A 72,089-nucleotide genomic window follows, 5' to 3' on the forward strand; every position below is an offset into this window, starting at 1 on the left:
AACTAGCAAAATCACAACTTTAATGAGAAAAATACCGCTGACAAAAAAACAAAACAAAAATGAAAGTAATCAGATGTTAGGATTATCAGACAAAGATTTTAAAGCAGACATATTAACGAATAATGCAAGATTACAAATTGTACTGAAGCACATGAAAAAAATTAGAAAACCTTATTAAAGAAAAAATTATATATGATAACCAAATGCAAATCATAGAAATGAAAAATACAGTTTAAACAAATATCACTAGATGAGTAGAGATAACAAAGATAGAAATAGCAAATTTCAAGAGATATCAATATAATTTATCCAATTACAGCAGAGACAAAAGAGGAAAACAAATCTTCTGAGGCTCAGTGGGCAATGACAATTTAATCAGCATTTGTATCAATGTAGTTCCAAAAAGAGAGAAGTATGCAAGTATATAAAGGCCAAAAATTTGCCAAATTTGGTGAAAGACACAAAATTATACATACAAAAAGGTCTTTTTAATGGTTTGTTGCATTCTAATTGCATGTATCTTGTTGAGAACTTTTGCATCTGCTTATATCTAGATGTCTTCCCAAAGTATCAAAGGATCATAGATGGGCCTTTCCAGGTGGTTGGATCTATAGTGTGTGAGGCTTGGATTAAGTGTGTGATGCTGGGAATAAAGATATGTAATTAGTAAATTAGTCCACTGACTGGTTTGGTATAGTTCTGGATGTAGAGAATGAGAAGGCACACGCTGGGTAGGAGTGCTACTCACCCTAAGAGCATGAAGTCTAGAGAGAATATAAGGGACAGAAAAAGGGCTGTGGTGATAACTTGTAGCTTGCTGCTTCCTCGCTACTTGACTACCTTGCTGCCTTTTTAACCTTCTGCCTTCTGCCTGCCATAGACTGTTTCTTCTCTGCAATGCCCCTCTAACAGGTATTTTGTCTCAGCAAGAGAAAAGTAACTAATACAAAATTCATGTTCATTAAGGAAGTTGACCTGTGGTTTTATTTCTTTTGTTTGTTTGTTTGTTTTTTCAGTTGAGTCCTTGTGTGGTTTTGGTACTAGGGTAATGCTACTGTCCATGAATGGGTTTGTCAGTGTCCCTTCTCTCTCACTGTCATGGACAAATGTGAAGAGTATTGGCATTAAATCTTCCCTGAAATTTTGGTAAAATCCTGCAGTGAATTCCTCAGGTCCTGGGATTTTCTTACTTGGAAGGGTTTTTATTTCTGCTTTTCTAGACTCAGAACAGCCAAAGCAATTTTGAGCAAAAAGAGCAAAGCAGAAGTCATTGGAACCCTGGATTTCAAGTTACACTGGAAACCTACAGTGTTAAAGAAAATAGCATGATAATGGCACAAATAATAGACATAGTGATCAATGGAATAGAAGTGAGGATGAAGAAACAACCCCAGGCACTTTCCACCATTTGATTTTTGACAAAAGAGTAAAAAACATATTCTGTAAAAAAGATTGCCTTTTTATCTAAAATTGGTTATCCACATGCAGAAAAATGACTCTAGACCAATATCTCACACTCTATGATGATAGACTGAATAGATTTCTAATAAAATGAGAAAGAAAAGGATAAAGATGCCTGCGTTCTCCACTTCTATTTAGCTTTGTACTGGCATTCTAATCAGGATTCCCAGAAGTAAAAAGAAGTTAAAAAAAAAATTGCAGCTGGTATGATCTTTAATATAGTACATACATAAGGACTTATATACATTCATCGCAATTCAAGGCAATAAACAGATTCAACGTAATGCAGGATACAAGATCAACATGCAAATATCTGGATTTTTGCACATTTCTAGCAGTATTAAGCTTTAAGAAGGATGCTATTCAATGTTAATGTTGATGTAAAATATCGGTGTCATTTTAGAAAACAGCCTGAGTCTGCAGAATGTTAAATACAGTTATTGTATACAGTGGATCCCCGAAATTCACGGGAGTTATGCTCATAGAGCATCCGCTAATTGTGAAAAATGCAAATTTCAAATGTGGTCAGAAAAATATCTATAAATGCCTATTTTTATAGTTCAAACCCTAAATATGCTATGTCTTCCACATAATTTAATGCAATACTTCCATGTAATTTAATGCAATACTGTATAAATAAAGCTTTAGAAGGTACAGGGCGTTTTGTCAGCATCTTACGGATCTTAGGGCTTTGAGAAGAACAAAACCGAGAACATTTAAGATAGCTACACACTGTACAGCAACCTGTTAATGTCAGTGCATCTGCCCGAGATGGGTTACAGGGCAGCAGCCAATCAGCAGCAAGGAGAACTGAATAACACTCTCTTATGGGCTACTTGCAAACCTCCGCCAAAAATAATGATTGGAGGATATCTGTGGTTTCTAAGAAATTTCAGAGGTTTCCACAAACAGTTATTGGTTACGTTCTAAGGAAAAAACTCCACAAACAATTGAGGCCATGGACTCTGAACTACGACTTCATGGAGGTTTGCTGTATATAGCTATAATTAGCCTTGTGCCCAAAGAAATGAAAACATACATCCCCGTAAAAACTTACTCAAAATATTTATATTCAACTGAACAAAATGTGATATAAAGGCAACGCATTATTTGATTTTTATTAACAATTCATTAGCATAAAATGTCCTGAACAGATGAATCTATATAAACAAAAATTATTTAGTGGATCTCAAAAAATGAAAGGAAGGAAAATCAGTAAGTTTTTGGTTTTTTCTTTTTGGAAATGATGAAAGTTTTTAAACTTTAGACAGTAGTTATGGTGGCATGTATTTTTAAAATACTAAAATTTGAGTTGTACACTTTTTAAGACTGAACTTCATTTTCTATGAAACACATCTCAGTAAATGTGACATAAAGAAAATACTACCATCAATCATCTTTTATTCCTTTCTAAAACATATGCTAAATCTTCCTGAAAAATAGCCTCCAGCTCAGCAGAATACCTATTTGACTCATTTATTTATCTACTTATAGTACCAGGTATGGAATTGGTACTTTTGTACTGAGTTACATCCTCAACCCTTGTTAAATTTTTCTTTTAGTTTTGAGACAGTCTCCCTCAGTCTCTAAACTGCCTAGTTGATCTCTTCTTGATTGTTTTAACCTCCCAGAGTGCTGGGATTACAGGAATGGATCACCACACTTGGCTTTTTCTATTAATTTTTCTTTTATATCTACTACTGAGCATTTATCTCCTGGTTTAATTCCTCTGTTCAATTTATTGCTTCTTCACTTATTTAGAAAATTTCAGCCATGTGTTTCCCTTTTATCATTTCTTTTCCTAAAAATAAGTTATAACATGATAGCTTGCCTCCAATATTGCCCCCAATTCTGTTGATATTTATGTTCATGTAATCCCTTCCCACACTGTACTAGGATTTACCTATCTGACAAGTGTAAAATAGTGGAATGGTCCATGACTTACAAGATTAAATCATAAAAAACACTTTAGATTCATACTGGAACCTGGATCTTCTTCATAGATCCCTTATTCTGGAGGAAGACAATCTAGTCTCTCAGGAAGAGATGTACAAGGTGAAAGACTGCAAATTCAGACCAACAGCCCCCTAAGTGGGATTGGAACTAGATAACCCAACTCCTTTCAAGCTCTCAGTTGAATGCAGTAAATGAAAGCTATGACCAACTCTAAGTGAGTTATTTTGGAAGCAGGTTATCCAGCAGTAGTTAAGCTTCAATTGAGTAGCCCTACCAAAAACTTAACAGCAAACTCATGAGAGACATTGTGATAGCTAAATCTCTCTTTTTGTCATATTAAATAGGATAATAAATATTTGGTGTTTCTTTTTTATTTTTTGCATATTCAATATGGTTAAGCTTTTGAGGATATTTGTCATCCAACAATAGATCACAACACACTAAAATATATATTCCTTGAGCTTATGCATATGACTCATCATTTGTCTCAGTTTTTCAATTAATATTTTCCTGGATCTAGGTATGGTACTGCAAATTTTCATGATAATAACAATGATAATGATGATGATAAGAATAAGAATAATTTTCTCATCAATTTATTTGTGTACTCTAAAAGAAGGTAACATAGCATTTACTCCCTAGTACATTATGTATTTTCTAATACATTAACATGCCGTTTTCATCCATTTACAGATCATTAGTCTTTAATTTTAAAGTAACGTTTCATTTTAAAATAATATCTACTTAGAGTACATGAATTTTGAATATGCATGTATAAAAAAACCAAATAGTATCCTGGTAAATCTGTGAAGAATTATTCTTTTCAGGCCAAAGAATAAATATTCAGGAACTATTAAATGCTGATGTAGAAGAAAACAAGGAGGAAAGGTATGTACTGTAGCTAAAGTTAAAACTTTAAATTGTTCATTAACAACACATCTTAATTATATCACTGCTAAAAATACCTTAAGATTACCTTAGAGGAAGATAAGAGCTGCTTAAGCATTTAATGCTGAAGATAAACACAGGTTTGTCCTATAGAATTAGGGAGATGGTGATGGAGATAAGAAGCTATAGTTGCTACTTTAATTAGCACTTTAAATACTCAAATGACACAGATCTATTAAGGCAGCTATCACAAAGGCCCAACATCATGTAACCTGGCTTTGCAAATTTAATGATTAAGCTAAATCTAAACTTTACTATTCTCGCTTTTCTCCTTTTTCATTTCTTAACTCAAGCAATATCTTCATCATTAAATTATATATTTTTCTTTATAATGGAAATATCTGTAATGAATTTAATGAACTAAAAGATAAAATTTTTAAAATTATTAATATTTGTTAAAATATGTAATATGTGATAATCTTGATTGCTTTTGTTCAAAGTAAAACTACCAATGGAGCAACTTACAAAATTGTAAATTTAGTTTTAATCTTAACACATTTTTTGGTTAAAGAGAACAGGGACATGACTGATTTGCCTTTTCTTCATTTCACATAGTCAATCAAGCACTTATTTAACTGGTTTGGCCTGTGGATAGGGTGTCCTCTGCAGTACATTTTATCTGGTTGTTCCTTACCTAAGTAAGTTCTAGTTGTTGTTTTTAAACATTTCCTTGCCTTCCATTACCTGCTGATGTGACATCCATAAAAATCATGTTCTTCAGAGGCTCTCTTTATGAAATAGGGATTATAGTAGGACCTACTTTGTGCTTAATTCTGAGGGCAGGATTTGACTTGTAATCATTCAGTAAATATAAGCTATTAAAATTACTGCTGACTTTGTTTTCCAATCCTTTTGAATTGTCATTTGGTCTTCAGGGTAAAGTCAAAGGTATATAACATAATATATAAAGACTTCATTATTCTGGCTACTCCATATTGTCAGCAATATTGATTCAAAAATCCTTGGTCTGTTAGTATTATTCTTTTTCTAGAAATTCTATGTTCTAAAGGGACAGGAAGCTTTCCTCTGTATCTGAATTAGAATACCTTCATATATTTCTAAAGGAATTCTACCATGCCTGCATTCACCACAAGTTACAGTCTATCAGAAATTTATTGAAAGCCATCCTTTTTTGTCTACTCTAGAGGTCATATTCCATGTTCCCTTAACAACCTGGGAACAGGTTAATTTTTGCAATCATTCTAAATATTTTCCAAATGCCTACTCAAGCCCGTAACTCAGACTTACTTCATGAACTAGGATGCTGACTTTCATTCTACTACTTCCATTTGGGTTCAAGTATTTAAAGCATTGTGAGATAAGAGGAGGGGAAAAGGGTGAGGTTGAGTATTAATTCCCTTCTTTTCCTTCCTGCCCAGCTGCCAGGAGAGAGATCCAGCCAAAGAATACATCCTCTCTATTCACTTTCTAGTAACTGTTTATTTGCATTTTCATGATCTGGGATAAAGATTTTGGCGTTGGTCTACTGTACCATCACTTGTCTTTTCTCAAACCCTCTTTCATCCTTGCAAATGGTTCCTTTCTCAAGCATTTTCTACAGTCCCATGTTGAGAGTACCACGTTTCTTTCTAAAATTTTTATAGTATGTAGCACTGTGTATCAGTCAGAACAATTTGTTATGCTGTGATAACAACTTCTAAAAAATTCAGTAAATTAAAAGATTGTTTTTCTTTACATTGTGGGGTTATATTCCCACAATGGAGAAAGGTTCATTTCTATGTTTCTTTGATATTCAAGCAAAGAAAAAGAAATTTTTAATGGCTAAAGCTAATTTATCATTATCACACTATAAAGGGCCAAAATAGCTCCACTTAAACCTTTTGATTCACAACAGAAAACATTCTTGGGGTATTATGTTCAATGAGAGAGGCTCTGAATCTATGTTTAAGGGACCTGAATTCTACAGTCAATTAAAAATGAACCACCATGGAATTTTTAACAAGTCGTCACACTGAGTATTTATTCAATGATTTAAAAAAAATACACTTTCAGATTTAACATCCAGGTTTACTGTGGCATCACTCATTTTATGGAACCTAGTAGGTTGTGGTCAAATTGGGAACTTTGAATTTTGATGACCAACAAGGTGGTCATATGTCAATCTCAAGCTCCTGCATCAGATGAGATATGGACAACCTGAATGAATCTACATTACAATCTATCTTAGTTTACACTGGATGGTGAACTGTGGGTGTCCAGTAGGACAACTCTCTTCTTCCTGTCATTTTTCCTCAGATGTGAGAAGATACAGTTAATTTTCATAATCAATTTTAAAATATGAAACAGAGTGGAAAAATCCTTCAAAATTGATTGAGTTATAGATTTGTTTTTCTTTCTTTCTTTTTTTTTTTTTTGGTACCGGCGATCGAACTCAGGTCCTTGCGCTTGTGTAGCAGGCGTTGAAACCACTGAGCTAAATCCCCGGCCCTAGATTTGTTTTTCTTATATGTTGCATTAGAATGCAGCATATTATGATGAACATTGTATTAAAATAATACTTCCAAAAATTCCAAAGGGGTAAGGGAAGTGGGAGGGGAAGGGGAAAGGAAAGAAGAGAAAGGAAAAATTATGAGAAAAGGAAAAAATGGAAACAACGTCTTTGTAAATAAGGAAGGGTGGAGGGGTGGAAGGGAGCACAGGGAATGGGGAAAAAATAAGAACCAAGATACATCATGTACAGGTACAAGCACCCAATGATAAATGTGAACATATTGTATACATAAAATGTATCAATAAAAGAATTTAAGCCAAAAAACACATTTTTAGGCATCCTTTCTTTTATTTTCTTTTATTTTTTTTATTTATATATATATTTATTGGTACATTTTAGGTATAAAATACATTTACATTTATCATTGGGTGTTTGTACCAGAACGTGATGTATCTTAATTCTTACTTTTTCCCCATTACCTATGCGCCCTTCACCCCCTCCACCCTTCCCTATTTACACAGACTTTGTTTCCACTTTGTTTTCTTTCTCATAATTTTTCCTTGCCCTTCTTCCCTTTCCCCTTCCCCTCCCACCATCCCCAAACCCTTGGACCTTTTCATATTTCAAATTATCAATTAGTCATTTTAATCATTTTCATCCTCATTTACACTTTCAATTTCTCACACTAGAGAAACTATTTGGTATTTACACATGTGTGTCCTATTTATTTCACTTAAGAGTATGGCTTCAATATGCATCCATTTAGCTATAAATGTCTCTAGTTTCTCATTCTTTATGACTGAGTAGTACTCCATTTTGTAAAAAACAAAAAAACACATCTTCTTTATCCAGTTTCCAGTTGATAAGCACTTGGGCTGTTTCCAAACTTTAGCTCTTACAAACTGTGCCGCTATAAACATAGGTGCACATATATTGTTGTGGTATGATTCTTTTAATTCTTTGGGGAAGATTTCCAGTAGGGGAATAGCTGGGTCAAATGGGACCTGTAGCCCTAGTTGTTTGAGGTATCTCCATATTGATTTCCACAGTAGTTGCACCAATCTACATTCCCACCAACAATGGAGAAGGGTTCCTTTCTCTCCATACCCCCGCCAGAATTTGTTATCGTTTGATTTGTTGATAGCAGCCATTCTTTGTGGAGTGAAGTGGAATCTCAGTGTTGTTTTTTTCTGCATCTCTCGAATGACTAGAGATGTTGAACATTTTTTCATATATTTATTTGCTGTTTTTACTTCTTTGTCTCAGAAATGTCTGTTCATTTCAGATGCCCATTTTTGAATTGGGTCTTTGAATTTTTGGGGTATGATTTTTTTTTTTCAGTACTTTATATATTCTCGATAGTAGACCTTTGTCTGAGGTACAGCTGTTAAAATTTCTTCCCACATTGTAGGTTGTGTCTTAGCTCTGTTGGTAGTTTCTCTTGCAGTGCAGAAGCTTTTTAATAAGATGAGATCCCAGTTGTTGATTCTTTGTGCTAGCTCCTGTGCTACTGAAGATTTGTTCATAAAGTCTTTTCCTATGCCAATGTCATCAAGAGTTCTACCTAACTTATCTTCCAGCAAGTTTAGTGTTTCTGACTTAATATTTAGATCTTTAATCCACTTCAATCTTAGTTTAGTGCATGGTGATAGGTATGGGTCTAGTTTTAATCTTTGGCAGGTTGAAATCCAGTTTTTCCAACACCATTTATTAAAAAGACTATCTTTCCTCCAATGATGGTGGTTGGCTCCTTTGTCAAAGATGAGGTGGCTGAGTATGTCTGGAGTTCTTTCTGCACCTTTTAATCTATTCCACTGATCCTCAGGTCTGTTTCTTTGCCAGTAGCATGCTGTGATCACAGTAGCTTTGTAGTATAGTTTCAAGTTGAGGACTGTGATATCCCCAGCCATGTCTCTGTTGCCTAGAATTGCTTTTGCTATTCTAGGTTTCTTCTGCTTCCAAATGAATTTTTGGATTGTTTTCTCTAGTTCTGTGAAATATATTGTTGGAATTTCAATCAGCATTGCATTGAATCTATATAGTGGTTTTGGAAGTATGGCCATTTTCACTGTATTGGTTCTTCCTACCCAGGGACAAGGGATATCTTTCTGTTTTCTCATATCCTCTTTGGTCTCCTTTTTCAGAGAGCTGTAGTTTTCAGTGTAGAGGTCTTTTGCTTCCTTTGTTAGGTTGATTCCTAGATATTTCATTTTTTTAGATGCTATTGTAAAAGGAATTATTTCCCCAATTTCTCTCTCAATGGGTCTGCTATTTGCATATAAGAAGGCTATTGATTTTTGAGTGTTGACCTTATATCCAGCTACTCTACTGAATATGTCAATTAGGTCTAGAAGACTTTTTACTGAGTTTTTTGGATCTTCTATGTAAAGTATCATATCATCAGCAAATAATGACAGTTTCACTTCTTCCTTTCCTATCTTTATTCCTTTTATTTCTTTTTCTTTTCTAATTGCTATGGCTAATGTTTCCAGAACCATATTGAACAGGAGTAGTGATAGTGGGTATCCTTTTCTTGTTCCTGATTTTAGCATGAAAGTTTTCAGTTTTTGATCATTTAGTATGATCTAGGCTGTTGGTTTTCCATAGATAGCCTTAATCAGGTTGAGATAAAGACCTTCTATTCCAATTGTCTGTAGTGTTTTTATCATGAATGGGTGATGGATTTTGTCAAATGCTTTTTATGCATCTATTGAGATGATCATGTGCTTTTTGTCCTTGACTCTCTTAATATAGTGTATTACATTTATTGATTAATGGACGTTGAAGCATCCTTACATCTCTAGGATATATCCAACTAGACATCCTTTCTTATTATGGAAGAAGACATTTCTTACTGATGTAAATGATTGAGGATAACTGTTGTCTTGTATGTTACTGAATATTACATTTCAATTTAAAATTAATCATTTTGTTTAAAAAATATCGTTCTCATGATGAGAAAAACAAATCACCTGAATTAAAATGCAGGATTTTTACATTAGGCTATCATGGCTGCAAAGAGCTATCTGTGCTCTAGTTTTATCTAATCTTATATATTCTATTCCTTTGCACTCATTATTCCTAGTTGCAGCAAATCTGAGAAAGCTTAGTAACTATATGCTGGAAACATTTAAGGACATTGCAGTTTTATCTGAAGTGTTTCACCTATACATCCCAAGTAAAAATATTTTTAAAATGTTTTAATTAACTGGTTTTCATTTTTTCAAAATAAAGCTTTGAATATAATATGATGAATTGCTTGCTTTGAAGATAACTGTATACCTTTAGAGTAGAGTTTATGCAAAATTGAAAATTAGTGTTGGTTTTTAGAAAATCCAATGGAATTACTTTCATGGATACCAAAAAACTAAAACAAGCAAAAAAAATTTGTACTAATATTTGAATGTGAGAAATATAAATCTTCCAACTTTATTCTTATTTTCAAGATCATTTTGTTTATTTTCTATACTTTGTATTTCAGAGATACCAACTTTCCTATTTCTGCAGAAAAAAAATTTACAGAGTAATTTTCATAGGGTGTATATTAAATCAATAGATCAATGTAGGAAATATTATCTTACTATCAATATTAAATTTTCAATTGATAGATGTGGGAAATTTATTTTCATATTTTATTACTTACAAATGTAAATTCCCATCTGAACACTGATTTAGTGGCATCCCATAACATTTTGTATGTTGTATTTTTGTTTTTCACATTGTATTTTATAATTTCTACTGTCATTTATTTTTTGGCATATTTTTCATTTAGAAGCCTGTGATTTATTTTCCACATATTTGTAAATTTTTCATGTTTCTTTGTCTTCATAATTTCAAATTTTGTTACATTTGATTAACGAATATATTTCATCTTCAATTCTTTTAATTTATTGAAGCTTATTTTTTCTATTAGTTTATGATGTGTTATAGAGAATGTTCCACATATATTTGAGAACTTGTGCTATTATGCAGAATTCTACAGGTGTGTATTAGGATTAGATGGCTTATAGTGTTATTCACATCTTTTTATTAGTCATTTGTCTGGTTTCCATCAATTAGTGAAAATAGTATATTGAGGTTCGCATGTACTATTGTCATTCTTTTAGTTTTGCTTCAAAGTTGTTAGTGTGGCTTCATGTATTTTGGGCTAGTCTCTAGTATTATATACATATATTTATAATTGTTTTATCCTATCAAGTATTTGTTTATCACAAAAATATCTTCTTTTATTTTAATTAACAATTATTGTGTTACAGTCTACTTTATAATATCTTAATATAGATACAGTGAAAGTTTTAGAAAATAGTACATCAGTTTATGGCAAAATTTTGTTTCCCTTCACAAACTCTACATCCCCTGAGGAACAAAACTGTAGCCATCTTCCCTGCAGGAACATGAACATGGCCATCTTCCCAAGAATCGTGGAAAAAATTAAGCTCCTGAACCGAGGTACCACTGTATTTCCATACACTTTATATCATTGTGTTTGTTTGAGCCTCTATTACTGCTCACATATCTTCTGGTATAGTTTGGTAACATTCACCATTAATCTTCCTTTTTAAAAAAATACATATTTTTAGTTATTTTTGTAGTGGTTTTCTTGAGGATTACAATTAATGTCAGCAACCTTGGGTTAATATTGATTTAGCTTCCATAGTTTACAAATAGTTTGTTCTGCTTTAATATAATTTTATTTCTTCCACCTCCTATTGTTAGTTTTATTGCAAAAAATTACATATTTATACATGAGTTACAATTATTTCTTTGTATTGTTGGCTTTTGAATCACATAAGAAAATTCTAAGAAAAATTACACTTATGGTTTTTAAAATACTTACCTTTGTATGCACCTTATTGGTAATCCTAACTTTTCGTGTGAGTTTGAGACATGTCTACTATCCAACCTAGATTCTTTTTAATATTTTTTGCAGGGTATGGCCACTAAAGAAAAATTCTCAATCCATGCTTACCTGGAGTGTCTTAATTGTGTTTTAAATATTACATTGCTAAATATGGAATTATTTTTGGACATTTACATTTCAGTACTTTGAATGTGCTGCCCTGCTGTCTCCTGGCAGCAGTGATTTTCATGCCATTTCAGCAGTTAATATTGTTTGGGATCCCTCATACTGATGAGTCTATTCTCTTGTTCAAGACACTTTCTTTATCTTTGATTTTCATCAATTTGATATTGATGTCTCTTACAGGGGAATTCTTTTAGTTTAATTGCTTTGAGTTTGTTTGACTTCTTAGATATGAAGTTTTCAGCCATTATTTCTTCAACTATCCCCTGTTTTTCTCACTCTCTGTCTTTTTTTTTTTTTTGTTGGTACTGGGGATCAAACACAGAACCTTGCACTTGCAAGGCAAGTGGCGGAACCACTGAGCTAAATCCCTGGCCCTTTCTCTTATTTTTTGAGACTTGGCTTGCACACTTCATAGTTTTTCACAAGGCTCTGCAAGCTCTGCTCATTTAAAAAAAAATTCTTTCTTGCCATTTTCATGCTGGATAATCTCAATTGATTTGTATTTGAATTCATTCATCTGTTCACCTGTTAGGTCCTATCTACTATAAAATTTTTCTAGAAAATATTTTAGCAATAGTATTTTATAACCCCAAGTTTCTAACTGTTTCTCTCCTCTTGTAAGTTTTAGTTTTTACTGAAAATCTCAATTTCATGACATCATTCTTATACTGTCTGTTAATTTTTAAACATGCTTTCTTCCCGTTTTTGATATATGTTTACTACAGGTTTTGTTTACATCTTCATCTAGTAAGCATACATCTGAGTTTCCTTGCCAATAGTTTCTATCATCTGTCTTTTTTTCCCCCTTATCTATTGGCAAGTCCTCTCCCATCTTTGGACATTTTTCAATTTTTTGAGAAACCTGAGGTTGTAAGTTATAAATGTGGTATATATATATATATATATATATATATATATATATATATATATATGTATATATATATATATATATACACACATATACATATACCAGTCCCCTTTCTACAGCAACTTGATTTTTGACCTCTTTGCTGTTTTTAATGTTTGTTTACTGACGTCCCTGAATTAATTATATATTAGTTATATTATTTGTCAGGTGAGGTACTGAGTCTCTTTTTATTTAGCTCAATGATCAGCTAATCATTACTTTTCTTAATATTTTTCTGAAAAAATAATTCTCTCAGCCTTTGCCAAAAGGTTAATTGCTTGCTTAGCTACAGCATCCAAGCATGGTGGGCAGGTTGCAAGGTGGCTGTAGCCTTCAAATTCTCATTTTCTGGAACTTCATGTTTAGCCACAGCTGAGATTTGGGCTTTTTAGGGTTTATCCTTGGTGGACACAAAGATCCGAGTGTTTTTCCCTGTCTAGGCTCCCATGGGTATGTTGACACTCTCTCTCTCTCTCTCTCTCTTTCTGTCTGTCTTTACATCAGCCTCTTGTTAGCCCTACTTGTATTACTGACTTAGACAGCATCAATGTTAAAAAATTGCCACTAATCCTTTTTGACAAATTCCCTGTGGGTAGTGCTGTTTTCATTGAGTAAGCTTGCCAAATAAAGATAAGAAAGACCTGGGAGTGGAGCTTGCCAGAGCTGTTAACACATATGAAGTAGCACTAGTTCTCTGGGGATGAAGATTTTGAGTCGCTCCAAACTTACTGTTCAGTCTTTCCCCATCCTGATAAGTTTTAACTACTGAAGTAATTGCAAGTTTATTAGTTTTTAAGGCTACTATGGAGCTTGAGAGAGGGACAGAATTAGGAAAGATGAAAATTCAGATTTAGAAACATTTCTTAAATACAGTGGACCCTCAAGCTATGACTGGCCTGACATATGAAAAACTTTAGTTAATTAGATTAATAGAAGATTCATCTGCCTCTTGTTATCTATAGAGTGTACCTAGGTAAACATCCGTATTTCCACCCTATTGACTTACAAACAACTTGAGTTATAACCAGCCCTCAGGAACCCATTGAGTGCATAAGTGAAGGGTCCACTGTAAACACTTCTTAAGTGGTGAAAGCTTTCAGTTAATTTTCAGAGTTTTAAAAAATAAGATTTCTTATGGAAGGGGAAAGGAATGGGGAAAAAAGAAGCAACAAGATGTCTCATGTACAGGTACAAATTCCCTATGATGAATGTTAATATTATGTATATCTAAAATGTACTAATAACAAATCAAAAAAAAAAGGAAAAATCAAATGGCTAGTAAGCAAAGAAAAAAAATAAGATTTCTGATGGTTTTGCAATTTTTTTATTGCTTTCAAATAAAAGCGTATTTTCAGAGGTTGTTATTTTGCCACTCTACATCTTGTCATCCTGAATTTCTCTTCAAAGAATGTCTAGGTTCTATATACTAGAATTATTTATCTGCTTTCAATGTATGTTTTATTTTATTTGTAAAATATGGCGCAAGTGTTGGTGACAAAATATAAAGAAGAGAAAATGGTATGATCTTGGGAAATTTTTCAGCTACTAGATACAAGAAATTAGAAGCACAAAATAAGAAAGAAGTTAAAATTAGAAAGGCAGTAAATTAAAGGCGTTTTTTACAGAGAACACAGGGATACATTTTTAATATGAAGAAAGGTCAGTTTTGGAATAGCAATTGAGTAATCAAATAAGATGATCCCTGAGATCTTCACTGACTTTTGACCTAGGTAGTCAATGGAATGCAGTGAGAGTTCATATTCAGTGTTGGTGACAGATAACTTATTGTTGATTAGACTCCAACATGGGTTTTAGAAAGGATAAATCACTGCAGTATAGGAAAATTAATAGAGAATACAGACAAATCTTTCAAAAAAATCAACTTTTAAGGAAAAGTAAGAGATACTAATGCATATGGTGTACTAAGGCTAATTATCTCTACTTTCTTAACTTTTAAGATTTTGAAAATTAGCATTTAAAAGTAGCATTAGCAAGACTAGATCTATTTTTTAATATTATTTTATTGGTACATTTTAGGTATACAGTGTAAAGACATTCATCATTGGAAATTTGTGCTTTTACATAATCTCTCTTGGTTCTTATTTTCCTCCTTCCCCTGCCCTCCCTTAAACCCCTCCAACCCTCCTTATTTAAAAAGACTTTTTTTCCATTTTTTCATTTTCTCATATTTATTCCATTCCCTTCTTTCTTTTCCCTTACCCCTCCCACTTCTCCTTCCCTTTCCCCATTTTCTTCCTATTTCACATTATCTATTATACCTTTTAGTCCTTATTTACACTGTCAGTTTCTCACACTAGACAAAGTATATGGTATTTACACACATGTGTCTTGTTTATTTCATTTGAGAGTATCGCCTCAATGTGCATCCATTTAGCTATAAATGTTTCTAATTTCTCATTTTTTATGGCTGAGTAGTACTCCATTTTATAAAAAAACCCCACATTTCTTTATCCAGTCTCCAGTTGATAGGCATTTGGGCTGCTTCCAAGTTTTAGCTATTATAAATTGTGCTGCTATGAACATGGGTACACATATATCACTGTGTATGATTCTTTTAATTCTTTGGGGAAGATACCCAGTAGGGGAATAGGTGAGTCAAATGATACTTCCAGTCCTAGTTCTTTGAGGCATCTCCATTCTGACTTCCACAAGGGTTGTATTAGTCTACACTCCCACCAGCAGTGGAGCAGGGTTCCTCTTTCCCCACAGCCCCACCAGTATTTTTTATTGGCTGATTTCATGATAGCAGCCATTCTTGGAGTGAGGTGGAATCTCAGCATTGTTTTCATTTGCATCTCTCCAATGACCAGTGATGTTGAATATTTTTTGCATATGTTTATTTGCTATTTCTACTTCTTTGTCTGAGAAATGTCTGTTCATTTCAGATGCCCATTTTCAGATTGGGCCTTTAAATTTGGGAGGTCTGATTTTTTTTAAAATTCTTTATTGATTATAGATAGTAGATCTTTGAGGAAGAGCAGGTGAAGACTTTTTCCCACACTGTGGGTTGTTTCTTCACACTGTTGGTGGTTTCTCTTGCTGTGCAGAAGCTTTTTAATAAGAAGAGATCCCACTTGTTGACTGTTTGTGCTAGTTCATGGGCAACTGAGATTTTGTTCATAAATCTTTTCCTACACCAGTGTCTTCAAGAGTTCTACTAACCTCTGTTCCAACTGGTTCAGAGTTTCTATTTTAATATTTAGATCTTTAATTCATTTTGATTTTAGTTTAGTGTATGGTGAGAGCTATAGGTCTAGTTTTAATCTTTGGCAAGTTGAAACCCAATTTTTCCAGCACCATTTATTAAAGAGGCTATCATTCTTCCAGTGAGGGTGTTTGGCTCCTTTATCAAAGATGAGATGGCTGAGTGTGTCTGGTGTTGTTTCTGCATCTTCTAATCTGTTCCACTGGTTCTCAGGTCTGTTTCTTTGCCAGGACCATGCTGTTTTTATCACAGTAGCTTTGTAATATAATTTCAAGTTGGGGATTGTGATACCCCCTGCCATGTCTCTGTTACCTAGAATTGCTTTTGCTATTCTGGGTCTCTTCTTGCTCCAAATGAATTTTTTGCATTGTTTTCTCGAGGTCTAAGAAATATGCTGCTGGGATCTCAATTGGAATTGCATTAAATCTATGTAGCATTTTAAGAAGTATGGTCATTTTCACTATATTAATCCTTACTACCCAGGAGCAGGGGATGTCTGTCCATTTTCTGATATCATCTTTAATTTCTCTTTTCAGAGTGCTATAGTTTGCAAAGAAGAGTTCTTTGATTTCTTTCATTAGGTTGATTCCTAGATATTTCAGTTTTTTAGATACTATTGTAAACAGAATTATTGTCCTATTTCTCTCTCAGTGAGTCTGTCATTCGTTTAGAGGAAAGCTATTGATTTTTGTGTGTTGACCTTGTAACCAGCTATTTGACTGAATTTGGTTATTAAGTCTAGAAGACTTCTAGTGGAGTTCTTGGGTCTTCTATATACAGTATCATGTCATCTGCAAATAATAACAATTTGACTTCTTCATTTCCTATCTTTATTCCTTTTATTTCTTTCTCTTGTCTAATTGTCATGGCTAATGTTTCCAAACTATATTGAACAAAAGTGGTGATAGTGGACATCCTTGTCTTGTTCCTGATTTTAGTGTGAAGGATTTCAGGTTTTGACCATTTAGTATGATATTGGATGCTGGTTTTTCATAGATGGCTTTTATCAGTTCGAGGTAGAGACCATCTATTCCAATTTCTTATAGGGATTTTAGCATAAACGTGTTTTGGATTTTGTCAAATGCTTTTTCTGCATCTATGGAGATGATCATGTGATTTTTGTTCTTGGCTCTATTCATATAATGTATTACATTGATTGATTTGCATATGTTGAACCACCCCTGCATCCCTGGGATGAATCCCACTTGGTGAGGGCTATATGATCTGCTGCATTTTATTAGCCAGTATCTTATTAAGGATTTTTGCATTTATGTTCACTAGTAAGATTGGCCTATAGTTCTCTTTTTCGTTTGGGTCTTTCTCTGCTTTGGGGATCAAGGTGATGCTTGCTTCCAGGAATGAATTTTGGAGTATTGCTTCCCTTTCAATTTCATTGAAGAGTTTAGACAGTAGTGGCAATAGTTCCTCTCTAAATGTCTTGTAGAATTCAGCAGTGAAGCCATCAGGACTGGGGCTTTTCTTAGTTGGTGAGTTTTTAATTACATTTTCAATTTCATTGGTTGATATTGGGTCATTTAAAATATTTAGGTCTTCTTCATTCAACTTTGGTAATTCATACGTATCTAGGAATCTGTCCTTTTCTTCTGTGTTGTCCATCTTATTGGCATATAGGTTCTGGAAGTAGGTATTGATGATCCTTTGGATTTCTTCTGGGTCTGTTGTAATTTCACCCTTTTCATTCCTAATTGCATGGATTGGGGCCTTTTCTTTCCTTTTTCTGACAAGGTTGGCTAAAGGTTTGTCAATTTTGTTGATTCTTTTAAAGAATGAACTCTTGGCTTCATTACTTTTTTGTATCATTCTCTTAGTCTCCATTGCATTGATTTCTCCTCTGATCTTTATAATTTCCTCCCTTGTATGAGCTTTGGGTTTGTCCTGCTCTTCTTTTTCTAGAAGCTTGAGGTGCAGCATCAGGTTGTTTAATTGGGCTTGTTCTGTTTTCCTAATATGCATATTCACTGCTATGAATTTCCCTCATAAGAATGCTTTCATTTTGTCCCATAGAGTCCAATATGTTGTATTGTCATTTAATTGAAGGAACTGTCTGATTTCTTCTTTAATTTCCTCTGTGACCCATTGGTTATTCAGAAGTGTGTTTTTCAATTTCCACATGTTTATGAAATTTTTCAAGTTTCTTTTGCTATGGATCTCCAATTTCATCACACTATGGTCTGATAATATACAGGGGATAACTTCAATTCCTTTGCACTTTCTTAAGCATGTTCTATGTGTGAGAATGTGGTCTATTTTGGAGAATGACCCATGTGCAACTGAGAAGAATGTGTATTCTGATTTTGTGGGGTGGAAGACTCTGTAAATATCTGGTAAGTTCATTTGTTCAAGAGTTTGATTGAGTTCTAATATTTTGTTACTTAATTTTGTCTAGTTGAACTTTCTATTTTGGACAGTGGGGTGTTGAAGTCCCCCACTACTATTGTATTAGCACATATGACTTTTCATGTCCATTAGTATTTGTTTTAAATAGTTGGGTGCACTAGTATTTAGTGCATAGATATTTATGATTGTCATCTCTTTCTCTTGGATTGCTCCCTTTACAATGATATAGTGTCCTTCTTCATCTTTCTTAATCAGTGTTGGTTTGAAATCTACTTGATCTGCAAGGAGGATAGCTACTCCTGTTTTTTTTTCGGGTTCCCATCACAAGGAGTATTGTTTTCCACCCTTTAACCTTCAGTCTATGAATCTCCTTTTGAATTAAGTGTGTTTCTTTTATGCAGCATATTGTTGGATTTTGCCTCTTGACCCATTCTGTCAGTCTATTTCTTTTGATTGGTGAATTGAGATCATTAATGTTGATGGTTATAACTGAAACACATTGACTTGTCATTGCCATGACTTTTTCTCTTTGTTGGGTTCTCCCCCTTTACATTTAATTTCTTGTCATGCCAGATGGGTTCATTCTGCTTTGCTTCCTGGGATTGTGATCCTCAATGTCTGTTCCTAGGCTATTGTGTAAAATTTTCTGGAGTGCTGGTTTGGTATTCATGAAGTTCCTAAGGTGCTCTTTGTCATGAAAGTATCTTATTTCTCCATCAATTTTGAAAGATAGTTTTGCAGATTACATCAATCTGGGTTGGAGGCTGTTTTCTTTTAGTGCTTAGAATATGTCACTCCAAGCTCTTCTTGCCTTGATGGTTTGTGTTGAGACGTCTGCTGTGATTCTGATGGGGTTTCCTTTGTATATAATTTGTTTCTTTTCTCTATCTGCTTGTAGAACTTTGTTCTTCTGTTGAGCTTCTGGAATCTTAACAATTATATGCCTATGTGTAGATTTTTCTTGATCAAGGCTAGCTGGAGTCCTATATGCCTCACTTATCTGTATGTCAAGTTCTTTTCCCCTGCTTGGGAAGTTTTCTGCCATTACTTCTGTGAACAGTTTTGTATGTCATCTGCACTCTCCTGCTTTTTGTTGACTCCAATCAGTCTTATGTTATGCTTCTTTGCATCACCTAGGAGCTGCTGGATTGATTTATTGTGTTCCCCTACAATTTTGAAGTAATTTTTCTTTTCCTGGTCACTAATGTTGCAATCTTATCTTCTGTATCTGAAATTCTGTCCTCACATTGGCTCATTCTGCTGTGTAGACTTTCAGTGGAGTTTTTAATCTCCTGGAAATCTGTTTGTATCTGTTTTATGGTTTCCATTTGTTTCCTATGTTGGGATTCCATCATGTTCCTCAGCTCCTCTATTTTTTTATCTGTGTCCTCTCTAGATTTATTAATCATGTCTTCCACTATGGGCACAATCTCTGCTGTTATCTGAGAAAATATTTCTGATTTCATTTTTTCCAGATCATCTTTTGTTGCCAGTTCAGGGAGTCCAGGTGGTTGAGTATCAGAGTGTTCCATCTCCTTTCCCTTTGAGGTTGCTGTAGGTGATCTGGAATTTTAGTTTTGAGACTTGTTTATGTGTCTTCTCATTTTGAAGTGGGGGGGTGGTGCTATTGGCGCCTATGTGGCTCACCTCCTCTGTGCTGGGACTGGTGGAAAGGCAGCCTGGAAGCCCCTACCTCTGGGCTGAGAGCTGTGGAACAGTGGTCCGGAAGCCCCTTCCTCTGGGCTGGGTGTAGTGGAAAGGCAGCCTGGAAGCCCCTTGCTCTGGGCTGGGAGTAGTGGAACAGAGGTTCAGAAATCCCTACCTCTGGGCTGAGAGTGGTGGAATGGTGGCCCAGAAGCCCTTTCCTCTGGGCTGGGAGCAGTGGAACAGCAGCCCAGAAGCTCCTATCTCTGGCTGGGAGTGCTGGAACAGTGGCCTGGAAGCCCCTTCCTCTGTGCAGGGAGTGGTGGAGTGGGGGCCTGGAAGCACCTTCCTCCTGGCTGGAAGTGGTGGAAAGGCAATCCAGAAGCCCCTTCCTCTAGGCTGAGACTAGTGGAACCAAGACTAGATCTCCTGAAAATGTATTTGATTTTACTTTCTCTTTTGCTTATACCCTCACATTTCACCCTATTGTACTTTAGTAATGAAACTGGGTAGTGGGGGAGAGAGAGAGAGAGAGAGAGAGAGAGAGAGAGAGAGAGAGAGAGAGAGAGAGAGAGAGAGAGAGAGAGAGAGAGAGAGAGAGAAATATGTAGGTATAGATATTCCTTCAAGTGTTTTTCTGATTATGTATTAATTCATTTTGGCTGTTCAATATGGATATCCAAAATACAGTTCAATTTTTTAAAAGTATTTTACAACCAGTATGGTTATACAATTTTCTATCTGTCTTAAAAGTCCATAAATAATTGTGAATGCTATCTTTGAGGTTTTTTTGTTCTTAGTAAGGTTTCTGATCTTATAGCCAATAAACTCATGTCTCTATACACCCACTAGCCTTTAGGCAGTGATTTCCTTGAAAGGAAATTTAGGAAAAGACATACAAAAACATATAAGTCAGAAATTTTTTAGATCCCAATTAATAATATATACAACTCTTAAAAGTCTGAATTCCATACAAGCAAATGATTTCAAATTTCATATGTTCTTTCTTGCTGGCACACCAGAAAATTCTATAGTTTTGTGTATTAATTGGTCTTTTCTACTGTTTAGTTTCCTATATGTCCTAAAGCATTTTTGTAAATATAGTTCTGCTTTTTTCAACTTCATTTTTTTTCTTAAAATAATTATTGGCATATTTTAGGTACACAACACATTTACATTTATGATTGGGTGCTTGTACCTGTACATAATGTATCTTGGTTCTTATTTTTTCCACATTACCTGTGCGCCCTTCACCCCCTCCACCCTTCCCTATTTACATAGAGTTTGTTTCCATTTTTTTTCTTGTCTCATAATTTTCCCTTTCCCTTCTTTGCTTTCCCCATCCCCTCCCACCTCCCCTACCCCTTTGGACCTTTTCTTCCTATTTCAAATTGTCAATTATTCATTTTAATAATTTAAATTCTTATTTACACTTTCAGTTACTCACACTAGAGAAACTATTCAATATTTTCACATGTGTGTCCTATTTATTTCACTTAAGAGGATGGCCTCAATATGAATCCATTTAGCTATAAATGTCTCTAGTTTCTCATTCTTTATGGTTGAGCAATACTCCATTTTACAAAAGAACCACATCTTCTTTATCCAGTTTCTAGTTGATGGGCACTTGGACTGTTTCCAAGCTTTAGCTATTACAAACTGTTCTCCTATAAACATGAGTCCACATATATCACTGTGGAATGATTCTTTTAATTCTTTTGGGAAGAATCCCAGCAGGAGAATAGCTGGGTAAAATGTGATCTCTAGCCTTACTTGTGTGAGGAATCTCCATACTAATTTCCATAGTAGTTGCACCAGTCTGCACTCCCACCAACAATGGAAAAGGGTTCCTTTCTCCCCCACACCCCTGCCAGCATTTGTTATTGGTTGATTTCTTGGTAGCAGCCATTCTTCCTGGCATGAGGTGGAGTCTCAGTGTTGTTTTCATCTGCATCTCTCGAATGACCAGGGATGTTGAACATTTTTTCATATATTTATTTGCTGCTTCTACTTCTTTGTGTGAGAAATGTCTATTTATTACAGATGCCCATATTTTATTTGGGTCTTTGAATTTAGGGGTCTGATTTTTTTTCAGTTCTTTATATATTCTACATAGTAGACCTTTATCTAAGGTACAGCTGCTAAAATTTTTTTCCCACATTGTAGGTTGTCTCTTAGCTCTGTTGGTGGTTTCTCTTGCAGTGCAGAAGCTTTTTAATAAGATGAGATCCTAGTTGTTAATTATTTGTGCTAGGTCCCGTGCTACTGAGGTTTTGTTCATAAAGTCTTTTCCTATGCCAATGTCTTCAAGAGTTCTACCTAACTTACCTTCCAGCAACTTTAGTGTTTCTCTCTTAATATTTAGATATTTAATTCACTTTGATCTTAGTTTATTGCACGGTGATAGGTATGCATATAGTTTTAATATTTGGCACATCAAAATTGAGTTTTTCTAACACCATTTATTAAATAGGCTGCCTTTCCTCCAATGAGGGTGGTTGGCTCCTTTGTCAAAGATGAGGTGGCTGAGTATGTCTGGAGTTGTTTCTGCATCTTCTGATCTTTTCCACTAATCCTTGGGTCTGTTTCTTTGCCAGTACCATGCTGTTTTGATCACAGTATCTTTCTAGTATAGTTTTGAGTTGGGGATTGTGATACCCCCAGCATGCTTCTGTTGTCTAGAATTGCTTTTGCTATTCTAGGTCTCTTTTAGATCCAAATGAAGTTTGGATTATTTTTCTCTAGTTCTGTGAAGTATATTTTGGAATTTCAATTGGCATTGCATTAAATCTATATACTAGGTTTGGAATTATGGCTATTTTCATTGTATTGGTACTTCCTATCCAGGAACAAGGGATGTTTTTCCATTTAACTATATCCTCTTTGATCTCCTTTTTCAGGGTGCTGTAGTTTTCAGTGTAGAGGCCTTTTTCTTCCTTTGTTAGATTGATTCTTAGATATTTCATTTTTCTGGATGCTATTGTAAAAAGAATTATCTAATTTCTCTCTCAGTGAGTCTGTTATTTGTGTATAAGAAGGCTACTATTTTTTGAGTGTTGACCTTTGATCCAGCTACTCTACTGAATCTGTAAATTAAGTCTAGAAGTCTTTTGGCTGAGTTTTTTGGGTCTTCTATGTAAAGTATCATATCATCAGCAAATAATGAGAGTTTAACTTTGTCTTTTCCTAACTTTAGTCCTTTTATTTCTTTTTCTTTTCTAATTGCTGTGGCTGTTTCCAGAGCTATATTGAACAGGAGTGGTGATAGTAGGTATCCTTGTCTTATTCCTGATTTTAGTGTGAAAGTTTTCTGTGTTTGACCATTTAGTATGATGTTGGCTGTTGGTTTTTCATAGCCTTAATCAGGTTGAGATAAAGACTTTCTATTACAATTTTCTGTAGGGTTTTTTTCATGAATGCAAGTTGGATTTTGTCAAATGCCTTTTCTGCATCTATTGAGATAATCATATGCTTTTTGTCCTTTACTCTGTTAATATAGTGTATTACATTTATGGATTTACGAATGTGGAAACATATTTCCATTCCTGGGATAAATCCTGCTTGGTCAGGTTGTATGATCTTCTTGATGACCCTCTGCATTCTGTTTGCCTGTATCTTTTTGAGGGTTTTTGAATCAATGTTCATTAGGGAGATTGGCCTGTAGTTCTCTTTTTGGGTTGAGTCTTTCAATGGTTTTGAAATCAAAGTAACACTTGCTTCCAGGAATTAATTTGGAAGCATTGCTTCCCTTTAAATTTCCATGATGAGTTTAAAGAGTAATGGTAATAGTTCTTCTTAAATGTCTTGTAGAATTCAGCAGTGAAGCCGTCAGGACCTGGGATTTTCTTTGTTGTTAAATTTTTTATTACATTTTCAATTTCACTCATTGTAATTGGAGTTTTGAGAATTTCTATATCTTCTTCATTTAACTTTGGCAATTCGTATATATCTAGGAATCTGTCAATTTCTTCTGTGTTTTCCATTTTATTAGAATACAGGTTCTTGAAGTAGGTATTGATGATCCTCTGGATTTCTGTTGGATCTGTTGTGACTTCCCCTTTTTCATTCTTAATTGCATGGATTTGAGCTTTTTCTATCCTTTTTTGATAAAGTTGGCTAAAGGTTTATTGATTTTATTTATTCTTTTGAATTAATAACTCTTTGATTCATTGATTTTTTTGTATTGTTCTCTTAGTCTCCATTGCATTGATTTCTGCTCTGATTTTTATAATTTCCTCTCTTGTATAAGCTTTAGGTTTGTTATGCTCTTCTTTTTCTAGGAGCTTGAGGTTCTTCATTTGGTTATCTGAGTTCTCTGTTTTCCTAATATGGGCATTCACTTCTATGAATTTCTAGCATAGAACTGCTTTCATTGTGTCCCATAGATTCTTGTATGTTTTACTGGCATTATCATATACTTGCAGAAACTGTCTAATTTATTCTTTAATTTCCTCTGTGACCCATTGGTTGTTCAGGAGGGTGTTATTCAGTTTCCATGTGTTTGTGGGGGTTTTGTAGTATCTTATGTTATTGATCTTCAATTTTATTGCACTACTGTCTGATAATATACAGGGGGTAACCTCAATTCTTTTACATTTACTTAGACATATCCTATGAGCTAGCATGTGTGTCTATTTTGGAGAATGACCTGTGTGTAGTCCAAAAGAATGTTTATTCTGATTTTGTGGAGTGGAATACTCTGTATAGATCTATTGAGTCCATTTGTTCAATAGCTTGGTTCAGTTCTAGAATTTCATTGTTGATTTTTTGTCTAGATGATCTATTTGTGATAGTGGGGTATTGAGGTCCCAACTACAATTGTATTAGTGCTTATTTGGTGTTTCATGTCCATTAATATTTGTTTTGTATAGTTGAGGGCATTCATATTTGGTGCATATATATTTAGGGTTGTCATCTCTTCCTCTTGGATTGTTCCTTTCACAGGATGTAGCGTCCTTCTTTGTCTCTCTTAATTAGTTTTTGTTTGAAATGTACCTTGTCTGCAAATAAGATTGCTCCCCCTTCTTTTTTCTGGGTTCCTGTGGTGTGTAGAACTGTTTTCTATCCTTTTACTTTCAGTCTCTGAATTCCTTTTTGAGTTAGCTGTGTTTTCTGTATGCAGCATATTGTTGGATTTTGCTTCTTAATCCATTCCGCCAGTCTATTTCTTTTGATTGGTGAATTGAGGCTGTTAACATTGGTGGTTTTAATTGATAGATATTGACTCATCCTTGTCATGATGTTTTACTTTTCTTGGCTCTTTTTATTTCTTACTTTTCCCCCTTTCCCTTTAGTTTCTTACCTTGCCTGGTGGCTTCCCTCCATTGGGCCCCATGGAGTTGTGACTTTCATTGTTTTTTTCTAGGATATTATTTAGAATTGCTTGGAGTACTGGTTTGGTGTTCATGAAATTTCTCAGGTGTTCTTTGTCATGGAAGTATCTAATTTTCCCATCTATTTTGAAAGATAATTTTGCAAGATACAACAGCCTAGGTTGTATGTTATTTTCTTTTAGGGTTTGAAATACTTGACTCTAGTATCTCTTTGACTTGAGGGTTTGTGTGGAAAAATCTGCTGTGATTCTGATGGGCTTTCCTTTATAGGTGATTTATTTCTTTTCTCTAACTGCCTGTAGGATTTTCTTCTTCTGTTGGTTTTCTGGAATCTTGATTATTATGTGTCTAGGCATAGATTTTTTTTTATCATGGCTATTTGGATTTCTATATGCCTCACTTGTCTGTATGTCCAATTCTCCACCTCTGTATGGAAAGTTTTCTACTATTACTTCTGTGAACAATTTTTTTTATTCCAATTGTATTTTCTCCTGTTTTTTCATGGACACCTATCAGTCTTATGCTATTCTTCCTTACATCATCTCCCAGCTGCTGGATTGATTTCTCATGGTCCCTTACTATTTTTAAGAAATCTCTGTTTTCATGGTCCTCAACCGCAATCCTGTCTTCTATATCTGATATTCTATCGTCACATTCCCTTAATCTGCTGTGCATAGTTTCAGTGGAGTTTTGAATCTGTTTCTTGGAATCCATTTCTTTCTTATATTGGGGATTATGGTTTCCATTTCTTTCTTATGCTGGGCATTCATGGGTTCCAGCATGTTTCTGAGCTCATCTTTTTTTTTTTTTTATCAGTTTCTGTTCTAGAGCCTCTAATCATGTCTTTCACTCTGTTCCCCATCTCTGTAGTTACCTGGGAAATTATTTCTGTTTTGAATTTTTCTAGGGTTCATGCTTCTGTTTTGTTACTTCCTGTGCTATCAGTTCAGGGTGTCCAGGTGGTTAATTATCAAATTTTTCCAGCTCATTACCCCACAATTTGCCTTTTGTTGGTTGGAAGCCTGAGTTTGTGCCTTGCTTAAATGTCTTCTCATTTTTGTTTTTGTTACTGTCCTTGGTTTAATTCCTGGGTTGATATTTCCAAAATGCTTAATGTAGGTATCTTTGTTGTTTGTGTTTAGAACCCTTGTGGAATGATTGCTTTTCAGTGTTGTCTTCCAGATATAGCTGGTCTTTAGGTTTTGAATCTCTAATGAGTCTGAGGCTATCTCATTTTCATTATACCAGGAAGGACAATTGATGAGATCAATCACAACACCTTAGCCCAAGTGATTCAATCAGCAACACCATAGCATCAAGTACATCTTAAAAAATGACAATTTGAGAAAGTTATTAATCTATCACATTTAACTGTGTGAATTAAATCAAAATCGAGGACCAACCCAACATATGTTTATAGTGAATACACTCTTCAATATAGCAACTTTAACCTTCAGGATGTGGAGTTAGAAGGAGTTGGGAAGGGAGGATTAGACAGGTAGAATGATAGGGGAAGGTTAGCAGTGAGGCTAGAAGACACAGGCAAGAGAAAGAAAAAGAGCATAAAAGAAAAATAATGAATAAATCCAAATTAGGGCCAGAACAGGACCAAAAAGGGAGATGAAGAACAGTGTGGGAGAACAAGAGAGTGAGTGTCTGCATGTGTGTGTGTGTGTGTGTGTGTGTGTGAGAGAGAGAGAGAGAGAGAGAGAGAGAGAGAGAGAGGAGAGAGAGAGAGAGAGAGAGAGAGAGAGAGAGAGAGAGAGAAAGGAAAGATAAAAGAAAGAAAAAAAAGAAGAGAAAAATAAAAATTTGAAAAGAGTAGGATAAAAATTAAAAATAAGAGCAAAAACCCCCCAATAATAATAATTTTGAAAATAACATATAAAAAATAAAAATGAATGAAAATGAAGGGCCTCCTCCAGGGTATGTATCTGCTGTCACAATAGACAATGTGGGCACATTGTGCAGATATAAGTCAGTGAGTCTCAGCAAGCCAGTCACAGATCTGTGAGATTCAGGCTGATTTCTGGAGGCAAGTTCTAAGTTGAGCTCCCTGTCCTCCCGTAGGGTTGAACTCTGCAAGATTGTACTTCAGGTTCCAATGGGAGGTGATGATCCCTCCAACTTATCAGGTATGGTGGTCTGATTTCCCCTGTGTCTTTGTAGTGTGGAACCAGGTAGCAGTACAACCAGGATGCCAGATGTGGGGCCTGGTGTGGGGGGGTGTCCTGCAGGCACTCATGCAGCTAAGCTGATCATCTCCATGGGAGTGGCCAATGGCAAGGGGTCCTCACCTTCTGGCTGATTCCTGTTGGTGTGCATGGCACAGGTTGGATGGAGCGGGGGTCCTGGTGGCCTGGGACCCCTCTCTCTGGTAAGCTAAGCAGATCACCTTGTTTTTTCAACTTTAATTTGTAAATGATAATTTTCTAAAGTGTTCTTCATAGTTCAAATCCTCTACAAACATTTCTTATTTTTAATACTATCATTATAATAAAAACCTATCACTGCTACTCTAATGAATACTTATCATCAAAAGCACATTTACAGAGTAGTGATAACTTTTGAGTTGCTCATAAATTTCTTTTATTTTCATAATAACTATTGACACAACCTTACTGCTGGTAGATCATCAAGCACTCTTGTGTATGTTTATGGATCACATCAAGACAGAACATCTTCACTAAAAGCTAAAATCTTAGAGTCAGACTAAATACTAGTAAGGCTTGAACTTAATATTTAATAATTTTGTCAGACTGATTCAGGTATGTATGTCCTCCCTCAAGTTAATATTCCATAATATGAGAATATTTATGTTATATACTCTGTAGGATGTGATAAGGATTACATTGATAAGCATATGTAAAGAAGTTATAATACTGTCAATAATAAATTTAAAATGTTCACTTGAAAACACTCGAGAAAAAAATGAATCCTTCACATGAGAAATTATTTCCAAGCAGTGATATTTTTCTCTTAGTTGATATTAACCAAGCACATAGAATTTGATTTTTAAAAAGTGACTAGTTGAAGAAAATCCTGTAAACTTCATCTACAATGGTGAATGCTTGGAAGTTTAATTCAAAAAATATGGTAAACTATATTCTAATTTCAGAATTTTTGAGGTATTCTCATAAAATTTAGCTGTTAAATTAGGTATTAATAAGTAGCACTACCAGTTTTCTGAATCTATTTTATGGGCTACATTTTAGCAACTTTATTGAGTTTATATAAATTCATTAATTTAAAATGGAAATTCCAATGATTTTTATTATATTCACAGATTTATGTAACCACCACCAGTGTCTATTGAGATCATTTCACCACTCATAAAACCTTCTAGCAGTTACTAGTTTTTCTTCCAAATTCCCCAGGCCCAAGTGAACTTTAGTCTTTCTCTCTCTACAGTAATAACTTTATTTTAGGTTAAATACTACAGTGAAATTAAAAAAACATCTATAAATAATGAAGAACTAAATAAATAAGAACTGAAAAGTTCTGAAAGTTATCTTTTGTTCATTTTGAAAGGTTATAAACATTCTCTTAATTTGAAGTAACATATCAAGTTCAGAAAGGCCTGTGTTAGGAAGAGGGTACATCTGAATATATCATGAGCACATTAAAGAAATAAAGCACTTTTAGCATTATGATTTAACATGCCATGTGATTTTAAATTGCAACTGGGTATGCTTCATTTTGCGCTGGAGAATATTAAGAATTGATTGAATTTAGGTAAACAAATGAGAACAGCAGTATATGTGGAAAAAATCATAATCTATCTTAAAAATCTTTCTAGAATATGGTCATCTATTTTGCTTTATTTTCAAGTGTTTGGAAGACTATCTGTAACAAGAGAGCTTTAGTTAATTTTATACAGTTTCATCTTGTACAATAATCTACTTTTAATTTTGATAAATCATTTTCTCTCTGAAGATTCAGTGGCCTCCAATATTATACCTGTGGATATTTCAGTATTATTTAGGATTATTGCTTTACTTCTTAAAGAATTTAGAGGCAGCTATATACAGCCATTATTATGCAGATATTTACATTTTTATTTCTTCAAGTCATGTAATAATTCATAATATACTCATGTAATCTTGAGTATGTATGCGTGTTTTATCACATTCTTCCAATAATGTAAAAATCTGTGCTTCTTTGTAACGTGCTATTAGTTGATAGTGCAGTAGTTCCGATCTAGTGCACTGCTCAGAATAATAAAAAGCAGAGGAATAGTTATGAGAAACTACTGATTAGTACAGTATCCTAAAAGATAAATGCTAGGACTACATAAAAATGTTTGAACAATATGTAGCTTTTTAGTTAATAGTTTCTTTGAAAGGGTTTTAATTGGTTAAAAAAAATCAACTGAAAAATAACTAATAAATGAGTAAATGAAATTTAAATTAATTATTAAAGACAGTATTTACAAAAGACAGTAAGGACAAAAATAATGAACCTATAAAGTTCAAGCTGGGCACAATGGTACATGCTTGTAATCCTAGCACTCTGGGAGGTTGAGGCAGGAAGAACAGAAGTTCAAGCCCAAACTAGGCAACTTAGAGACGTAGTGAGACCCTGTCATGAAATAGAAGAATAATAAAGGGCTGGAGATGTAGCTCCATGTGAAGACCCTGAGTTCCAGCCACGGTGACACTGTGCTGCTGTGTTCCAGATTAAGCAAATATACTCTGAACTACCTGCTTTTTTTTGCAGTTCAACTTTAAGAAAAAAAACAAAAAACAAAAAAACCCAAAGTAATCAAATTAGAAAGTCATATTTTTTAATGTGTACTCATATATGCCTGAAATTTGTTTTCTTTGAAATGAGTTAATACTGAAGAAAATGATGGCTGAAAAATATAATTCAGTAATGAATGGAAAGTGTATGCGAAAATAAGGTCATTTTTGGTTCTACTTTTATCTATTTATACTTATATGGCTTTGGACAAGTCATTAATTCTTTTAGGATCTTTGTTTTGTCAGCTGAAAATAAGAATTCTTTCCTCAATGTCCATTGAGATTGCTGCATATACATTTTCAATTTCTTCTCTAAGGGCCAGCAGTGTAGAGAGTTTTCTGATTTATACGACATCCTTTAGGGTGCCCCATAGATAAACGTCTGTAAAAGGTGTTAAATCAGGAGAATTTGTGGAATACTTTGGACAGTTGGACACTTGAACACTTTGACCAGCGTTGTCTAAGCAGCACTTCACTTTACTAATAAAAGTGTGGAAGCTAATGGTCACCACTTGTAATTGTAGGGGCCAAAGATAACTTGTATTAATCTCATGATGTCTCAATAAATTTACTAATAAAATATTTATACAAGTTCTTTTCCTGAAGTGTGCCTGTATTTTTTGGCAGACTGTGTATATTAATCTAGTTTTGATTTAAGTATAGTAATTATTACATAGTTGTCATTTTTATGACTTTAAAATATTTCTGTTTATTCCATAAGCTGAACAAAAAAGAAGTTTAAAAAATTAATAGAGGAAGTATCATAATAGAGTAGATATTAATCAGGTAGAAAAGTTCTTTAATAAAGAGCCATTATTCTTTTCACAAATCATATTTTTATAATTACAACATAGAACAGTTATTAAATGTTCTACTAATTGGTTAAACAACTTGAATTATTATATTATTTTAATCAATTTTTTATTTTTTCATATAATTAATACCATTGTCAGTTTAAAAGAATTCTCTCCATTTATTGTACTCTTTCCTTTTAAGAAGCCAATTGTATATTTTAGCCTTTAAAGTTTAGTAGGAAACTACTTTAACTACATAATTGAAATGGACAATATTTTGCTTGCTTGAATTTAAGGTGCTGAGTTCCAGTTTAAATATATACTTTTATCATTCTCTTATTGTTTTATGCAATTTTATATTTTCTTAGCTTATACTTAAAACTTTTAGCATTTTTTCTCTGCAATTTTTTCATATTTCTTAAATCTAATGAGCACTATTAAAATGTTAATGCAAAAATGAATTAACTAAGAAATTAACAATATCCCATTAATGCTAGTTTACAGGAAAATTCATTCTAGAGACTGAATGACTTACTTTTCTAATCCCAATGGAATTACTTTTCATTCATGATTTCCATAGAATATAAAGTTTATAAAAATGCTAATATTGTGTTACTTTCACCAAAGCAAACATCAAGATCAGTTTTATTTTGGATAGCAATAGGAGTTGGTTATGAACTCCCAACAGATTTAACTGAGAAAATCATTTAAAGTGAAACGATATAATACTCCACCTACTTACTACATAATTGTAAAACTGTCCATTGAGGTTAAAGTTTCTGGTGATTCATCTTGAGGTCCTGAAAGGAGTCTGTGTTCATTTGAAATTCAGGAGAATTGTATCAACGATATAAGTGGCAGCACTTCCTCTAACTTAGTGACTTATTCTTTTATTCTACAACAAGAAGCGATGATTAAAAAATTGAATTATTTAATTATGCAGATTGGCTTTGAATGTAGTCTTCACTAATTATGTAACCTAAGTCAAGACAATCGAACCACTCTTAGCCTGCCTTTTCTGATGTGTAAATGGAAATAACTTTTTAAAAACACTTTTATGAAAATTTTATTTTTATTAGTATCTGTTTGTAGTACAGAATGATTACCTTCCTCATGGGGAGTTGGTACTTGAACACAACACATCTTAACTCTTTTATTCATCCTCTTCCCTGTCTTCCTTTTCACTCTCTCCATCTCTTAGTGCCCCTCCCCTGTATAAAACATCCATCTCCCTTTTCCTATTTTCCTTCCTTTGTCTTGCTTTTTATTTATATTTTGGGCTTCTCATGTAAGAGAAACCAACCCTACACATGTGACTGAATTCACCTAACACCATGGTGTCAACTTGCATCCATTTTCCTGCAAATGACTCAAGTTTATCCTTCTTTATAGCAGAGTAGTACTCCTATAGCAGTACCAATAAGAAATGTAAACATCACACTATTTTTTATCTGTTCATCTGTTGATGAGTATATAGGTTGCATCCAAGATTTAGCTATTATGAATTATGCTGCTACAAATATGAGTATGCATGTATCATTGTAATATGATGTCTTTATTTCTGGAAGATACATAGAAGGGAAATAGCAGGGTATGATGGATTTTCAATTTTTAGGGTTTTTTAGGAATCTCCATACTGAGTTCTGTAGTGATTGTACTGGTTTACATTCCCACCAACAATGTAGAAAGGTTCACTTCCCCTCTTCAGACTTGCTAGCATTTGTTCTTATTTGATTTCTTGATGATAGCCATTCTTTATGGAGTAAGATGGAATCTTAGTGTGGTTTTAATATGCATTTCTGTAATGGCCAGCGATGTCATACATTTTTTTCAAGTACTTATTGGCCATTAAATAGAAATAACTCCTACCTCCTATTGTCTACTTCTAAAATACCCAGCTGATGACTGGACTGTGAAAAATATGCTTAGATCCAGAAAGCCCCAGGTTTGGCAGAGAGGAAATACATTTTATGTTGGATAGTCAGACCAAGACAGCTCTCCTTTAAGCTCTTCCTTTGAGTGACAGATGACAGTCTGTGATCTTTGAGGAGCTTCCTACACTTTCCTTTTCTTCCATGTTATGGCTGTTTCTCAAATACCTTTATTCTTCAATGTTTTTTTCTGAAACAATATATTTCCAAGAACTTATAAAAATGAGATTACTTTTTGAATAAAATGTAATTTGCCAAATATATTTTTAAATTGTATATCATAGTACTCAGAGAGTGTTCAAGGCACTTGATTCCTAGTGTAGTTAATGATGAGTCACTGGAATCATCTGGATTATTGTTAGAATATAATAATCTGGGTGGTAACCCAGACTTAGTGAGTTGGCAGCACTGTTGTACAATATGACTTTTAATCCTTTTCCTCAACATACCCAACAAAACAATGATGCTTTTTAATTTTACATCTATTCATTAAGAAATAATATCAAAACATTTCCTCACACTGAAGGAATATAATCTAAAATCTACAGTCTTTTTCTCATGAATTATATTAAGTCAGGTATATACATTAAGGTTATAACTATTTTCTAAACTTTTGTACTATTTTTATTCTAAAAATATTGGCTACTTATCATGAAATACTGTTCTGTATCATTTATTTCATTAATCACTACAGGTCTAATCTGCTATAGACCAGAAAAATTGAATATAAAGTGCATTATTAAATAATTAAGAAAATCATCTCTAAACATTATTAATAAATAATTCAGAAAATTATCCCTAAATAGAAGAGGTAAATGTAGACTTCTCTGGCCACAGCTGGTGAATTTTAAACATCAGTGAAATGACACAATTTGGACTGAACATTGCACTTTCTTTTACTTTCTACATGTGGTTTTGATACAAAATGGGGGAATTGTCTAATAAATAAAATCTAGGAAAATAGGTTTTAATGAAATAATAATCTGAAAAAATAAAGTTTAATGAAATAATTATTATCACTATTTTTTCTTAAATGTTTTGAATATTATGCCATTCTTTTTTGTATCTATGAATATGATCTGCTGCTAAACATATATTTGAGAAAATCCATTAATTCTGACTGTATTCTGATCTTATTGGAAACAAGAAGCATAACTCCTTAAAAAATTACAATAAAGGAATGAACACTCTTAATATCAATTCAATACTCATGATCATGAACATTATTATACCTACAACACAAACCTGAGTGCCCTGCCAGTGATAAATTCTTATTAGGTCATAAACATTTTGTGTCATATAACTGAATACTTATGAAAAACCAAATGCTTGTAGTAAATTAAATTAAACCACATTAGGAACTAATCAAGTTTTGTTAAGAAACCCTTCAACATATATTTTGGATGTTATTAATTAGCAAAAATTACTATGACAGTGAGAAATGTTAAAATATACTTTCTTACAAACACTAAACATTATCACCTAATTGAATTCCTTTTTAGTTTTATGTCTCTCTTGAAAACTCCTAAGTCGTTGTGAAAAAAACAAATTCCTCTAAGTTATAAAAAGATCAGAAAACACTAGGCTAATCATTACATAATTACATCTCCCTTCTAACTCAATTATGCTTTTAAGATATTGCGATAAAATTGTGAAAAGTATTTAGAAGAGTAAACTTAAAGCCAGACTGACTACAGTTTTGTTGTTGAAAATCGATAGAACTAGGGGAATGTTTATCAGGAAGCCAGATATACAATACATGGTACATACACGTACAATCCACGTACTTGTTGGCCACAACAGCATTCATGTTGAGAATTAATGAGGTGAAATAATTACAGATGTTATGATGATGTAATGAAATAACCACATAAATTATAGAATCTGCTTAGATTCATATTATGGAACCTGCTTAGATTCTGTACTTACACATAGATGGAAATACATTTTTCCCTGAAAGTATACAAATACCTAAAATTATTGAAATGATGATGATCAAAATTGTCTTAAATACATTTACCAACTTAATTCGTATCATCCTAAATTTTAATTAATCATTTTTATAATTTCATGATGACTTGATGAGTTTCAACTTTTTCATTTTCCACTGACAAAATGCAAAGAAATTTTCAATTTGAGCTAAAACCCACATGGCATGTTTTTTAGAGCTTTGTTTTTACCAAATGTGCTTCTAAAAGTTGTAGCTTCTTGTTTGAGCAGAAGGGGATTGACTAAGGGATGAGCTGTGGACTCAGACCAATATCTGTGAGTGAGAGTGGGTAAAATCCATTAATGGGGTGAGCAAACACATCTTCAAATCTTTGGAAAGAGAAGGAACCTTAGGAGAAAAGTGAATTGAATACAGAGAACATAGTTTAGACACTACTTCTCCTTCTGCCAGTAAGTGACATCATTTACCTTCACCTCACCACTGAAGTTAGGTGACCCCATATGGATTTGGGTACAATGGTGTTGATGACAAATACGTAGCAATAAGAGAAGAATTTTTAAAAAATATGTTCCATGTAGAGGTGGTGAAGTTCCAAGTAATGAAGTTTGACCCACAGACCTGGGATTTATTGGACAGGACTCACAAGGTTTTGCCAAACAGCATGAAAGTTAAACATATATTTTCACAAAGAAGATAAGAGGGGGCCTCTGAATTAAGCAAAGAAGCAGTGGCTGAGAGTCAGGTTACTTGGGAAGAGTTGTATAGTCCTCCAGATACAAGAATAAGCCAAGGTGGGAGAGGTGGTAAAACAGAGACAAATAAAACATGTTAATAGGGTAAAAAGTGTTCATAAGTGGAAGTCAAATAAGAAGAGTGAATCAAAAATTATTTCTATATTCAGTGGGTAATGTTTCCCCTTCTTGTGGTCAGACATTTGGGATAAAAAACAATTAGGACATATGTGTTGACAGGTACAGTTTTGTTTTGGTTATGTCAGAGCTAAAAGTAATTGAATCCTCCCATACTACTATTATAAAACAGATGTCTGAAAATTAGGTTATTTTTTATAAATCTGTTAATAAGAAAAGTGAAAATTAATTAAACATTTGTTATCTTCTAATTATGCTTACCAACAAACATTACCTTAAATGTTTAGCCATAGCATATGAAATTGTAATTAAGAAAATATTATTGTTTCATGTCAAATAAACCCATATTTGTGAAAGAAGAGACTGTTTTAAAAGATTTTCTTTTTTTGGTAAAGAAATGGCATAGTACTGTTTTTAAGTGACAATCCCTTTTTAAAAATACGACTCTAGTGAGAAAAGACAGACATATGCCTCAAGTTTTGGAAAACATCTGTTAGAAGCAATGTGAGAAATACTGTGATCCTGGCAACATGGCCACACTCACTGATGAATCTATAAAATGTCATTTCAATATTTAGATAAAATTTTTATTTTAAATTATAATCACACTAATTTTATGACCAATATTTATGACTAATATTTCTGAGAGACTGGTTCTACTGAACTGTCTCCTATGAGCTGTATTTCATGTCTCTAAAATATTAATTTCTATCTAGGGAGATTTCAATCATTAAGGAAAGGAAAACTTTAATGACTATGTTTGGAAAGATAGTCTTTAATAGGATGTTCGGTTTTAACAGTTCATAGGAGGCTTTGAAGAGAGAAAGAAAGAAAAGTACATTAAAGGAAAGTGAATTTAAGGAAATGAAACATTATAAGCAATAATTAGAAGAAATGCATTATCAGACTAAAATGAAGAACAATAATAGCTAAAGCAAAATAAGAATCTTATGATTTGGAATATCTGTATCTATGTACTTGAGGCTGGAATTTGAGATCATGCCTGCAAGGGATTTATCATTCTCTGGCCTATAGATGTAGGACCTAGTAGGTCTGAGTATTGTGATTACTTTGGGGGGAAGACTATTGAATACTTTGTAGGACCTAGCTCCTTAGGAAAACAGTGTGCATTTTTGTGTATTTCACGTAAACTCTACTAGCTTTTTAAAAATTTCATTAAATAGTTTTTCTTCAATATTGCTGGCATATTTATGGTACTTTAACCACATGTAGAAATTGGCCTTTTGTAAAACCAAAAAGGAAAAAAATGCACATCCTTATATTATTGCCAAATTTGAGAATTAGAATTGTAGTAAAAAATATCTGGAGCCAAGTAACAAGTATTAATATTGCAATATGCAGTAATGCACAGAAATATATTAAAAAGATGATTCTGTAATATGCAATAGTTGCAGGAGACATATTGCGCAAATAGTCTAAAGAAGGAATATTGTAAAATCCTTAAGGGTTACTAATTCTTCTGAATCCAGTTCCAAAGGAAAGCTGGATAATATGTACTGTTTTGTGTTTCTGAATGAAAAGTTAAGAAATACATTGTAACAGTTAGTAGTTACATTAATTGTTCTTTGCATCATAAGGTGTGTTTAAATACATCTGATTAATTTTCTCAGAGCAAAGGCCAATACATTTTGATGTCTTTTGTTCTTGGGATGGAGCACTACCTAATAGGAACATCCATTTTCCCAAAGTGCGAAGTGGCCCTATGACCTCCACTTTCTCCTTCCCTTCTACAATGCTATTAGCAGGTTTTGGGCAACAGCCAAAGGCCTGTTAAAAGGCAGAAATGTGATTTTGATCTTTTTAGTTTCTCACTAAATTACAGAATCAGTTCTCTGCTTGGCAGCTGCTGACAATTTTATAACAGTTTATTTTTCAGTATCTCTCTGAAAAGCACCAATTTATAGCTTAAGGTGCTCATTTATACCACGACAGCATCCTCACTGGTAGATGGGTCATTCTAACAAACATCTGGTTTGCAAGTGACCTTCATGCTTGCATTTTTTTTCTTCAGAACAAGAGAAAAATTAAATATATTTTAATTTAGTTTTATTTGTGGGAGAGTCAGAGATAGTTTTAAGCATTGAACTTATCTCCCCAGGGAAGGAGAATTACTCTTCAAAAGTAACATATCTTGCCTCTTACAAATTAAGTCTGTGAAGCTGAATAGTTACTTAAAAATTGAAACTCAATACAAATTATCTCAATATGACTCTTGCCTGGGGTTTCCTATTTGAGAACTAGTAAACCTTGCTACATTTTCCTTCTCAAAAGATAACTTGTCATTTTATTTTTTTTGCTAAAAATATTTTCAGCAAAATTTTCTATTTTCAGCAAAAATATTTGTATAGAATATATAGATGTAGTAATTCTACCTCAAGACATCCATTGTCCTCTTGATATTTTTTTCTGAAATGTATTAATACAAATGAAAAATCAGAAAGATCAGAGTATGGTATGATATTCTTCATTAAAATTTGGCTTGCTATTAAGTTACTAAGGGAAAACAAAATGTGGTATTTATATTGGCAAATAGAAGTATATTAATTGTATTTAAATTCATCTAAAGGCCAAGGATTTAGCTCAGTGGTTCTGCCGCCTGCGTCACAAGTGAAAGGACCCGAGTTCGATCCCCTGTACCAAAAACAATAAAAATAAATAAATAAAAATAAATTCATCTAAAGTTTATTGAATATTAGTTATATGCATGAAACATTTAAAGTCTTCTCTTAATAGAGATTTAAGTTCTTCCTGGAGGAGTCTCCAATAAACTGGATGAGACAGCATCATTTAAAATTGTTAAGAAAATTTCATTAAATTCTGAAAAATGATATGTTGTGTGTATATCAAGTATTCATCCAGAGAAGTGAAAAAAACAGTTATTCGAACCATTATAGTTCAAGAAAAATTTTCTGATGAAAAGAACAGCAGAACAATGATACAGAAAGCTAAGGGAAATTAACTATGAAGAAAGGAGGAAGTATTTTTCAATCAAAGAAGCATAGAGAATAAATCATTAACCTATAAAATAAAAAGAGTATGTGCTAGGAACTACCATTGAAAGTGCAGGACACGGAAAGGCAAATGCTGAATTATAAGTAGTCCGGGTCACTTCGTCAGTGTCCTTTAGACCAGATTATGGAAATGAAATATTTCCCTTCATTGGATGCGAGTATTTGAGAATTATTAAACAAAGTAATGAGTAACATTCATATTTTATTTTAGAAAAGTAAGTCTGATTGCAATTTAGATCATTTCAAGAGTGACATGACTGGATAAAGGGAGGCCATTTAGGAGCTGATAGGTCCAGATCACAGATCAATGAGGAGATGAACTAAGGGGTGATACAAAGGGGGATAGGATGTGGGGATGAACTTTAGTGGTATACAGAAAGAAATTTCTGCAAGACTTAGTAAGAAATCAGATGAGGGGAGGAGGGGATGTCACTTGGCAGTAAAGTGCTTGCCTGGGATATGAGAACACCCGTGTTCCATCCCCAGAACCACACACACAAAAGAAAGCAGTCAAAGGAGGCTTTAGGGAAAACAGGAATTTCTATGGGTCCTTAGGCTGTGCTGCTTATTACTCTACTCATGACTGAAATCTAGGGCGAGGTAGGGTTCAGGGAAATGAGAATAGGAGGAATGTTTTGTGGTTTAAAAGTTAAATTCATATTTGAATAATTATAATTTGAAGTAATCATGATACTTTCAAAGATGCTCCAGTGGGCATTTATGTGCAAGTTTTCTTTTTATTGTCTAGTTTTAGATTTAAGCAAATACATTGAACCAAATGTTTGACGTTTATGATTTGAGAGATATTCTCATGCTAAAAGAAGTAAAATATATCAGTAATTTTAATTTCTACTACATAATGCTTTCCCCAAAAAGTGTTTCTTAATTTACTTTTATTTTCCTCTGCGTCTTTCTGATAAACTGAAAATCTTAAGACAGTTATTAGTTCTATTGAATGTGATTAATAAGTTTTTTTAACTTTGCTTTCCTTTCTTTTAGTGTCAGAAAATATTTTTTGTTTACTTTGATGATACAACTTCCTAAGTGATTACATAATGTCTTTGAGTTATTGCAAGTTTCTCTATATTCTATCATATTTGGAAAGTTTGTTTTAGCATATCAAACATTACAGGAAAGTGGATAAAATTTGGCATAAATAATTAAATCATTTAAACTATAGGCTAGCCATGTCAAATATTTATACTGAATGTAACTTCTCTAAAGGAGTCATTTGATATTATGACACACTACAGTGATAATTCTTAATATTGGGTATCTCAGTAGTGCAATAATAAGTTTTAACAACTATTTTATCTGTGTCATGAATACATTTCAATTATCATTCATTTGAATTATAGACACTGATGCACTCAGAGAATTCAAAGATGTCTGAGTTATTGGAGATGCAGCCCAGTATACCAAATGCACACAACCTCTGAAGCTAGATAGTGGATTAAAATCCAATCATTCACTAACTTTGTAGCTTTGGTCACATTATTCATCTTTGTGCCATAATTTTCTCTCACATTGGTATATACTATACACTATGTAAAAATTTTATAAATAACTAAGGGTGCTTAGGATCTGGTAGAGGAAACACAAAAATTATAATTATAAATTATAAACAATGAGTAAATTACAAAAAAACTTATTAGTTGAGAAAGATTATCATTATATAAGAGAAAATAGAAATTTACACTTGTTCCATGTCTTCTGTCTAAGGACTTTCGCACAGCAAGCAGGGTAATGTGGGATGGGTATGGAGATGGAAGATTTCACCTGGCTGTTAGTAGTACAGCCTACATACTTTCAGGTATCAGACAAATTAACCACTACTTCGTTATGTGTAAAGTAGGAACAATATAAGCTGCACTTATTCATGACATTGTATCAGTGATAAAACATATATACCATCATTTACTTATCTAGTTAAATAGCTTACTAGTCAGTTAAATATAGAGCTGAAGAGAGAGCACATTGTTGTAACTGGCAAGTGTGAAAGTGAGTCCTGCCTGCCTGAGCATGTTTAGCATGACTGCTATACCTCTCAAGTGCACCTCCTGCATCACATTTTTACCAAGCCTATCCAAAAAAAAAAAAAACAATACAGCCCCCACCCTGCCTCCGAACTATCAGAGAGTGGACCTGTGAGGACCTCAGCCATACAGAACTGGGGCTCCTGCCCTGCCCTGCCCCCACCCCACCTCCAAGCAAAGAGTGGAGTCACGTGAGGGCCTGCAGGACCAGCCCAGCTTCACAGGCCCTTCTGGGCTGCATTGGTACCTGGTTTCACACTGCAGAGACACAGTGGGATATAAAGACTATTGTCCTGGGCTCCAGAAGATAGAGCAGAAGTGAACAACAGAAAGAGGGCCTCTCTCAGGCTCCTTGATAATAACTGAAGCCCACTGGCAAAGTGAAGAGAATCTCTGCAATGAAGCCACCCCAGACCACCATAGTTGGTAAGTTTGAGGGATCATCACATTCCATCAGAACCTGGACTATCTCCAGGGGAAGGGGAGCTGGAAGCTGCAGTAGAACCTTGCAGAGTTCAACCTTGGAGGAGGACAGGGAGCTCAACTTGGGACGTGCAACCGGAAATAAGCCTGAATCTCATGGGTCTGCTACTGGCTTGGTGAGACTTATTGATGTATATCTGCACACTGCTGCCCATGTTTTCTATTGTGACAGCAGAGACATAACCTGAAAGAGGTCCTTCATTTTTATTTTTTATTTATTTTCAAAATTATTATTTTCTTTTTTTAATTTTCATTTTTTCTACTCTTCAAATTTTTCTTTATTTCTTTCTTCTTTTTTTCTTTTCTTTCTTTCTTTCTCTCTCTCTCATTCTCTTGCTCTTCCACATTGTTCTTCATCTCCATTTTTGATCCTGTTCTGGCCCTAATTCAAATTTCTCCTTTCTTATTCTTTACTTCTCTTTTTCCTTCTCTCAATTGTCATTAATTTTAAAGGAAAGTAAATACAGTTTCTAGCTTCCCTTTTGTTGTTAGGTTGTTCTGTTCTCATCTTTGTTCTTTCATCCTGTCTTTTCCTCTTGTCTTCAAAGTTTCCTAGAGTTTGCATGACCTTCCTCTGTCCTCTGGCCTCACTGTTAACCTTTACCTATCCTTCTCCCTATCTATCCTTCCCACCCCAACTCCTTCTAAGTCCCTGTCCTGAAGGGTAAAGTTGATATATTGAAGAGTCTATTCACTATAAACATATTTTGATTCTCAATTTTGATTTAATTCACACAGTTAAAGGAAATAAATTAGTAACGACCACAAATTGTTATTTTCTAAGCTGTGGTTCATATTATTGTGTTGCTGATTTTATCACTTGGGCTAAGGTGTTGTGATTGATCTAATCAGTTGTCCTTCCTGGTATAATGAAAATGAGATAGCCTCAGAGTCATTAGAGACCAAAGCCTAAAAGCTATCTATGTCTGGAAGACACCTCTGAGAAGCAGTCATTCCATAAATGTTCTAAATACAAGCAACAAAGATACCTACAATAAGCAATATCAAAGTAGCAACCCAAGAATAAAACCAAGGACAGTACCAACAACAAAAAATGAAATGAGAAGACATTTAAGAAAGGCACAAACTCAGACTTGCAGCCCACCAAAGGCAAATTCTCGGGGAAACAAGGTGGAAAAGTCTGATAATCAACCACCTGGACTCCCTGAACTGATAGCACAGGAAGTAACAAAACAGATGAATGAAGCTCTAGAAAAATTCAAAACAGAAATAATTTCCCAGATAACTACAGAAATGGTGAGCAGAATGAAAGACATGACTAGAGGCTCTAGAACAGAAACAGATAAAAAAATAGATGAGTTCAGAAACATGCTGGAAGCCATGAACAACCAGCATGAGAAAGAAATGAAATCCATGAAACAGATCCAAACAGATATCCAGAGATTAAACACTCTACTGAAAGCATACACATCAGATTGAGCCAATCTGAAGACAGAATATCAGATATAGAAGACAGGATGGTGGTCAGTGACTATGGAAAGAGAGATCTCTTAAAAATAGTAAGGGACCATGAGAAATCAATCCAACAGCTCCTAGATAAGGAAAAGAAAAATAATATAAGGCTGATAGGAGTCCATGAAAAAGCAGGGGAAATTACAAATGATATTAAAAAAAAAAACTGTTCATAGAATTAATGACAGAAAACTTCCAAAACAGAACAAAATAATTTGATGTACAGATAAGTGAGGCATATGAAAATAAAACTAGCTATGAACAAAAAAAATCTACACCTATACATATAAAAATCAAGATCCTGGAACCCAACAGAAGAACAAAATCCTACAAACAGAGAAAAGAAACAAATCACATGCAAACGAAAGCCCATCAGAATCACAGCGGACTTTTTAACACAATCCCTCAAGTAAAGGAGAGCCTGGAATGAGGTATTTCAAGACCTAAAAGAAAACAACCTCCAACGTAGACTGATGTATCCTGCAAAACTATCTTTCAAAATTAGTGGGAAAATAAGATACTTCCATGACAAAGAACACCTGAGAAACTTCATGAATACCAAACCAGCACTTCAAACAATTCTAAACAGTATCCTAAAAAAAAAAAGATAACGAAGCTCACAGTTCCATGAGGCCCAACACAGCAAATTCATCAGGCAAGGCAAGAAATTAAAAGGAAATCAATATGGAGATAACTCAAACAACTAGGATTGGAAGTCCCATTTGACCCAGCTATTCCTGTACTGGTTGCTTTCCCAAAAGAATCAAAAGAATCATACCACAGTGATATATGCACACCCATGTTTATAGCGGCACAGTTCGTAAACTTGGAACAGCAAAATTGCCCATCAACTGGAAACTGGATAAAGAAGACGTGGTTTGTTTCTTTTTTATAAAATGGAGTACTACTTAGCCATAAAGAATGAGAATCTAGAGACATTTATAAGTGGATGCACATTGAGGCTATAATCTTACATGAAATAAGTAGGACACACAAGTTTAAATACCGAATAGTTTCTCTGGTGTGAACAACTAAAAATGTTAATAAGAATAAAAATGTATAATTGATATTGTGAAACAGGAAGAAAATGTCTAAAGGAAAAGGGAAGTGGGAAGGGAGGGGGAAAGGAAAGAAGGGAAAAGAAAAAATATGAGAAAAGGAGAAACATGGAAACAAAGCCTTTTTGAATAGGGAAGGATGGAGGGGGTTAAGGGAGGCCAGGGGAAGGGGAAAAAAATAAGAACCAAAATGCATCATGTACAGGTACAAGATGCCGATGATGAATGTAACTGTATTGTACACCTAAAAAAGTACCAATAAACTAAATGGAAAAAAATATAAACCAACTTTTATATTACTTGAAATTTTACTTACAGTGAAATGAACAAGTTAGCATGTGAGTCTCTCGGAGAAGAATTAAAATGAAATAGACTTATTACCTTGGGAGTGATACAAAGAGAACAATTATTTAAAAGTGTGAAACTGGAACTTTTAAGGAGAACATGCAAAGTGGATTCGGTAAATAACTACTAAATCTCTTGGGTGGATGGAAAGCACAAAGCATATATGAAAGGTGATATATAAATATAACATATAAATAGTATTATCTCATGCTTGAGAAGATTCCTGACAACTGGCTGTGGGTGGAGGAACATTCTAAATCTATTAATGTAGGTGTATCTCAGTTCCCAATTTACTATTTTACAATTCCTATGCTGTCTAAAAGTAACATATATTTATTAAAAATGAACAAGAATAAATAAATGCATCCTTTTTCTTTCTGTAATAATTTTACCTTAAAAACAATATCAATTGCTTGTAATTTGAGTTTAATAATGTGGTAGTTTTAATTTGCTTTTGGATGCAAGACTGAAGACCTTCTGTAGAAAATATTTGAATGGATATTTTCAGTTCCTTTCTGTCTAATCTCACACTGATGTTCCATCATAATGATCATAAAGGATCAGTCCAATGAGGGGAGAAGGGGGTCTTGATAGAAAGTTAATTGTGAGGACTAATCTGCCCTTTCTTTCTTTGCAAGCATCATCTCGCCATCATGTGAGAAGAATCATTTCTATAGCTTCAGAAGTTTAAACCCTTTATTTATTCAGAAATTCAAACCCATATCATATCAGATGATCTGTTGCTGAGTTACTCTTGAAAGCAAAGAAAAGACTGTATGCAAGAAAAACTCTTTAGTTCCTTCTATAGGTTGGCATTAGAAGAGGCAGGACTGCTTTTATCTAGAAATATAAGCATAAGCCATGTGTAATCACAAGCATTTAGCACATATTAAAAGATGATATTAAGCCCTATCTCTAAGGTTATATTTTACTCATGCTGCCTCTAGCTTCCCTCCAACTACTGGAAAAGTATAGCAGTGGCAATATGAAAACTTCTCATTTTCTTTTTCTGAGTCAGAAAAATTTGAAAAGAATAATTCATTCTGTTAAATATATCTATGTCAACAATCACTATTGAATAAACCCCATCTTCTTGTAGTATAAGCAGATCACTGGAAAGATAATAGCCTGAAAAACTCTAAATAAAAGTTGTGCCCTGATAATGATAAAAATATTCATATTGGATTAATCATGATATGAAATGAATATGTGATAGATTGTAATAAGACTTGAAAAAGAAATCAATCATTACACACTAGGATGTGTAATGTGAATATATTGAATATACTGTATATATTAATATACCGTATATATTAATATACCTATAACTGTATATATAATTGTTTACAAAAGTGTTTTTCCTTATTTTTCTAAGAAATTATCTATTCCCATGCAATCCTGAGAAGGCATAGAAAGGTGTCAGTATCTTGTAGATGCTTACATATAACCCTCCTACATCCCTACTGCTCTATCCAGTCCCCTCACTAATGATAATTACTAGTGCTTAGAGACATTTTATCCAAGCAGGAAACAAATACATACTTTGCTAATAGGATGAAAGTGCTATTGGGTGGATTTTAAATAATAACTTTTAACTATCCTTTACTAGGGACAAACATAGAAAGTACTGTGATACCAGCTTGAGTACAGGGTGGACTTATGCCCTCTCTCAGCTGTTAAACTTGCACAACTTTGCTGGGTGCTTTTGCCTTCTGGACACATTTGATTGAACTCATGATGGGAACTTGACCGAAGTCAGATTAAGAAGATTTGACTTTCAGTGTTTTGATCTTTGAGGCCGAAATAATGATTGAAATTTAACATAGAATGTAATGGATGAGATGATCACTACTATGTAAATCAAATGACTCTCAGAGAATAAAGCCAAATTGCAGAGAGAAGCAGCCATCAGAAACTGACAAAGAGCAAAAAAGGGCCAGGGAGAGAGACCCAGTCCTAAAGAACTGTAACTCATGAGACCTAAGTAAACCATGTGATTTTTTCCTATATGGATCAAGTGTTTTTTTGATCATCAAACATATGATAAGGATTATTCTTTTAATATTTTAGAAGATGAAATATTTCTCTCACACATCTTACATTCCAGTTTTAAGAGGTGAATGCTAAACAAATGTGTGTGTATATATATGTATATATATAAATAAAATGTCTGATTATAATAGGTGCTATGAGTACAAGTATCTCAAAGCAGATGATGAGAGAGGAGTCAGCATATTTTATATGGGTGTTTGTTTCTTTCTTTCTTTGTTCATTTTACAGTACTGGGAAACAAACCTAGAGCTTCATGCATACATTGCAAGGGCATTATCACTGAGCTACATCTCTAGCTCTTTAATTTAATTCAAATTAATTTAGATACAGGATTTCTAAATTTCCCAGTATGCCCTCAAACTCCGCATCTTCTTTCCTTAACCTCCCAAGTAGTTGGTATTACCAGTATGTGGACCATACCTCATATATGTACATTTTGTTTACTGCTTGCTTGTTTGTTTGTTTTGACAAATAGTATTTGAGCAGAGTCATGGAGAAAAATGGAACAATTTTTATAAAAATGTTTTCTTTTATTGAAAAGACAAGAGTTCAACCAATCGATCTCTTTTTACTAGAGCTGTTCTTTCCTCTGTATATGCTTAGGGAAAAGTAGTGATGTAATTAATAGATAATGCTTTAATTCAGTGATTCAGAAAGGAGATAATGCCTAACACAGCTTCTACAAAGCCCAATCCAGCATTTGAAATTCTCAGACTTCATCTTCTATCTTTAGGAAAAGGGCTTTCTTTTCAGCTGCAATTGGAGAATTTATATATATAGTAGACTTAGCTATTGGTTAAGGCAGGACCAGAGCCAAAGTAAAAAAATAAATCAGAGAATTATCAAAACAAGAACAAGAAAATAGCAACAACAGCAGCTGATCTTCCTCAAGTAAAATATGATAAAAATAAACCTGTGATAAATGTCAAACCCAAGAGTTAGAATAAATCTGATTCCAATGCCTGTATGTTTAAACATTTTATTTCACATGAAGAATTGGTTATGTTTACTGACCACCTTTTGCAGAAATCTGAAGAACACTGCTCTGAACTGATCACTAGCTGATGCATACTCAGAGAAGAGATGTAGAAGGCTGTGTTATTTACCAAGTTGAGAGACAAGGCAAGCAGAAATTTCTCAAATAGCTTCTCTGTTTACCTTTATTTTAAGGACAGTTTACAATCTCTTATTGAAAAGGCAGAAAAAAGGGAAAGTTCTAGTAGGAGGGTAGGAATGGCAGGATGATCTGAGAACACTTTCATAGGTGAACAAAATGTTTTTGGTCATTTATTTTTCCCCATTCCTTAGACCAATACAGATTTCATTTACATGCAACCACATCTATGACATATTTTCATAAAAGTTTATTTTTTAAACTTGAAAAATTTAAAGCTATAATAAGCATTAATGTAAAAATGATAGGAAAATGATAATTTCAATTACAAAATGCCTAACCCTTGCATTCATTTAGAAAGAAGTCAAAATATAAAAACATAAATTCATGAAAACTGCTGGAAATAAAAAGAAATCAAATATTCATGTTGGTAGTATTATTAAAAGTCAGAGCATCTCTTTGAAAATTGATTACAAGAAAAACAATATTGTTTTATAAATCTTTTTGGAATTCTTAATAAAAAATTAATTCATTATATATTAAAAAATTAGAATTTTTGACAGGCAAAAACTAGCTGAGAGAAGAATGAAATTGTTGATATCATTAAATACAATTCTACAATGTGGCCTACTTTTTCAAGCACTTACATTTGTCAATTAATTTGTCAATTAATTCATCATGAAAAAGCAATAGTATGTGTTATTAATCTTTTTTACCAATGAGAAAGTACTGAAGGCACTAATGTTTAAGAACCTGTCTAGATTTTACAACTAAATGTGGCAAAGGCAAATTTGAACACATTTCTTCCTGATTCCAATTTTTATAATATTAAATATTGTAGTGAACACTAAGCTTGTTCTATTTATAAACTTTTTAAAAATATAAGATCTATTTATGGAATTCAATAACAACAATTTCATCTTAAAAATTTAAGATAGCCATTATCAAAATTTATTTCAAACTACAATTCATTACCACTTACGGATATTTTTTAAGTTCCCCTTCATAGAACTGTAACATCTCTTATAACACATCAAGATATGGTAGATTTACCATTCTTTCATGAAAGTTGTCAGAACTAACAGATATGAAGGATTGGATATTAGGTATTGAAATTATCCACAAAATACTCTATTAAGCACTAGAAATGAATGCTGAGGAAAGAAAATATAATTTTTATCCAGCTTAATTTTTCTTCCTAGTCAATACATGCTTGCCTAATGATCAAAGAAATGAATCGGTTTTCTCCTCACCCACCTCCCTTTGTTTCAGCCTTGGGTGGTTTTCTTACATATCCATTTCCTAACCTAACCAGTGACAACAGCAGCTGAGTCCGCAGGTCAGGACCAGGTGCACAGCACAGAGAGCAGACAGTCTCCCCAGTAGCTGCTGTGCACAGATGAAGTGGACACCAATGTCACCAAACTGCTGCTTCTTTGCAGCTAGTGATGTGAAGAATAGTGGGATGCAGTCCTGCAGCTCCAGGGGGGTGTCTTGTTTAGTAGTACCACTCTTAGGGAAGATGGATTTGTCAGTTTGATCATATATTTCAATGGTATGTTTCCTTGGACTACCTGAAAATGTTATTTCTTTTTTAGCATAATATATAAAATCAGTATTTAAAAAAAGCATACCTTTACATATTTGGATTAAAAAATTACCAATTTTTGCACTAAGTTTTGTTAGCTTTGAGAAAGTCATGAATAAAACAAGTACCAAATAATGAGCAAAGGTTGAAATATCTCTAACCCAAGAGGATTTGAGTATGTCTTAGATTTATGCTATTATAATGATTTATTATAATCACAGTAAAATGAAATTGTACGTCAGTGTTATTCCCTAAAACAGTTATCTCTTACAGTTTGTTCAAGAAGTGACATTTTAGTGATGATGAGATTCCCTTTCACACTTTCAAAATGTGTGACTCCAATTAAATTGTGCTGCTTCTTTTAAATGCATTCAGATTTTTTTTTTTTTTTTGTAACGGGGATCGAACTCTGGGCCTTGCACTTGCACGGCAGGCGCCGGAACCACTGAGCTAAATCCCCAGCCCCAGCATTCAGATTTAAAATAAATTAAATAGAAATTTATTTCAGCAATGCTGGTTTTGTTATTATTAGCTAACACCATTGTGTTAAATAATATTCATCTGTATCAGATTTTTCTTCACATTTCAAAAGTAATTAATTTCTTTGAAATATTCCATTATAATCACTTGAGTTAATATTTCGTATTTTTTTAATTTCTGAATTTAAGAAGTGAATTTTGTAGACTTTATTTTGAAATTATCTTGTATGTCTGATCTAACCCTCTCATTTCACAGAAGAATAAACTGAGAGCTAGAAATCTTTGTTATTCAAGAGGAAAAGTCTCAGTCTATGTACATGTCTGTCTAGATCATCTATTATCTAATTATCTTCATCTCCTATGTTTACAGTTATTCTGTGGCTCATGGCAACACTTAAGTATTCTATTCTATGGAAAAAATATTAGCAGATTCTACAACAGAAAATAAAGCCAATTAAGACTTTTAAACTAAATTGTAATTTTGTCCTGTGACACATCAAATTATCACCTATGTAGGCCAGTTTCATTTTTAACTCTAAGAGCAAATTGAAATCTCAGAAAACAGTATTAAGAGTGACCTTTCAGAATTACAATTAATTGGCTATAAAGTTGTAGAATTAATTTAATTTTATATTCTTTCAAAACTATTATTAACCCTTAAATTCAAGTAGTAAGCTTATTTTGAATCATTGAGATGTCAGAAATTAATTATTTCAGTGTCAATTATATTTTTACACTGCTTCTTGTCCCCTTCCCTGCTAAGTCAGAATATATGCACAAACCATGCCTCATACATTCTTTGTGTTTTCAGAAGGATCCAGGTTAATTGCCACTTGTATGAATATAATGGAACTCTGAATTAGGTTAGCTCAAAACTCCCTTCTTTTCCCTGTATCTTCTCCTTTCCTAGTAAGAGACTGAATGTTTGTGAATCTTCTCACTCCCCCAAAATTCATGTGTTAGAGATTTAATCCCCAATGAGATTATATTTGAGGAAAAGCTTTTGGGAGATAATTAAATAAGCCATATATTCATGATGGGATTAGTGCCCTTTATAAATAGGAAGAGCCCAGAATGCTCTCTGCCCACTACATGAGAAAACAAAAGAAGCTGAGACCAGCCAACCTGGAAAAGAGCCCTGACCAGACCCTCAATCTACAGGCATCTTACCTTGGATTTCCCAGCCCCACAAAGGCGGGAAAGAAGTATTTGCTGCTTAAGCAGTCTGCTCTAAGCTATCTTGTTATAGAGGCCAAACTGACTTAGACATTTGGTCTTTTACATATTACATGTAAATGATCATAAATATTTGTACATTAAATATTAACGCAAATAAAAGCCAGGTTAAAATGAATCATTTAGAGTTGAAAAGTAAATTTAATCTACAAACAGGTAAGAAAACCTGGCCATAGGTGAACAAAATTTGATTATATATTTTAATGAAACTACACGATCAAAAAAACTGTCATTTATGATGAACAGTTTAAAAAAGCTAGAATATATACTAGGAAAATTAAAATTGTCTATCATTTTCTGCTGATTCATATTTAAAATTATTTCAACTTTAAAATACTTTGAAGTTAATTCATTTCTCTGTTTAATATAACTTAACAATGAATTTTTTATTTCTCTTATTTCCATACCTCTATTCCGTAATAGTATGCTTTGAATATCAAATGATTCCTGAGATATAAAGGCAACATTTTTAAATGTTATATTATAGTATTCTTAAATCATATACCTTTATGTAGAAGGTCAAATAAAATTAAGCCATATTAACATAAAATAATTATTTTTGTTTTTAATGTTATAATATTGGGTAATACTTTTATAGCAGTAATGAATCATGAAGAAGAAAGGAGCATATATGCATACACACATATACATATATAAGAAACACAAATATAATAACATTTAGAATTGAGATGAAATCAGATTATTTATGCCTAATATTGAATTAAAAATCTCACAAAGCTGATTATTTATAGTAGAATTTCAACATTCAATAATATAGGTAATTGTCAACAGTCTTCATTTTAGTCTTCCGTATGGAAATAACTTAGTAGTTATCTGCCTGCTTTTTCATTTAAGGAAAGGTACTAACTTCACAAGCCTTTTTCATACATAAAATTTTCATTTAATTACATATCATTTGGTAAGCTTCATGCACACAGAGGTTACTGTGTTTATTTTACAGCTGACATAAAAGTTTCAATTGGTATGTAGCATATACATTTTCATTCCATTTATATTAATTGCAAAGGACTTTAATATCCAAGGGTATTTAAAGTCTGACAGGGGGAATGAAAGTTGTACATTACTTCAATTACATGCACAAGGGAAACAGTTCACTGCAGCTTGCATGCCTGTCTCCTGCAAATTCTTGTTAAAACATAATTCCTACTATGGTGGCATTAAAAGAAGGAGACATTTTGGTGGACATAATTAAGTCATGAGAGCAGAGTTCCTTAAAAAGCCCGATGGGAACTAGTTTAGGCTCTTTTGGTCCTTCTAGTCTACCACCAAGTGAATAAATAGCTCTGTTACAGTGCTGGCCTTCTGCAATGTGAGGATATTTAAACAGAGACAGCTATGAGGAGTGGACCGTCAGCAGACCCCAAACCTCTTGGAACACTACAGAATCCTTAAATATAAATTTCTATTACTGATAAACAACCCAATCTCAGGTATTTCATTATAGCAGCACAAATGGACTAAGACCTTTATTATGAGTAAATTCAGTTGAGAGTGTGCTGCTCTGCTTATATAAGATTGGAAGCAATTACCTTAGCCTTACTAGTGGTTTTCTATGTATTTAATCAGATACATGTATGGAGTTTTACAAATATTAGTTGCCTTATACTTTTTAAAAATCGAGTTACTGATACTTTAAGATAATTTACATATTTTAAATAATGAAGAAAACCAGTTACTAATTTACAGAGTCATAAAATATCATGTATTGTCATTACACTACTTTGGAGAAGTTATTTTCAAGGATATCCATATAGAAATCCACAAAGTCATAATATTATGAAGAAAAAGAAAATATTCTACCTTCCACTGTCATGTGAACTACACCCATTTTGCTCTTAACCCTTTAATTTTTTATTTTATATTCAGGGCTTAACACAGATTATTCAGAGTGATAATAAAATGTGAATGTCTTTATGAAAGAAATAGTGTAACAGGCAAATATTGAGTAAAATATCTAAAGAAAGGTATTAATAAGTAGTTTACGAACTTATATTTTGCCTTGAGTAATTGAGTAATGACTGAATCACTGTGGTAACACTAACTCAATAGACTTCGTAAGTGCACACTGAGTTGAAGATAAGTAGCTTGTGTCAAAAAGTAGAACAGGTATTGATGGATTAGTAGTTGATAACCAATGGCTTTAATCTACCTCAGAATTTGGGTGCTATTTATACACCTCTATGGAAATACAAAAGCTCAAGTGACCTGAGATTTTATCATTTCCCAGAGCTAGAGGTAGTCTGTACCTCACAATTATGTGCGTTTTGAATTTTCTCAACTAGCTATATCTGTCACCAGAACTTTGCTGTTCTGTTACTCTTGTTGCTGCTCCCTATTCTAAATTGTTTACTTTTTAAGATCGGTAAAATTGTTTTTTATAAAGTTTATTGTGTCTCATGCATTTGATCATCACTGAACTTAAAAATTTTCGTGTTGATAAAGCAGGGTAAACAGTGCCATGTTGTACTATTTTCTGTCAAGATTATAGTTCGCTGGGATTCAAAGTGGGGCTTTGCTAATACTGGTCAAGTATTTAATCATTACAACCCCAGCCTAAGCAAGAACATTTTTTTGTCCAAAGCAAGTATGACAGAGCTATAGATAAGGAAGTCATATTCTGCTTTACAATTTACTAAAACTTAACTAAAGAAAAATAAGCAATATATTTTAAAACAATGGTTTTCAAAAAGTAGATATTAGCCAGATTGTCCGTAAGAGTTTGGAATGAACACATTCAGTCTTATGGATTCCCAGTTTATTTGCATTAGGCAGACTTCTGTGGCAGTGCACGGATGGCAACACAGGCAAAACTACAAGCACCCTGATTGAGAGATAAAGCTGAGAGTTTGGAGAAATCAAAATGTCCATGGTTTGTAGTGCAGTGTGTAGGAGAGGAAAAAAGAATTCCAGAGATCTTCAGATCATTGGCTTCAAACAGTCAAATAATTACAGATCAGCACAGGCATGAAGCAAGCAAAAGAACAATCTGAATGAATGAGAAACAACATTCTCTGCCTTTAGTCATTTCTAAGAAACGTATCTGTTTCCACTAGTCAGCATAGAAAGCCAAATTATCTATAGAACTTTGAATCACCTACTCAGAAAAATCATACCTCAGTAGTGGGGAATAATTTTTTCCAGACTTAGCAATATTCCAGTAACACTTAAAAATATTAACAAAACTTTAAAAGAAAGAATAATCATTTTCAAGTAACTTGGCTTCTTCTCAGAATCAAAGATCAAGAAAATTTAGGTTAATAATAATATACAGCAACCAATAAATTAGTATTTGCAGTATCCATCAAAAAATTAAAACACTCAATGAGAAGAGACCAAGAAAACACTCTGTATAATGAGAATAAACAAGCTATAGAAACCATCCAGAACTGCCCCAGATGTAGGAAGAGAGATTAGACATTCATGTAGCTCTTAACTTATTCACTTAAAAAGTTAATAGGGTCATGTATATTATTAAAAAGATGGAAATCAACTTTGTAGAAACCAAAGCAACTGTTGCTGAGATAAAGAATAATGGAAGAGCAGTAAGGATATATTACATGTTATATATATTATGGAGTAGAAATGAGCAATCTTGCAAGTATAGCCATAGAAACTTCGTCACACTATGGATCTTCTAAAATGGAACAGGGACAGAAGAGCAGTCTAAAAACAAAAGGTAGGAAGGGGAAGAGGAAGAAGTGGGGGATTAGGGGAAAGAAAAGAAGGGAAAGGAAAAATATGAGAAAAGGAAAAATGGAAACAAAGTCTTTGTAAATAGGGGAGGGGTGGAGGGGTAGAAGGGAGGGCAGGGAAATGGGGAAAAAATGAGAACCAACATACATCATGTACAGGTACAAATTCCCAATGATGAATGTTATCATATTGTATACATAAAATGTACCAATAAACTTAATGTATTAAACAACAGATATATAAGTGTTGTGCTGCAGGACAGCTTACTTAAAGAGTCCAAGACACTTACAATGGGAAGCACTGAGGAGAAGAAGAGGTAAAAAAAATTGAACTGTAATAATTAATATTGTTGAAATTCAATGAAAAATACAAACCCAATGCAAAGTAAAAAGAAAAAAACTAACAACAACGATAATAAAAAAGAAAAATATAACCCCAAAGTTCTGGGATACTCAACAAATATCAAATATAGGAAATGTGGCAAATCACACCAAAGCACTTATAGTCAAACTGCTTAAAGTAGTGACAAAAGGAATTTTAAAAAGTTATCAGAGCGAAAAAATATATATATCAAAGACTAGGGTGGCAGCAAATTTCTCATGTGAAACAATGCAGGTGAGAAGATAGTAGAGTTACCTCTTCAAAGTTTTCATAGAGGAAAACATTATCAATCTTGAATTTTGTATTCAAAGAAAATGTGATTCAAAAAGAAATCAAGGCAAAGACTCTTGGAACACACAAAGCTGAGAGGATTCCTATACCAGCAGACCTACACTATGACAGCTATAGAAGGATTTCAGGGACAAAGAAAATGATTCCAGTCAGAACATAAAACTATACAAAGGAAGAAAAATCACAAGTAAAAATAACTATATGGGTAGATAGATAACATTTTCTTTTTATGTTAAAAGGGATTATCTTTAAGAGAAAATTAACTCTAAAACACTAAACATGTAGTTTAAATATATAATATAGAAAATGAAATGAACAGTAAAAATAACAAAAAAAGTTGGAGTGTTGATAAATGAAAGTCCACTTGTTTTACTAGGTGAGTTTCAAAGATAGATCATATATAGATATATCTATAATCCAGAAATCAATTAATAGAATTATATGACATAGAATATAAACATATAAATATCACATGAAGCATTATATAGGGAGGAATTTATAGCAGTAAATTTCGGTGTTAAAGAAAACATCTTAAATTAATAATCTCAATTTATCACATAAATGACTAGAAAACAAAGAGGGCATAATTTAAAATAAGTAAATGAGATGAAAGAATACAGAGGCTATGGTAAGATAATGAAATAGAAAATAGAACAATCCAAATTTTAAAATATAGGACTCTGATAAAATTAATAAAATGCGTAAGACTAAGCCAGAATAATCTAGAAGTAATAGAGACAAGCATATTACCAGTCTCAGAAATGAAATGGCGATATAAAAACAACTTTTACAGATATTAAAAAGATAATGAAGGAATTTCATGAAGATTTTATACCATACACTTAATAAGATGATGATGGAGAAACTTCAAGATACTTATTTCCAGAGCAACTACAAGGTATGAAAACCTGCATATACAATTCTAATACAAATTAACTTGTTTATTTAAAACATTGTAAAGAGAGCCCAAATTCATATTTTATTGTAATCACATACCACAAAGATTTTAATGAAGCTGAAAATTGCTACTATCTAGGGAGGTAGCTGTTATAATATTGTATTAAAGCCTATTACCTGGGTGTTTGTGGCAGAAACAGACCTACTGTACTGCCAATGATATGAAATACAATTGGTCATGTTGTCATCAAGATCACTTCCCAGTGCAGAGGGGCAGGGAGACTCAGAAAGGGGCTGCTCACTCCTGGGTGCATGTTCTCACTGAGGAAATCCCAGCTCAGGGGCAGGACAGTTCTTCACTCCACAGGACTGCTTTCCATTTAGCAAACTTGCCCCTGGTGGCAAAAGGCCAGGAGGACCACAGCATTATGATAATCACAAATGCACCCCACATTTCCAGTCAGTCCTTGGAGAGGTCGCCCACCCTGCTGAGAACTATTTTTCTGTAGAGGGGCCTTGTCATTTAGGAAGAGAGTGCTTCTCTTAAAAAAAAAAAAAACAGATACTGGGACAGGTATTTAGCTCAGTGGCATCGCACCTGCCTCACAAGTACAAGGTCTTGAGTTTGATCCCTGGTACAAAACAAAACAAACAAACAAAAAACAGATGCCTTCCTGTCTGAGAATATTCAGGACGGGGTCTGGTGGCAAGAAGAATAGGGGAGAAATGTTCCACATAATTTGAAAGAAAAATCCTTCTCTGATCAACCCCAGCATTAGAATTCCCCAGCTTACCCATCACGGTCCAAATCAGGAGGCAGAGCTATGTCTCTGAAAAACAACAATCACAACAAAAGCAGAAGAAAGGAGCTTGGCATGAAACCTGTCCTTTAGTCAGTCTCACTGAATGCAATTAAGTAGCAGGACATAAATTTAGGCAATAACCTTAGACAAGATTTTTGAAATCTTAAATTCTTTTGTCTTCAACACACTACACAAGGTTTCATTTCACTCTATCTGTACATAAACTAAAATTCAAATAATCCACAGAAAGATACCTATAACTGAACAGACCCAAAGAAAGTCTTTGAGAACCATAAACCCCATAGAGTCTGTGCATAAAAGGAAGAAAAAGTTTTACCTCAATATAACCCAAGCCCTCATCCCTTTCTGCCAAAGAATTCAAGGCTAAAAACCATTCTGATTTGTCAGGTTCTTAAAAAGCCAGCAGTAAGAGCCTCTGTCCAGAACAAACAACTTACAAGGCACTGGATTTCCTTCCTGCTGAGATGTAGACAGAAGGAAAGTTCTGTGAGTCTCCTTTTAATGTGGGAAGACTGAGGCTGCAAGGAATGAGAAGTTTGCTCGTTGGGGAAAAGCAATGCAATAAATTCAGGGCCCTGGGGTACTCTGGTAAAGCACAGCCAGTGAAACTGAAAGGCTCAAGTGTCTTGTGCAGAACTCTCTAGGATGAAAGGCACTTGAGCTCTACCATGTCCCAGGGGCTCTCTCAGCTGAGCCCCACCTGCATCCGCTGGGTTGTTGGTCTGCTACCAGCAGCAGGAGGAAGAATGTTTATAGAACATGTCTCCGGTGTCTGCTGCTTCCTTCTCTTCTTGGAGGAGCTCTTCATCTCTCTGAGAGGAGTCCTCCTGAAACAGATATGGGTTAAAGTTAGAGCAAACCTCCCTGTGAGGACCAGCTTCTTTGACTCTTTGGGATGCATGGATGTGAAGCTCTGCATCAGGCTCAGAAACACAAGGAACCACTCCAGCTATGCCAGATTATCTCTCTTACACACCTGCTCCCCTAATCAGAAAGGAATAAAGGCATCTTATTTTATAAGTTGTCCTTGATTGTTCAGAAATCAATTTGGGTAGAAATCATCATGTCTCCCAAATTTCCAGGTCTCTGTATGTACACTGACTGCAGTTGGTTAATATGGCTGTGCCTTTAAGAATGGTATATCCATGGAGCACTCTTTTCTCCAAAGTCTTATGAGGAATGGTTGTGCACCAGCACAGTTAGCCTCTGAACCTCCATGATGGGAGCCTCTATGTAGGACCCTTGGGATCAGCGACCCTTTTGATTTCTTCATGAACCTTTTGTAGCAGGCTGTATGGTCTACCTCCACCACACTGAGGATCAAGCTTCCTCTAAACATCTCCAAACCACAGCATATGACAAAGGAGACCTCACTGACACGACTGTACCAATCTCAGCACAGTGTTATACCACACAGTGACATTTCAGTCCAAAAATAGTTCACATCCATGGCAATGACTTCATGATCATATTGCCTAGAGACAGCATAGCCATCTTAGTTTAAGAACACTGTGTGATGTTCACACTGTGAAAAAAATCACCCACCACAAATCTCTCAGAATGTATAGCCATTGTTAGACAATGCATGACTGTACATCAGTTTTAATACTGGAGAGCTGTCCCCGGGTGAGTTCGTAATCTAAAGGAGGTGAAAGGGACACAGAGAGAGCGTTCTGCTGGCTTTGTAGACAGAAGAAGAAGCTACAGGGCAAGGAAGAGAAAATGGCCACAAAATGGATTTTCAGTTTGGGATCCAGACAGGAAATACATTTTTCTTTCTAGTCCAGGGAGATCAGACTTCTAAGGTATAGAAGTGTAAGATAACACATCTGTGTCATATGGAGCCTCTAAGTGTGTTGAAATTTGTTACACTATCTTCCCTGTTAACTTCCCTGGTGCTGTATGTTGATCTGGACTTGCTAGAAGAAGCTGTGTGACCCTACAGACCTCTCTGGGCTTCCATGCTCCATTTTTTAAGACAAGATAAATGAGATCACACAAGCATTCGAACTAACGTATCCTGCTTCTCTAGTCCTCTTTCACCATCATTACTTTCACAGTGCATCAGAGATGAAGAAATTAATTCAAGGATGATCAAGTTATAATATTAGTCCTACCATCTAGAAATGCAGTTTTCATTGTTAGTATCTTACCAACTCTCCATGAAACACAGGTATTTATTTTATTCTTCAGCCTGAAGACGTTCTTATTGCTTGGAGCCACCAGAGCACTGAAGTTGCCAATCCTGATTTAAACAACCTGGTTTTTCTATGAATAAAGAACATATCTAATAGTTACCTTGGATCTCAGGGTTCAATGACACACACAGCAAGCACCAAAGCAAAGAGTTGTTTGCAATATCAGCCCCGGCAATAAAGAGCCTACCATGGTATGAAAAACAGCCTCTGCAGAAGGACATCAAGAAAGGGAGGTGATCCAGCCTTGGTGCACATATCTTTAATCCCAGGACTCCACAGGATGAGGCAGGAGGATGACTGGGAGTTCACAGCCAGCGTGTACTGCCCCTTCTCCTTGGTGAGGATGGAGAGGAGTGGGATCTGTGGACCACTGCTGCAGACCTTGGCTTGCAGCACCAGTGCCTCACACACAAAGCAGAAGTCTCTGAGTACCACAAAGAGGTGGCAGCTGATAAAGATGCTGAAGACACTGCTACGGTTGACCAGCCTGGTGAGCATTACCAATGGGTTCTTGCAGGGCCAGTCAGCCAGTCCTGCAGCCCAAGGAAGGGCAGCGGCAGCATGTGGCCGAAGTTGCCCATGAGCTGCCAGGGCGAGGGTCCAGAGGTCAGAAAACCTGCCCTCCCTGGGCTGCCTGCACCTCCACAGCCAGCCTCTCCCCAGAAGTTCACCCAGGGTGCACAGTAGCAGCAGCAGCAGCCATAAGAGGTACAGGGCTCAGGGCGCTTTCCAGGCAGAGGGAATACATCGATTTTCAAATGTCAAACCAACCATGACTTCCTGAGAAAAACCTCATTTCATCATGACACATTGTAATTTTATATCTTTTGTTGTTCAGGATTTAATAATCTTATTAACCATTGTGCTCACAGAGGTATGCCTGGTGCCCGCACACTTTCTCTTTTTTTTTTTTTTTTTTTTGCTTTTTTAAAATACAAGTGACAAATAAAAGCATACATATTTAAGGTGTATTTCATATTTTGAGATACATGATTACTACAATCAAGCTAGTAAACATATCCATCACTTTTACTATTAAAAATGTTTGAAATTAGAGGAAATTAAGAATTGCTCAGTATGTTAGTTGATGGATATGTAATTTTATATGTTTTGTAATCTAGCTGCTAAAATTTTGTTAAAGCATTTTATATCTTTTTAAAAGTTTTCTCTCTGTAATGATTTTTTTTTTGTATCAGAGTGTCAAATACTATGAAGTAGGAATATTTCCATACTTTCAATAGTCTGGGAGAATAGTTTTAAAAATTATGTCATTATAAATATGTTTTCAGAACTATTAGGTTAAATTTTCAAGTGAAGACATTGCTACCTATAGGATTTATAGGAAGTTCTGTAATTATAAAGATAAGAGCCAATCCACTTGTTAACTTTGTTTTAAATAAACATAGGAAATTTGTGTTTTCCATTTTGTCTAAGTTGGTGTGTCTATAGACAAAAACTATAGCATTTTATTATTATCTTTTTTTTTTTACTCCCTGTAGAATCTGTCACTTCTCCTCTGCCTAATATTGGTAATTTGGATAACCTTCTATGTGTACTTTCTTTTCTGAGATTCTCATGCAAACAGGTTACCTAATAGATAATCATACCTTTCTCTCATATTCTGATTTTGCTATTAACCTGTTGTGAAGGAATCTGCTGTTTAAAGCAAGAGCTACCATATTCTGAACTCTGCATAGTGTTTTTGTAGTTCCTATTAGGCAAGGTATCTGAATTATTAGCAACAAACAGGGAAGACTAGAAATATCATGTAATATTTTAAAAGTAGCATATCTTATGGGAAACAGACCATGTCAATGAACTCCACAATGATATTAGTTTAATAAGGATATGACCCACTGTCACAGCTGACAACAAAAGCTATATTTCTTATAGTTTATATCTAGATGTCCCAAAGCCTCATGTGCTCATAGGGCTTTTTGGAAGGTGGTCAAATCAGTGGGGTGTGATGTTCATTAGTGGACTGGCCCACTACTGAGTTTATAGATAAATATGTTGTTAGGAGATGCATCCTGGTCAGAGTAGGTAGGGCACTGGGGAGGTCTATCTCCCTTGATCACTCTTTCTCTGCCTCCTGCCTGCTGTGATAAGCAGTTTCCTCTGCAATTCCCCTCTGCCATGCCATCCTGCCTTGGAGTCACCCAACTATGGAATGAAACTTCTGCATACTGTGAGCCAAAATAAACCTTTTAGAGTTCCAGGTGTCAGGAATTCTGTCTTAGTGATGAGGACAGTAACTAAGAAAAAATTTAAAGCAGTATCTTCTCTCTAGCTCAAATATAAGGAGTAAAATCTATAATTATGGACTAGAAAAACAGTACATAATAAACATGAGATGTTGATTTGTAAAAAAGGAAAAACATTTCAACAAGGAAATTGGAATGGCTTTTGTGTAAGATGATTCTGGGAATAAATATATAGTCTTTACTACCAAAGAGACCATAGGCATAAGCTCCCAAATTTCCCTTCTGACCCCTGTATTATTATTACCTTAATCATATTGTTATTATTATGTGGTAAAACCACTTATAAGTTCCACATTTTTAGCAAACGTTAAGTATAGTACTCAGGATAGATATCTATAATTACTATGCTATAAAGTATATCTCTAGAATGTATTTATCTTGCATTACTAAAAATTCATTTCTGACCATCATTTCCTTTTCATCTCCTTATTCATCATGTCTTCAAATTCCCTCTTCCTCAGTCCCTGAAAATGGCCATTGTGCTCTGTGCTTCTGTGAGCTGAATATTTTAAACTCCACGTGCGAGATTACATGGTGCATATCTTTCTGATCTGGCTTTTTCTACTTAGCAGATGTCCTCCAGATCTGTATTTGTTCTTTTAAATCATAGTATTTCCTAATTTGCATGGCTGAATAATGTTACACTGCATTCAAATATCATGTTGTCTTTATTATCTATTGATGGGTATTTAGGTTGCTTTCATATATTGGCTTTTGCAAATAATGCTTTAATGAATGTGGTGCATTTTTTAAAGATCCTGATTTTAGTCACTTTGGTTATATGCCCAGAAATGGAATTCCTGACTCATGTGGTACCTCTACTTTTAACATTTTTGGGAAATTTTCATAGTGTTTTACTTAATAACTGTACCAATTTACAATCCTACCATAGTGTTCAAAGGTTTCCTTTCCTCCACCTCTTTACCAACACTCATATTTCATTTTTAAAAAATTTATCATGGTCATTTTAACTAATAGCAGGCAGTATCTCATTGTAGTTTTGATTAGCATTTTCTTAATACTTGATAATAAGTGATATTGGTTACTTTTCATGCTATCTGTTGGCTAGTTGTGTTTTGAGAAATGCCTATTCAGTTCCTATACTCATTTCTCAATTGGGTTAATTGGGTTTGGTTTTACTATTGAATTGTATGTGTTCTTTTTATATTTTAGACATTTTATTTCCAAGTACTTTCATTCAGGAGGTTGCTCTTTCATATTATTGATGTTCCCTTTTCTGAGCTTTTAAATTTGATGTAGTTTAACTTGTTTATTTATTCTTTTGTTGCTCTTTTTGGCATTATATTAAAAATTGCTAAGAGAAAACTTCCAGAAGATAACATAAAAAGAAGCTACTTGATTTTAGGATTTAACAAAACTGAAAGTGGATATAAAATGAGAAGCAATTCTGGCCTCAGTGATGGAACTGTTTTCTCCAAAAGTCCTAAAATATGATATTCTCTAAAAGTGACTGCCATTCTTCAGTCTCCATAGGTAATAACTGCCCCGAGATAATTAAATGATTTTATTCCTTAGCATTATTGCTACTGATGTAATTTCATTAAATTTTACTTGTTCATAATGACCTTTTCCATTATGTAGAATTTTTACAAAGGCACTAAAATTGGGGCATGATCAAATGAAACATTGCTTAATAAATATCACAATCCTGGATAGAAACCAAGACTACAATTCTAAGATCTTTTGATACAAAAATATTGACAGAAAAGTATCCTAAAGCAATTACAGAACATGTATTTCAGTTGCAAACATGATAGAATCATAACACAATACAAGGTATAACAGCAGGAACAAATTTAAGAAGGAATTGATAAACAGTTCAGAATCAGACAGCTTGGAATGAAATCCTGTACTAACAAAATACAGTTTAAGACTTGTCACAAGCCCTCACTTTTATAAATCACACAATAAATAGCTATTCAACATGTGTAGGGTATAGTTACCAGTACTAAACTACATAATTGTATCTATTGGATATTGGGTTGATAGTATCTGTAATGAAATTAAAAAGTTTGTATAATATCTGATCATATAAAAAAAGAGTTGGAATATGACATTTGCTGATTGAAACACTGAAGGTCAAATCAGTATTATTTTATTAAAGTATATGTTTTCCCATAAGGTTATGAAGCAAAATTAAATCTATGCTTGACATGAAAGGATATTTAATTGATTTCAATTCAAATATTATTATTGACATTGATATATTTCAGAAATCTCCATCTGAATGATATGTCCCCAAAGTTTGGAACAAGCTAAAGATTCTTCTTTGCAATTTAATCTACATATTCCTTTCAACAATTAATCCATGAAATAGTTTAATTATGGATAATGGGCTGGATAGACTATGCTTGGAAATATTGCTTGGAAAGATGAGACTATATTTCTTGGCCTTGGTTTGATTTGTAAGAAAAAAATTACCCAATTGATGGATATGTAAAAGAATATACTGAATAATGCAAATGAAGATTGAATTTACTTTATCAATCTTTACATGTTGATTATAGTAGGTATACTGGGAAATCTAATTGGAAAAATATAAAATGAGAACTGAAGAATAATTCCCAAATGGCAAAGCACTTAGAAAAAATAAGCTGCTAAAATTAATCAACTATTTGTAAACTTGTTTATGGAATAAAGTATTCTCACAATTAATTAATCAAGAATGACCACTGGAAATGTTTTAAAATATTAATCACTTTAAACCAATATTCTTTGAATTTCTTATCTCATATTATCATAATATTTATAATTGTTTAATGATCTATACAGTGGTACTTTAGTTTATGAACTTAATTTATTCTAAGATTTGGAGGAAGATGGTTATGTTTGTGTTTTTGTGGCCATAGCATGTAATCAAAATTTTGTGGAAGACTTTTGTTTGCAAATTGAGTTGTTTACAAATAAAAGTGTTCGTGAACAGAACCATTACTCTACTATTTTGAGATTATTTGGTCTATAGAAAATTAAAAGCAGAAAAAACAATAATAAAATGTAAACTTATGAAACATCTAAAACTTTAAAATGCTAATTTCAAGAGAAGAAATAGCTGTGTGCAAAATGAAGTCAATCAAACTTCACCAAACTATGCTGAAGAAAGCAAGAAATCATATATAATAGATACTCCGTCAGTGACAATCATAGGTAACACTAATAAAATTATGGGGAAGACAAGATCAGAGTAAGCTTGCTAATAAAATATAGAAAACAGGACATTGGAATAAAGACAGTATAACTACAAATACAAATTAAATGTCTGATGACTGTTGCCTAAAAGTGAAATCATGTAAAACAACTGCAGCTATAACTCCATATTCATGCAGTTGAAAAACCTAGTGCAAAGGCTATTTATTGGCTTCCATGAGAAAGCACCACAAATTTGATATCTTAGCATATCTTCAATCTGTGTTGTCTCTGGGATCTTGGCTGGAAGAGAAATGTCCCACACTTCTCTCCTTGCTTTTGGTGTTATGCTGGGTAACTTTGCTGGTCTTTGACTTTTACCTGCATCAACCTGATCTCTGTTTTCCTGTTCATATGGTGTGCTCATATTTGTCTCTGTGTCCAATTTTTTCCTCTTTATAAGGGCTATATTTACTCAAACAAAATGGAAGCATATGTTCATAAGGAAATGAAAGAGATCTTGTATACAGATATTTATAGTAACCATCTTCCTAACACCCCCAAATAGAAACAGTGGTTATCTGAATAAATGTCCATACACAGGCACACTAGAGTACCATTTATGAAAAAGAGTGAACTAATGCTGTACATTATAATATTGGGGAATGCAAAATAATTATGACTAATGAAAGAAACTACAGTGGACCCTTGACTTATGAAATGAATTTACTCAAGAGGACTAGTTGTAACTCAAGTTAGTCAATTGAAGGCTCAAGCTCTTCTACACAGGCTTCAAACTCTCTCTCATGTTTACAGGCAGATTTCAGTGTACTTAGAAGACACTGAGCCAGGATTTCTCAATTAACCCCACACTGGAAAGGATGTTGTAATGTTTCTTCCAGAATTTTTTGATAGTTAAATCTGTATTTGAGACCACCTAGAAGCACAAGCAGCTGATATTTGGGTCATAAATCAATACTTTCTAATTTAAAACTAAAATATGGGTTGTAAATGAAGTTGTTCGTGTATCGTGCCAGTTGTAACTCAAGGGTCCATTGTAGACTAAAGAATATATACACTGTACATGCTTATTTATGTAAAATTTTAGAGATTCAAAATTCATCTATAGTGATAGTAGTTAAGTTTTATAGTTTCAGGTTTTAATTCACTTTGGTAGATTTACACCTCTGGTGTGATATAAGGATCTAATTTATTTTTTCTCTGTGTATACATCTTGATTTCCCGGAATCATTTGTGGAAGAGACTGTCCATATACCATTGTGTTCTTGGCATTTTTGCCAAAAATCAGTTGACTGTAAATGTGTGGATTTACTTGAGTTCTCCTTTTAGTGCCATTGGTCTAGCCAACTGTTTTTCTGCCAGTACTGTTGTATACCTTTTATACTTGACTATTGTTTATTGTGTATTTTAAGAGTCCTTTAATTTTAATATTTTTGAGATACTTCTGTATATACATCCTGCATAATCATGTTCTCTTTGAATGAATGATAGTGAAACAGACTACATCTCCAAAAGGCATTGATCTTCTGTTAGAAGTTATAATATTTCTTCAATACAAAACTCTCTTAAAAAAACTATGAAACTGGTTGGAAGTAACGACTTTAGCATTCATTTTGAATTCCCATAATTAAATAATATATTATCTTCCTGGAGCTGTTTTACTATCTCATTACTCAGTACACAAATACGTTTTTAAATGTTGCATCAGTAAAGTCAGTAATACTCATGAATGTGGATAGAAAACAAAGTTAAACATTATAATACAATGAAAATCAATGCCATATTACCATTTCTGGGAAAGTGACTCTGCTAAGGAAAAAGCTTTCCAGAAGTTGGTTTTGTTATACACATTTAGCATAGCAAGATTTTTCCCTATTTTTATCATCATCAATGGTGAACTTTCTAAAGAAATCAGTGACCTATGTTCCAATATGATTTGAGAAAAGTCATTAAAAATCAAGGACAGAATGACACTCTTCTGAGATGTTGTTCAGTAAAAACTTGTCTTTGTTAAACCTGCAAGGCACAGGCAGTGATTTCTTCTACCAAGTTCTAATGCTCTGCTTAAAAAGACAAATGAATCCTTAATATTTTCTGTTCTCTTACATATTTCCACAACAATGGATAATTTTAATTGCTGTACTTAATGATAGCATTTAAGCTGTTTCTGCAATATCATTCAGAGAATGTAACATACACTTATGACTTTCTTATTTATTGAAAGTATTAATATTGTCAGTTTTTTTTACTTTTGTTTTGAATGATCTTTAATTAGGCAGCAGAAATACTTTCAAGTTAGCTTGTAGAAACTCTTTCTTGGTATTTGTGTTCCTTCTTTCTGTCCTACACAAATACACGTGCTAGAGGCTTGAAATCAAGTATTTGTTCAGAGAGCCCCAGGTTACTTTCTTGAAACTAAGATTTTATTTATAGGTTAGATCTGACTACTACTATTGAAATTTATAAATTTCAATGTAGATATATAAAGATAAATTATATATATGAATGTGTTCATTTGGATATGAATATGGATGTACACATTTGCAAAATTTATATTAAAATATATAATCTAATAAATGTAAATCATACTTAATATTTTATCAAAATATATGTATGTTTTTGGATAAATTTCTAATTTGAATTATACTGATCTACCTTATTTCTAGACACTGTAATACATGTGTGTATATATGCATACATACACAGACACAAAAGGTGGACTAATTTTATAATACTCTTTCTCTACCTTTTTTCATATTCTGGAAGACATGTCATGGTAGTACATGACTTTATTCATTTTTAAAGCTATAATAGAACTGTTTTTTGTGGCTACAAGGTATATTAAATCATACACTATTAATAGACAAATCTCTAAGTTGTTAATCTGATAATAATACCATTATAATTAACCTTTTGAAAAATTTTTTTGCATTTATTAAAATATATTATTTAGATTTCTAGAAGTAGTAAATAGATACATAACCTTGTAATGAACTTCCAAATTAACTTCTACAGGATTATGGCATTTTATACTTTAGCCACACAAACATGAGAAACCTTTTCTCCTTGTGCATGGTACTGCGGATTAAACCCAGAATCTTGTGCATGCTAGGCAAAGTACTCTTCTGAGATAAAAACCTCAGTACCTGAGGCTGTTTTTAATATTGCCATGTCAATGGGTTATGTGCTTAAAGTTTCAGATTTTTCTTTTTGGTATCCACTATTTGAGAATTGATATTTCAGTTTAGTTTGCTATGTACATGTAGTAAGAATAGCTATGGCTTCATACTTTTAAGATCTAGTGGCAAATGTTAAAACACATTGAAAGTTAAAGGCAATTATTGAAATAAAATACTTCAGAATTGAAATAATTCTTTCATAATTGGAAAATATTTTCTGCGAGTTATGAGAAAAATGATAATATTATTCAAGCTTATGTAGTAATATTTTATTATAACTATGAATTAATATTTTAGACTATTTCTTTGCAGATCTCATGAAATTTATTATTGGAGACATTTCAGAGATCATCTTATTTATGATTCTCAATTCTAGCCACACATCAAAATCACCATGGCAATTTTAAGAAATTCCAGTACCAGGGACTTGCCATAGAAAATTTTAATAGGGCATTTTTGTGTTGGGACTACATAGATATGAGCAGTATTTTAAAAGTAAACATGTGATTGTAATGTTTGGGGAGAATGAAAAGTCACTAATGAATCGTCAATATTTTAATACTCAATTGTTTTTCTCAATGTAAATTTTTTAAATTGAGGTCTAATTTGCACCTAACAAAATGCATGTTTTAAAATGTAGAGATTTATGAGTCTTAAAAAAATCATATACCTATGTATATGTAGCACCAATTAAAATATAGAAAATTTCCATCATCCAGAAAACTCATTTTTCCTCTCATGCTTTTACCTCTTGGCAATGATTATAATAGCTGCAACATGTAAAATTATATACAATTAAACATATTATATGTATATATTATACATTATATATAGTAAGTAGCACAATATCAAAACCAGGACAATGACACTGGTATGATCTAAAAAAATTATTTTTATGTAACTGCTTTTTATGTACATCTGTGTGTATCTTTTTTATATCTGTGCAATTTTTGTCAGGTGAATGTTGATGTAACTATCACTAAAACCAAGATATAGTGCACCAAATTACTGAATACAGAAAATACATATGAAATTTGTAGTATACAAGTGCATAGTTTGACAAAATCTTTGAAGGATACAAGAAGTCCTACACATAAATTTCAATGCATTAATGAGAAATCAGAATAAAAGAGGAAACGTATGGGCAAGATTTGGCAGTTTAGTTTCAATTAAGTTATTGAAAATATCAATAAAAATCTGCCATTTATTCAATTTCATAATATTTGGTATCTTTACCCTCTTTAGAGGATTTGGTCATTTATTATTTGTTATCTGTCTTTCCAGTAAAAGATATTTAAAGACATCTGATTTTCTGCAATTTTTATGGTGTAATTGCAAATCAATTTTTTATTTCTTATCACTTTATAATCCAGTAAAAAGCAGTTATGTGCAAAAATACGATGAATTTTATTATAATTTAGGCTTATTACTAACCTATTTTCTTAGCTTAAGAAGTAATTCACTAATTTTTGTATTCCATAATTGTTGAGCACTTCTATATGTCAACTACCCTCACTGATTAATCTCAAATTTTAATCTTGTGTTGAGTTGAAGAGTCAAATATTTAGTAGTGAAATTGCACTTTGTAATAGGGGAAAATAAAGGTTTCACAATTAGAATGCAAGATATTGAAATAAATAAAACATAAAGAAACAAATGTTTCTTAGTCAATGAACTCAGTAGATAAAAATATTGAAAATAAAGGGGCCAGAGATTTAGCTCATGTTTCCGTTGCTTGCCTTGCAAGCGCAAGGACCTGAGTTCGATCCCTGGTACCAAAAAAAAAAAAAATTAAAAAAATAAAATAAATAAAATAAAAAGGAAAATAAATGAGGTAAGAAACTTTGTCAGAGAAAAAGTCTTAGGCAATTCTACCTAGCAGCTATCCTGCATCGTGTGAATGGTGTTTCTGTGATTGGAAAGGTATTGAATATGGAAATGTGTTTCATGTTTAATCAGGTGATAGTTGAGCAAATAGGATAATGGAAGAGACACACACGTTAAAAAAAAGTACAAACAGTTTTTTTAAAAACTACTATACATTGACATAGTGCCATAGCAAAATATTTAAACTGCAATGAGAACAAAGATAAGGAAAAAGCTAACCCTTAAATACTAAGAGAAACTGCCACACCCAAGCTACCTTTTGCATAGTGTATGAAAACCATGGAAAATAACAAGTTAAAAGTATGGTCAGAATGACTGTCCTCTAAGGAAAAAATGACACTGGGAAACTCAGTTGAGACCTTCTGTGAGGGGATCTGGATATGTAAAAGGGAGAGTCCTCACTCTGCTCTGATAATTTAGCTAGGATAATCCATCCTACCTCCCTCCTTTGTAACCCTCCTGCCTCAGCTTCCAGAGTCCTGGGATTACAGGCATGTACTACTTACTGGATTTTCTTAATCCCTCCTTGGTTTTTTTTATTTATTCATTCTAAATTCACTATTCCTTATAATATGCATGTATTCCTTATTTGTGGAAAGGCAGTACTGATTATTAGTATTCTAAAAGTTGTCCAAATGGGATAGAACTCTTCCATGGAACCGAAATGTTTCTAAGTAGGGAGATCCACAAACAAAAGTCATTTTACCTCACTCCATTAATGTATTTTTAGTTCCTGCTAGTAATTATGAAGGTTGATTAAAAATCCTCACTCAAGATAACAATATTAGTAACTAAGTGATTGAGTTAAAGTATGGAACTAGTGTCATTACTAACCAAATTCAAATTCAATTCTAAGGAAGACAATTTGGCAGAAAATTTTGAAGGCACAAAAGAGTATCAACAGAACCATAAGGAACCAGAATAAAAACTAGCCCAGGGTAGAGACTTATTTGAACAACATTCTATAATGGTTCTTTTAGGATCCTAATGAGAAAAAGGTTTGCAGCTGATATCAACCTGCTACAGAGCATGCATAGTGTATGTATGAAACTAAGACATCTCGTTGTTTTATGTATTTATTATTAAATTAATTATCAGCGAAATTCACATAGTTCTTATTCCTTATTGAAATTTTAATCTCCATATTTCATATTCCTTTCTGAAAATTATAAAGTTAATAAAGACCCAGGTCAAATGGAATGATGAATTCCACTTGGCAATGTCAACTATTCTGCTGTTCATTATTAAGTAAGTAGAGTGTTTACAAGATAAACCTCAGTGCATCTTTTTTACCCAATGCTTATTTTGTAATATATAGTTATAAACTTCGAAATGTTTTTTTTTTGTTTCAAAAGTTCTTTGGAAAGTAGATATTAGAGAGTGGAATATATTTCCCCATAGTAGTAATGTTATTAAGAGAGCCCATGTTCTCAATCTCTCTCCCCAAACGTTACTTAATCTAAAATGCAGTAATAAAACATAATAGAAAACAACTCTTACGCAATATTACTAATTAGGCAAAACAGAAAACAATAAAATATAAAAACTCAATTTAAATTTATGTTGACGTTAATATGCAATGATTAGCAGACCATAATGAGAAAAGAATTAGGAAGTAGAAGAAAATATTTTTGCATTTCCTGCAGGAGACTTTTGAGCATTTTCACGGCTTTTATTGTCTTATTATTTGTACTGTTACTCATTATTTTATTATCTGGATTCAGGTTTTAAAAATATGAAAAAAATAATTTCCTTTTATATTTTTCACTTTGCCTTGTATCGGATTCATATACAGTAGACATTGGTAAGATTTCCACACAATTATTTGGCAGTTTTTGCCATGAATGAGGTTATTCAGTGACTCATGCTATTCCCCTCAAAATAAAATAATTTTCAGAACCTGAAACAAAGAACTAGTTGAGCAAATATTCTAATATTTTGTAATGAGCCAAGAGATGTTATTTTTGTGCTAGAAGTTTTCTTGGCATTTGCTCTTAAGTCTTTATTAATTACAATAATGAGTCAATTGTAGAAAGAGCAGCAGTAATATTCACAGTTTGTATTTTACCTTATATAGAAACAGACTGTTGAGAGTCTCATATCTCTCAGGTTATAAGAATAACTTATGTCTATGACCATACACAAGATATCAGTAATATTTGCAGATTAGACTCACAGATTTATTTATTTTTAACTGTTCAAATTCCACGGAGTGTTCTAGAGAGGTTTGGTGCCAATATTCCTTTCTATGAGTCATAGGACTCTCATGGTATTGAGGGTTGTTGTTTCGTATTTTGAAGTATGCTCCATAAAGTTCCAGAAGTAACAGGATATTACTGCCTTGTTTTTAATCTTCTGCTCTAACCAAATTTTTATTGATTGCTACATGATATTCACTTTGAAAGATCATGGCTCACCAGAGGACCTCAGTATCCATTCAGAGCAAAAGGGTCCACTGTATTGTGGGGTTCCTGTAACTAACACTTTGATTATTTTGCTTGTTTTTCTTTGTTTATTTTTGGACTCATAGACATATTATTCTTAAAAGTAATCTGAAAGTAGATTCTATTTATCTTATTTCTCATTTCTCTCACCTATACTTTAATATAGTGCATATTTAAAAAATAATTGTATGACAACTTCTACTTTTTGATTGACAAGAAAAGTACAGCTTTGTGGATAAGTAGTAATTTCAGAGTTTCCCTTTCTTTTTCATTTATCTCTCTATTCAAATAAGGAGAAACATTAATGCAGGCCTAAACAAAGATTATTGGGCAATGACATTGAAAGAAAGT

The sequence above is a fragment of the Heterocephalus glaber genome, unplaced genomic scaffold, assembly GCF_053883595.1.
Source record: "Heterocephalus glaber isolate CG9 unplaced genomic scaffold, H.glaber_assembly_v1.0 deba00000331, whole genome shotgun sequence".
Lineage (NCBI taxonomy): Eukaryota > Metazoa > Chordata > Mammalia > Rodentia > Bathyergidae > Heterocephalus > Heterocephalus glaber.